General features: G+C 51.6%; 3 protein-coding genes across 15 annotated transcripts; 1 reads left to right on the forward strand and 2 right to left on the reverse strand.

Moving 5' to 3' along the window:
* Nucleotides 1-4,461: 4,461 nt before the first annotated feature.
* LOC141976260 (uncharacterized) lies at nt 4,462-19,657 on the reverse strand. Of its 12 annotated transcripts, none has more exons than XM_074937158.1 (6): nt 19,560-19,657; nt 17,524-17,594; nt 16,159-16,351; nt 15,414-15,479; nt 9,101-9,179; nt 4,462-7,990 (listed from the first exon to the last, which is right to left on the reverse strand). In XM_074937158.1, exon 6 carries the CDS (start codon nt 7,836-7,838, stop codon nt 7,173-7,175), a length of 666 nt encoding a protein of 221 aa, XP_074793259.1. In that variant the 5' UTR covers nt 7,839-7,990; nt 9,101-9,179; nt 15,414-15,479; nt 16,159-16,351; nt 17,524-17,594; nt 19,560-19,657; the 3' UTR covers nt 4,462-7,172. The 12 variants fall into 12 exon arrangements, 11 of the variants coding, with proteins under 11 accessions (XP_074793259.1, XP_074793263.1, XP_074793258.1 ...); XM_074937162.1 differs by lacking the exon at nt 19,560-19,657 and adding an exon at nt 18,735-18,879 and having other exon boundaries at nt 16,159-16,245; XM_074937157.1 differs by lacking the exon at nt 19,560-19,657 and adding an exon at nt 18,735-18,879 and having other exon boundaries at nt 9,101-9,176.
* A 138-nt stretch (nt 19,658-19,795) lies between these two features.
* LOC141976847 (uncharacterized) lies at nt 19,796-39,757 on the forward strand. The gene is made up of 6 exons (XM_074938012.1): nt 19,796-19,992; nt 20,403-20,529; nt 22,686-23,562; nt 30,491-30,795; nt 32,497-32,613; nt 36,921-39,757. The coding sequence occupies exons 2-6, from the start codon at nt 20,430-20,432 to the stop codon at nt 37,751-37,753; spliced, it is 2,232 nt and encodes a 743-aa protein (XP_074794113.1). The 5' UTR covers nt 19,796-19,992; nt 20,403-20,429; the 3' UTR covers nt 37,754-39,757.
* Nucleotides 39,758-57,179: 17,422 nt separating this feature from the next.
* On the reverse strand, nt 57,180-64,899 carry ZBTB45 (zinc finger and BTB domain containing 45). Of its 2 annotated transcripts, none has more exons than XM_074937132.1 (3): nt 64,826-64,899; nt 60,712-62,397; nt 57,180-58,536 (listed from the first exon to the last, which is right to left on the reverse strand). In XM_074937132.1, exons 2-3 carry the CDS (start codon nt 62,210-62,212, stop codon nt 57,989-57,991), a joined length of 2,049 nt encoding a protein of 682 aa, XP_074793233.1. In that variant the 5' UTR covers nt 62,213-62,397; nt 64,826-64,899; the 3' UTR covers nt 57,180-57,988. The 2 variants fall into 2 exon arrangements, with proteins under 2 accessions (XP_074793233.1, XP_074793234.1); XM_074937133.1 differs by lacking the exon at nt 64,826-64,899 and adding an exon at nt 64,510-64,634.
* Nucleotides 64,900-69,616: the final 4,717 nt, after the last annotated feature.

Raw genomic sequence — 69,616 nt, forward strand, 5'->3', positions numbered from 1 at the left:
GGAAGCCAGGACTCCTGGGTTCTCTCCCTGTCTCTGGAAGTGGAGTATGGTCTAGTGGTTAGACCGGGGGGGGGGGCGGCTAGGAGCCAGGACTCCTGGGTTCTCTCCCTGGCTCTGGGAGGGGAATGGGATCTAGTGGTTAGAGCAAGTGGGGGGAGGGGGCTGGGACTCGGAAGCTCTTGTTTCAGCTCTGAGGCCCTTGGGGGATGGGCCATGAACAGGCGCTGGCAGAATGCCCAGAGGTAAATGCCCCACAGGCTTCACCCTGAAGCGATGCTGCCCCCTCCCCCACCCTGGCGATGGATGTGGGGAAGGGGGCAGCATCCGTTTTGCTTCCGTTTTGCTTCCTCCCAGCTCCGTCAATCTACGACTCCTCCCTGTCCGTCTCTGTTCTCGCCCCCCCTTCCATCACCTGAGTGTCCGTGGCCTCCCCCCAGGCAAGCCAGGGTGGGTGAAAGGGCTTATGGCCCCACATGAGCACTGAGTCAGCACTGCTGAGCTGTGTGTCATGGCCTCCGTACTGCTCCGAGCTGGGGGGTGGATTGCCTATAGTGGATTGCCTATGGATTGCCTATAGCCGAGCTGGGGAGGATGGGGCTGAGATCACTTCTGCTGCCCCCCAGACTTTGCGTTGAGTGTGACCAGCTCTGCCCCTGCCTGCCCAGGTCCCAGCTCGGCTGCCCACCTCTCTCCAAACCCACCCAGCCCCAAACCCACCCACTCCCCAGCACATGCCCTCCAACTCCACCGCCACCACCTCAGCCCCACTGGATCACCCATCCGTTCTCTCCTGCACCCTTCCCCGTCCCCCCCGACCTGGGCTTGATATAGTTGGGGCGATCACCCGGCCATTGGAGGCCAGGTTGAAAATCCCAGAGGCCCTTTCTTGTCACTGGGGGCCAGCAGGGTTCTGGGACTCAGATCTACGAGGTGGGTCCTGGCCTAGGCCGGCTGGAGATGAGGGGCCCGATTCCAAGCTATGCTTGGCCCAGGGATGGGGGAGCTTTAATAAGCTGTTGCACCCCCACCCCCATCCTGAGCTAAGAGCCCGCCTGGTTGTACTACCTTATGCCCCGCTGCCTGGGGCCATAAGAAGCTCCCCCACCCCCACCCTGGCCCATCCCCTATGCTGGGTCCAGGCAATGAATCTAATTACAGGGGTCAATCCGGTTCCGCCAGCTCCCTGCCCCCAGGCTGGGCTGCTGGGCTGGGTCTTACATGTAACTGAGCACCGGGATTCATCTCGGGGCATCTAAAAAGACGCCCCCCAGCTCCTGGCTTTGAACCAGGGCAGGAGCTCCCCTGGGCAAAGGCCTTCGGGGAAATATCCGGCGCCCCATAGCCTCAGCCGGGAGCTTGCAATGGCAGCTGGCAGCAAAGATAGGCCAGGGCCAGGCTGGGCAGAGCGGGGTGCTGCGGAACCTGTCCTGTGGCAGTGAGGTGTGGGAGGGGCCCTCCATCTGGTCTTGGGGAGAGCCTAGCCGGGTGCCAGGAGCTGGTGCCAAACAGGGGGCAACTGAGTGAAGCCCAGCCCACAAAAGCTTCCAGGGAAAGGTGAAGAGCTGAACTGATGGGCTGGGGGGTGGGTTATAATTCTGTCCCCAGCTGCCAGGGCGGGGGAGGGGAGTCAGGGTGATTTCCCTGCCTCTGCCAGAGCCCCTCACCCCAGATCCTGTGAAACCGGATGGCTGATCCCCAATGCCTCTTGACACACATAATCTCAGGGTTTCCCCAAAGCCACGGGGTCAGTGGGGTGAGCAGGTTGGACAGGGCTCCCCATTGCTCTCCAGCGGCTCAGCTTTCTTTGAGTCGGAGTCGGGGTGTCAATCTTTACCTCTTGTTAAGGCTGGGAAGGAAACCTACAAAAAGTGAGCCAATGCACCAGCACTGCCTGGGCCTGCAGAGAGCCTGAGCACAACACTGTGTGGGGGAGGAAGGGAATCTTCCCAAGTGTGACCAACACAGCGATGCTGCCTGAGGCTGTCGAGAGCCTGAGCCATGAGCCCTGTGAACTGCTCCATATCCGGGTCACAGGGCTGAGGCTGTGGGGGGATTGGCCATGCTGGGGGTCACTCCTCCCCATGTGGGGGCAGCCGGGCCCTGCAGACTTTGCCCCTGGCCTTGCTGGGCCTTGTGTCGTGCTGAGATTTGGGGGCTTGGCCTCACTGCGGCTTGGCCCTCCGGGCTACTGTGTTTTCCCCCTTCCAGGGTAGCAAAATCTCTCCAGACCAACTATCCAGCTGCCTTTCCAGGCTGCTCTCTAACCTAAGACTATGCCCCTTTCCCAGTAGCGGGCAGGGGAACCCGGGCCCATGCATTACTCCAGGGTCCAGCCCAGGGACCCTCTATCCGGCAACCCTGGTCTGCTCACTCCCAGACCCCACTGCTATTTCCCCGTGCTCCTTCCTATGTCTCTCTTTCTTGGTGTTCTGGCCCAGCCGTGGGTGTCCAACTCAAGCTCCCAACTCCCATGGGGTGACTGCAGCCTGCTGTCCCTGTAGCCTGTTTCTGCTGGCAGCTTCCTGGCTTTATACCAGCCTTGCCTGTTTCTTCTCAGATGGGCTCCACCATCAACCCAGGGTCACTTAGCAGGGGCGTGAGGGGGGAAATGTTCCCTGGACCTTGGTAGCTCTTCCAGGCGCCTCCTGCTCCAAACTAGGACAGCCAACTGGCTGTCCTGACACCCCCTATCCACATGCAAACCCTCTCGAGTTGCTTTCAAGATGGGCTAGTTGTGGAATGGGTAGGAGAGAGCAGAACCAGCCAGGCTGGTAGCAGTGGGGAGTTCATCCCCACCCCACCCCCCAATCCATGTCCACCAAATTGGACTGGAGACACCACCATCCATTGGCATCTGCGGCACCTCACCTCCGCCTTAGGGAAATCCCCCGTTCCCCGGCCAGCCAGCTGGATTTCTCAGCAGCTCCAGTGCTGTAGCATGGGGGGGTTTCGGCCATCAGCTCTGCTGGAGGAGCTCCGTGGAGTGATGCTTGTAGGGCATCTGGCCTGGGGTCTGTGGGAAAGACGATGGGGCTAAGAGGCGGGTTGGGCAAAGAGCATTTATTTCAGATCGAGACAGACATTGTTAGCACGATTAGAAAATAGAGGATAACCCCTGAAAAACACAGTGCTAGGAAAACGGGGGGCGGGTGTGGGAAAGGGAGGGAGCACTAGGAGGCCACTCCCATTTCAGCCGCTGTGCCTCTGGCACTGGAGTGGGGCCACTAACAATACAATCTACCAAAGACAAATGTGGTAAAGTACCTGGCACTGCATGTCTCCCCCACCCTGCCCCAGCATGTCCCCGTGCCACGGCAGCGTGACAGAGCCCATCCTCAGAGATCGGCCCCTCCTTGCTCTCTGTGCCCAGTGGAGCAGGTGCCTTGTTGTAAGGAGAGAGGGGACGGCGACCGGGAGCAAACCCAAGTATCCCCCGTGCGGCGTCCATCAGAGAGGAGGCCACAACAGCCCCAAGACACAGTGGGCACAGCTCTCCATGGGGCCCAAAGGCTCCTGGGACAGTCCCCCGAGGTCATGGCCAAGCCACTTGGGATGCCAATTCTACCTCACTGCATGGCCCTGTGGGCATGCCAGCTGCCCCCTTGTTGAGTGGCACATCGGGGACTGGCCACAATCGCACCCCCAGGAAGAGGCGGCTGGGAGCTGCTGGAAGGTGACCTGTGGCTGGAGACGCTGCCAACCCCGAGGGGCCAAGCTCCGGTGCCTGTCTGAAAAATCAGATTTGTCAACGAATAATAATTAGGGGGCATGGTCAGGGGGGACGGGACCCACCTTGTGGTTCTGAGCTTGGCTGGGGAAAGCACCGGCTCCCTACGGGTGTGAGAGCATCTGGGGTTCAGCCTGGAATGCACCCCACCCCCTAGGGCTGGGGGCTGCCTCTCTCCCCACACTACCCAGCCTCTCTGCTGTCTGCCCCTGGTTTCCCTGCTTTTTCCTTTCCAACCCTCCACTTGTTCCTTCCTGCCCACCCCCCTCCCGGCGCTCCCCTCACTCTCCTACCCCTCATCTGACCCTGAGCCATTCCTCAGCCTCTCTCTGCCACCCACCCCCATCTCCCTCTGAGCCCTGCCTCCTGCCCCTACACCTCCATATCTCCCTGTCCCCCTCCTGCCCCATGTCCCCTCACGCCCTGCCTCAGCCTTTCCTCCTACCCCTCTTCCAGCCCCCCCATCCTCCTCCTGCCCCTGTGATCTCCCTCCTGTCCTTCAGGCTGCCCCCAGCCTCCCTGTTGCCCCCACCTGCCCCTCTGACCTCTCAGCTCTCCACATTTCCCTGCAACCCCCTCCTGCCTCTATATCCCACATCCCTGCTCCCCCCCAGATCCCTGTGACCCTTCAACCTTTCTGCCCCCCACATTCTCCTGCCCCCATTCCCACATCCCCCTGCCCTTGTTTCCTGCCCCCTGGCCCCCTCAATGGGTTGCTCTACAGCACAGGCTGGTTTCATTCGTGGCCCCCCCCAAAACAGGAGAGAGCAGCCATTTTGACTGAGGGAAAATGGCCAGCTCCCGCAGGGTGTGTCTACACTGCACACTAAGCCTGGCTCTGACTCAGGTTTGAGCCCCAGGCCCCCCTGCCGTCCACACACATGTTGGTCTGACTTGGTTCAGCAAGCGCTCAGGGCCCAGGGCCCTGCTGGGGTGGGGGTGGGGGTCCCAGCCCGAGTCCTGCTGCGACGCGGGTCTTAGCCCCGGCTTCTTGCAGTCTGGATGCAGCTCAAGCTGCAGCCCCAAGGCAGAAGGGCCACGCAGTGCAGTGTGGACATGCTAGCCCAGCTGGGGGATCGGGGCCAGCATTTGTAAACTCAGGTTTACAACGTAGACGGTGTGGGCTTGGACACACAGAGTGCACAGACCCAGCTCCTCCAGACCCAGGTTTACAGTGCAGTGTGCACACAGCCTCCATGCGGAGATGGGGCAGAGGCCAGAAATATCCTCCTGCAGCCTCTGTGCTCCTCTGACAACCCCACAGAGACCTGCTGGTCCCACAGCAAGTGCACCCCTCTTCCAAGGTTCGGGATCAAAACCTCCTCCCTCACATGTGCGTCTGTGTTTGTATCTCTGTCTCTCTCACATACACACACATGCACGAGGAGGGTTCTCTCTCACACGCACATGCAGGAGAGTTCTCACATGCATGCAGGAGGAGGGTTCTCTTTCACACATGCGCACGAGGATTCTCTCTCACACACACACAAGGTTTCGCTCTCTCATACACACGCGGGACACACACAAGAAGGTTTCTCTCTCTCTCTCTCTCCCTCTCACACACACACATGTTTCACTCTAGGGTTGCCAACCCTTCAGGACTGTCCTGGAGTATCCAGAAATTAAAGATTATGTCATGTGATGAAACCTCCAGGAATATGTCCAGCCAAAATTGGCAACCCTATTTCACTCACACACACACGGAAGTTTCAGATACACATACACACAGGAGGAGGTTTCACACACACACAAGGTTTCATACAGACACATGCACATAGGAAGTTTCACACACACACAGGAGAGGCGGCTTCACATACACATGCACACACATGGAGGTTTCACACCTGCACACATGGCAGGAAGTCTCTCACACACACTTGAGGAGGTTTCACACACACATAAGAATGGCCACACTGGTTCGGACCAAAGGTTCATCTAGCCCAGTATCCTGTCTCCTGACAGTGGCCTATGCCAGGTGCCCCAGAGGGAACGAACAGAACAGGGAATCATCAAGTGATCCATCCCGTCACCCATTCCCAGCTTCTGGCAAACAGAGGCTCGGGACACCATCCCTGCCCATCCTGGCTAATAGCCATTGACGGACCTATCCTCCATGAATGTATCTAGCTCTTTTTTTAACCCTGTTATAGTCTTGGCCTTCACAACATCCTCTGCCAGAGTTACACACACACACAGATATACACACATAAGGAGGTTTATCACACACACTCATGGATAAGTGGGAGGAAGTTTCACACATGACATTTCACATACATGAATGGATGGACATCCACATGAGGTTTCACACACACACGGACAGACAAGGAGGTTTCACAGACACATAAGGAGGTTTCTCACACACTCACACACAAGGAGGTTTCTCTCTCTCTCTCTCACACACACACAGAGGCACAAAAGGTTTCTCACACACACACACGCTGTTCTTGTCTTGGCACGCTGCCTGTGCGCGCTCTCACACCATGTCTACACTGAGGGAAGCAGCCTGGCCTGGCTGTTCCAGACTAACTTCTCCACGCTGGCTAGTGCCGTCTGACAGAGCTATTCCGGATTCACTCCCTGGACCAGGCTGGCCTGCTCCTGTGAGGGCCAGCACCCTGGGGCTGGCTCGCCCTGCTGGGAAGGAGTGAGGCCAAGCCTGGCAAGGGCTGAGGGGGCTAGCGCCTGTGATCGGCCTGGCAGAGCAGAAGGCATCTGAGCCTGCCACCAGGGCTGGGCAGGGGGGTTGCTTTGGGGGCAGAGTGATTGTCCTGGGATTGAGTCCCTTTTCCCTCAGAAGAGTGCGCCCACCTGGGGCTGCAGTTTCAGTCAATCTCTCTGTCCGGACGAGGTTTTAGATAGGGCTGGATCATCGTCCGTTCGCAGGGCAGACTGGCTGCGGGGCCGGTGATACTGTGTGCTCCCCAGGGGGCCCACATTACCATCCACGCCCCAAGGATGCCCGGAACCCAACTCTGGGTCAGATCCTCCTGTACGGTCGTTGCAGCAGCTTGGATGTGGGCACAGGGAATGCTGCCCCCCTCTCGGTTCCCAACCCTAGCCCAGGGGGGTAGGAGCATGTCAGTGTGTGTCAGCGGGGGCACCAGCTCTCCCTCCGGGGGACGAGCACCCCAGAGGGTGGCAGTGTGGGAATTGGTGCCCCCTTGGTTCCCATGCCCTCCCCGGAAGATGGCATACTCTGGGAAGAGGTGGCATAGGAGCTGGCACTCCCTGAGTCCCACACCCCCCATGGGCGAGGAGTGCCCCAGCAGGAGTGGGTGTGACAGCTGACACCCCCTCAGTTCCTCATACGGGAGAGACACCCCACAAGGTGGCAGTGTGGGAACTGGTGCCCCCGATTCCCATGCCCTCTCCTCCCATGATGGAGGAGGGCACTGGGGGCGTGGGAACCACTGCCCCTTGGTTCCCACGCTCCACGCCAGGGCAGCTACTCCTGGTGGGTCCTCTGGTGGCGGAGGAGGTGGGAGGTGGCTCCGAAGCCCTTCCCGCAGTCGGCGCACTTGTAGGGGCGCTCGCCGGTGTGAGTGGCCCGGTGTCGGGCCAGGTGGGCGTCGCGGGTGAAGGCTTTGCCGCAGACCCCGCACTCAAAGGGCTTCTCGCCTGTGTGGGTGCCCTGGTGCCGGGCCAGGTGGGCGCTGCGGGTGAAGGCTTTGCCACAGACACCACACTGGAATGGCTTCTCGCCGGTGTGGACAAGCTGGTGCCGGGTCAGGTGGGCGTCGCGGGTGAAGGCCCTGCCACATATGCCGCACTGGTAGGGACGCTCGCCAGTATGGGTGCCATGGTGCCGGGTCAGGTGGGCGTTGCGCCCGAAGGCTTTCCCGCAGTAGGTGCACTTGTAAGGGCGTTCGCCGGAGTGGGTCTCCTGGTGCCGGGCCAGGTGGGCGCTGCGCCCAAAGGCTTTCCCACAGTGGGTGCAGGCGTAGGGGCGCTCACCCGCCGGCGGTGGAGCCAGGGCCGGGCCCTTGCCACGGTGGCTGCAGGCATAGGAGCGCTGCTCTCCGCCTGAGTGGGTGCCCAGGTGCCGGGTCAGGTGGGAGCTGCGCCGGAAGCCCTTGCCGCAGTACGGGCACGTGTTGGCCTTCTCACCCATGGGCGTGGCCGGTGGGGGGCTCCAGCAGCCTGGGGTTATGGGCGTGGCCAATCCTCCAACGAGCCTATGTGCAGCCTGGCTTCGCTACCAGGACTGTTCCCTTTGGCTCCTCCCAGGCAGCTTCAGGGATCCCCTTCTTTCTTCCCTGCTTCCTGTGAGGACAGAGAATCCAGCCGTGAGTTGCTCCTGCTGCCCCATTTCTGGTGAGAGGCAGCATGGCCTAGCGGATAGAGCACCGGGACTCAGGGCACCTGGCTTCTATTCCCGGCTCTGGCCTCCTGGGCGACCATCCTGCTCCGTGCCTCAGTTTCCCCACTTGTACAATGGGGATTACACTACTGAGCTCCATCGTCAAGGGCTTTGAACTCTATGGATGGAAAGCACTGGGCATTATTATTAATATAGGACCAAGGCCCAGCAGCTGAGCCTGGAATCAGCTGTCTCCAGGCTGTCTCACGAGTACATCTGAGTGCCAGCAGAGCTGCTTGGTGGCCGGCTGGCCTGACTGGCTGATGGGGAGCCAGCAGGCCCTTGCTTTGAAGCTCAGCAGCAGGTTGCTGGCTGCTTAACGCTTATGCCCGCCACTGTGACTGCTCCTGCCCCAGTCTTGCCTCCCAGCCTTCTTCCTGTCCTGCTCTGGTCTGCTCCTTGCCTGGTTTCTGCTCGGATGGGTGACAGCACAGGAACCAGCACCCCCCACATTCCCATCTTGACAATCAGCTGTGTGAAACTTCGGTTGACTGGCAGTTCCAAAAAAATTGGGGAAAAACAAATCATTTTTGGGTCAACCCCAAAATGATTTTTTTTTTAAATGTTGGTGAATCTTTTAAAAATCGAAACAATAATTGTTTTGGGTCAAGTGAAATCTTTCCGTCAATCCAAAACATTTTGAGTCGCTTTCAAGATTTTTTAAAAAAATGCATTTGTCTTTTAAAAATAAAATAGAAGGCAGATCCTAACCGAAAAGTCATTTCAGCCAGCAATTCATATAGAAAATGTCATAAGGAAACTTTGGACTTTTGGGGAATTTTTGTTGTTTATTCCCACGCCCCTCCCCCCCCGCGACCAACCATCTGGTGAATCAGACATGAATTCAGGAAGCGTTTTTGGCCTCACTGAATCTGCGTTTTTTGCTGAAAAAAAATGTTCCACTCAAAAAATGTCACCGAACTCTAGTTACTTGCTAGAGGGGCTCTGGGCGGCTTTGCTGGGACTCCCATGCCCCCCTGCAGGGTTCCCAGCCGGTCTAACTCTCTGCTCACCTGGTTTCTCTCCGGTGTTGTCCTTTCCTCCAGGCCCGACTGTGGTCACATCCGCAGGAGCTCACAACAGAAAATCCTACTGAGGGAAAGCATTAAGGTAAGGTCAGGTGTTCCGTGACAGCTCCTAGGATGGTTCTACACTCTCTGCTTCAGGGATCCAGCCAATCTAGAGCTATTTGGGGATGGGACAGGACTAGAACAGGGCATATAATGGAGTTTTTGGTTAGCTGGCAATTTTGAAAAGTTGGGTGGGAAAAAGAGAGAGTTTCTGGTCAGAGCAAAAATGAACGTTTTCAAAATCATAAAGTTGGACAAATCTTTTTCAGAGTCCCTGCTCCCCAGGGTAGAGTCCCCTACCCTGTAAGTATGGCCTGCATTCTGTTTTCCTAGACGGATACATTTTAAATGTAGCTGTACTAAAATGCATATTGTTTGCTTGAGCCCAGTTTACCAAGCAATCCAGATTGTTCTATATCAGTGACCTAAGTTCCACCTCCCCCAGCCCCAACCCAGCCATGGATCTGCCACGGCTGGGGGATGCACCCCTCCCCTGGCCCCAACCCAGCCCCAGCCCGGACCTGCCGTGGTGGGGAGAGGTGCCTCTCCCACCCAGCCCAGATGCTGCTGCAGGGAGAGAGAGCTGGGGGCAGTTCTCTCTCCCCACTGTAGCCCTGGGACAGCCTGTACCCCAAACCCCTCATTCCTGGCCCCATCCCAGAGCCTGCACCCCCAGCCGGAGGCATCATCCTCTTCCCCTCTCACACCCCAAATCCCTGCCCCAGCCTGGAGCCCCCTTCCACAATCCAAACTCCTTGACCTAGCCACCCAGCCTAGAGCCCCCTCCTACACCCCAAATCCTTCATCCCTGGCCCCACCCCAGAGCCCGCACCCCCAGCCGGAGCCCTCACCCCCTACACTCCAACCTTCTGCCCCAGTCTTGAGCCCCCTCCCACACTCCAAACCCCTCAGCCCCACCCCTGCCAAATGAGTGTCACACATCACCTCCATATTGGTGCACATAACAAAATTCATTCCACACATGGGTGGGAAAAATTAGAGGGAACACTCTCAGTGACCCATCCTCTTCATTATTTACCACTCCCCCAATTTTTGGGTCATCTGCAAACTTTATCTGTGATGATTTTATGTTTTCTTCTAGTCATTGATAACGATGTTAAATAATGTAGGGCTAAGAACAGATCCCTGCGGGACCCCCTTGACACATATCTCCCAAATGATGATTCCCCATTTAGAGTTACATTTTTTGAGACCTATCAGTTAGCCAGTTTTTACTCCATTTAATGTGGGCCACATTAAATTTATATTGTTCTAGTTTTTAAATCAAAATGTCATGCAGTACCAAGTCAAACGCTTTGCACAAGTCTAAGTCTATTACGTCAACACTATTACCTTTATCAACCAAACTTTTAATCCCATCAAAAAAAATAGCATGTTAATTTGACAGCTCCCAGAGTCTCATAGACTTTAAGGCCAGAAGGGACCATCATGATCATCTAGTCTGACCTCCTGCACATCGCAGGCCACAGAACCTCATCCAGCCACTCCTGTAATAGACCCCACACTTCTGGCTGAGTTACAGAAGTCCCGAAATCATGATATAAAGAGCCCCCTCCTGATTTAAAGGCTTCACGTTACAGAGATGCCAAAATTTACACTAGTTTAAACCTGCAGGTGACCCATGCCCCATACTGCAGAGGAAGGCGAAAACCCCCCCATGGTCTCTGCAAATCTGACCCAGGGGAAAATTCCTTCCTGACCCCAAATACGCTGATCAGTTGGACCCTGAGCATATGGGCAAGACCCACCAGTCAGACAGCTGGGAAAGAATTCTCTGCAGTAAGTAAAAGCTCTCCCCATCTAGTGTCCCATCATTGGCCATTGGAAATATTTGCTACTAGCAGTCACAGATCAGTCGTAGGCAGTCCGATCATACCACACCTCTATAAACTTATCAAGCTCAGTCTTGAAGCCATTTCAGTTTTTTTCCCCAACTGCTCCTCTTGGAAGATTGTCCCAGAACTTCACTCCTCCGATGGCTAGAAAGCTTCATCTAATTTCAAGCCTAAACCTGTTTATGGCCAGTTTGCATCCATTTTTTCTTGTGTCCACATTGGTGCTTGATTTAAATAACTCCTCTCCCTACCTGGTGTTTATCCCTCTGATGTATTTATAAAGAGGAGTCATATCTCCCTTCAGCCTTCTTTCGGTCAGGCTAAACAAGCTAAGCTCATTAAATCTTCTCTCATAAGGTGGGTTCTCCATTTCTCCGATCATCCTAATAGTAGCCCTTCTCTGAACCTGTTTCAGCTTGAAATCATCTTTCTGAAACATGGGAAACCAGAACTGCACAGAGAATTCCAGGTGAGGGCTCACCAGCGCCTTGTATAATGGCAATACCACTTCCCTAGCTCTACTGGAGATTGTGGGAGAAGCTTGGCTTTCATTTATTTATTTTTAAAACTTTTAAAAAAAATCTCTCTTCCCATTTGTGTGTTTCGCTTGTTTGGAGGAGCTGCAGGGGGGATAATGGATAAAGCATTGGGCTGGAACTCAGGAGATCTTTGGGTTCTTTGCTACTGGCCTGCTGGGTGACCGGGGCCAGTCACAGCCCCACTCTGTGCGTCAGTTTCCCCATCTGTAGAATGGGGCTAATGATACTGAGCTCCTCAGTAAAGAGCTTTGAGAGCTGCTGGCTGGCCCCAGGCCCCTCCCCCCTTCAGCTTTCTCCCCCCCCCAAAGATCCCAGCCCCCCACCTCCAGCTGCCAACCCCAGCTTCCCCCTTCCTTCCACCCCAGTTCCCAGCCCCCTCCCCTCATCAGCCCCTTCCCTGCAGCCCCTTTTCCCACCCCCAGCTCCCAGCCTCCCCACCACCAGCTCCCAAGCCCCATCTCCCCCAGATCCCAACCCCCCAGTGCCCCTCCCCAGCTGCAGCTCCCTGCCCCTTCTCAACCTCAGCCGCCGGCCCCCCTTCCCTTCCCAGCACTAGTTCCACCCCCTTCCCTGCAGCCCCTCTTCCCCCCATCTTCAGCTCCCAGCGCCCCCTCCTCCCCAGCTGCAGCTCTCACCCCCAGCTGCAGATCCCAGCTCCCTGCCCCCCTCCTCCCCAGCTGCAGCTCTCACCCCAGCCCCCCTCCTCCCCAGCTGCAGCTCTCACCCCCAGCTGCAGATCCCAGCTCCCTGCCCCCCTCCTCCCCAGCTGCAGCTCTCACCCCAGCCCCCCTCCTCCCCAGCTGCAGATCCCAGCTCCCTGCCCCCCCCAGCTGCAGCTCTTTCCCTCCCCCAGCTGCTGTGGCCCCCAGACCCCCCGAGCTGCAGCCCAGCCGCCCCCACCCGTTCTCACCGGTGCACACGCCGGGCTGGGCGCAGGAAGGTGCCCGGGCCCCTCTCTCGGTCTCTCCTCCCCCAGCCCCGGCTCCGCTCTGCACCGCAGCGGCTGCCAGCTCGATGGTTGTTAACCCTTCCCCCGCCAGACGGCGGGCAGACATCCCCCCAGCCTCCCCCTGCCCCGGACGCCTGGGTTCCGCAGGGCGCCCCTGGAGGAGCCGAAGGGCAGCGCCCGGGGCCCGCTGGGGGCTGAGCAGAGCTGGGCACAGCACGGAGTTTCCGGTCCCTGGCTGATTCCCCAAAGTGGGGGGCGATGTCATTTCAAGTTGAAAATAGCTGAAATGTTTAGTGTCTTGAAAAGTCGGGAGGAAAAAAAAATCATTTTTCCCTTTGACTTCGGGTGGAGAAATGTCCTGTGGGGTCAAACCGTTTTGCTCTTGAGCAGTTTCAAACATTTAAAAATAAAAATAAAACCAGGGGACGTTTCGAAACAAAACACCCTTTGGAACCAAAAATTAGACACAATCTGCCTCTGGGGGAGACGAACTTGATCTCTTTGTCCGATGAGATTACAGGTTTGGGGGATAACCCTGACATAATAGACGTAGACTTCTGCAAGGCGTTTGGCTTGGTCCCGCCTGGCACTCTGCCTAAACAATCTAGAAGGCTATAAAATGAACATGACCCACGTCGAATGAATTAAAAAACGGTGGATAGGTCTCAAAATGTAACTGTAAACAGGGAATCAAGAGGCTGCATTTCTATTGAGTGGGGTCCCGCAGGTATCGGTTCTCGGCCCCCTGCTGTGAAACATTTTTGTCAGTGACCTGGGTGAAAATATAAAATCATCATGGATAACGTCTGCAGATGACACAAAAATTGGGGAAGTGGTAAATAATGCAGAGGATAGGTCACTGACTCAGAGCAACTGGATAAACTGAGCGCAAGCAAACAAGAGACATTTTAATGCAGCTAAATGTAAATGTATCCATCTAGGAACAAAGAATGTCGGCCATATAGAGGATGAGATGCTCTCTCCTGGGAAGCAGTGACTGGGAAAAAAGATTTGGGGGTTGTGGTGGGGGTCGCAAGAAGTGGAATCTGTCATGCCTCTACACGATTGGCACGCTTGTAGGGTTTCAAGATAAGAATATAGGAATGGCCATATTGGGTCAGACCAATGGCCCACCTAGCCCCATATCTTGTCTTTGACAGTGGCCAGTGCCAGATGCTTCAGAGGGAATGAACAGACCAGGGCAAATGCCCTGTCATCTAGTCCCAGCTTTCAGCAGTTGGAGGTTTAGGGACACCTGGAGTCTATCTTGGCTACTAGCCAGTGATGGACCTATCCTCCATGAACTTATCTCATTCTTTTTTGAACCCAACTTTTGGCCTTCACAACATCATGTGGCAATGAGTTCCACAGGTTGAGTGTGTGTTGTGTGAAGAAATATTTCCTTATGTTTGTTTAAAACCTGCTATTAATTTAATCAGGTGACCCCCTAGTTCTTGTGTCACGTGAAGGGGTAAATAACACATCCCTATCCCCTTTCCCCACACCAGTCATGATTTTATAGACCTCCATCATATCCCCCCTTAGTCGTCTCTTTTCCAAGCTGATCAGCCTCCATCTTTTTAATCTCTCCTCATGTGGTAGCTGTTCCATCCCTCTAAATTTTTTCATTACTCTTCTTTGCACCTCTTCCAACTCTAAGAGAGCTTTTCTGCGATGGGGCGACCAGCACTGCATGCAGTATTTCAGGTCAACAGAGAGGACAGGTCACTGATCCCCAGCAATGTGGATTGCTTGGGGAGGTGGACACAAGCCAGCAATATGCCAAAGTAAAGTCCTACAGCTAGGAACAAAGAACGCAGGCCGTACCTACAGGATGGGGGACTCTATCCTGGGAAGCAGTGACTCTGAGAAAGATGTGGGGGTGGATGATCGGCTGAACACGAGCTCCCAGTGCGATGCTGTGGCCAAAAGGGCTAATGCAATCCTGGGGTGCACAAACAGGGGAAATTTGAGTAGGAGTCAGGAGGTTCTTTTCCCTCTGGATTTGGCACTGGGGTGACTACTGCTGGAATCCTGTGTCCAGTTCTGGGGCCCACCATTCGGGAAGGATGTGGATAAACTGAAGAGGCGTCAGCAAGGAGCCAGGAGAATGATGAAAGGTTTGGAAAACACAGTGATAGACACTTTATAGCGTCAGACTTTAGAACAAGTACCCTCCTGCTTTCTCACATCTTGCCCCTTGGCAGGGGTGCTGGAATGGAGGGGGCCTAACAGGCTGTGGCCCTCCCACTTTTTGCCACAGGCCCAGCCCCCTGCCTCACCTCTTCCCCTGGAGGCTCTGCCCCCACACCAGGCTGGAAGTTGGAGCTTGGCTCGGATAAGAGCAGCCTGGGGAGCCTAGGCAGCTGTGGGGAACTGCAGACCCTCCACCTACCTGGGTAGGGGGGCCTGAGAGCAGCCCCCAGCCTGAGTCCCTGCCCTGGGCAGATAGTGGGTCATTAGTTCCCCACAGCTGCCCAAGTGGCTCTTACCACGGCCTGGCTCTGGCTCTTCGGCCCCCGAGGCCCCGCCCCACAGCCAGGCCAAAAGCCAGAGCCGGGTCGGGAGCTGTGGGGAGCCATGGACCTTCCACCTGCCCTGGGTGGGAAGTCCGGGGGGGCAGGGAGCAGGTGGAGGGACCCAGGCTCCCTGCTCCCCCACCTCCAGCTTCTGGCATGGCTGGGGGGCAGGGCCTTGGAGGGGAAGGGGTGGGGCCACAGGGAGGCCTCATGGACCCCCCCTCCCATTTTTAGGAGGAATCAATGGCTCCTGCCCCTTGGGAGGAGGCCACAAAGCTGCCTCATTAGCCACTTTCAAATCCCTCCTGAAAACTCTCCTTTGCCATGGTGCCTCTAAAAAACTTGACGAGAGTTTGGCTGCTGATGTGTTGAGATCCTGTCTGTCACACTGACCAGTATTATCTTGTTGTTCCCTTGAACTCCCCCATCTGTCTGTCTCTCTCCATCTCTTGTCTCCAGCTGCTTGAGAAATGGATATGCCATCCCATAAAAAAATTCCAATTTTTCCGAAAGAAAGAAAGAAAGAAAGAAAGATAATTCTGATTGGAACAACTAGCCACATTTTTCAGTGTTTGCACACAACTAAATTTCCCCCAAAATAAAAAAAAAAAAAAAAATCAGGTCTGTCAAAATGTTTTTTTTGCATTTTGACCCTTTTAAATTTTTTTAAAGGCTCTTACGTAAAATAAAGCGAATTTCTGTACAAAAAAGTAGCTTTTGAGGCAAGAAAAATCAAATCTTTTGGTCCTGCAAAATGTCGACACAGAATGGTTCCACGTTGTCGAAACGTTTTCCCCCCCCCAAAACATTTTTTGAAATAAAATCTTGTCACCATTTCTCCAAATAAATATATAAATAAATACAAATGGGTTTTGTCAAAACAGCATTTTCCAATGGAAAACTGTTTAGACAAAATTTTTCCAGTCAGCTCTTGTCTTACACGTGGATTATAAACTCTTTGGGGGCAGGAGTTGTCTCTTTGTACAGCGCCTAGCACAATGAGGCCCTGGGCCATGACTGGGGCTTCTGGGTGCGACCATAATACACGTAATAAATAATGTACAGAGCTACATTAGTACAGATAACAAATAATAATAATTCACATACTGGGTACAAGGAGAACAACCAGTTGCCTAACCTCTCTCCAGAAGATTGTAGTAGAGATGGGGAACAAAACACAGTTGTTCTGGCCTGTGTCCACAAGATCCCCCTTCTTCTCCCATGGCTGAAATGTAAATTGGGCTGTAATCTATTCATCCAGTGGACCAGCATATGCCCAACGCTGTTGGCCTGGCCTGCCCTTAGGCATTCTGCCAGCAGAGCTATATTGGCTAGGAGTATGAAACGAATCAGATAAAGCTGGTTGAAACTTTTTGACCGACATTCTTTTGCCAGCGAGAAAGGCAAATTTAGCAACGCCAAAACATTTTGCTAATTCATATCCAAGTTGCCAAATTGCTCGTTTAAAAAAGAAATACCTAAAAAGAAAAAAATTAAAAATAACCCACCCTAAAACACATACCTAAAATAACATAACTAAAAAACAATAAAGGAATAATAATAATAAAATGATAAAAATTAAAAATAAATACCTACAAAAATAAAAGGAATTCCCCCAAATATCTAAAACAAATACCTAAACACAATTATAATAAATGATAGTTAAGCATTACAATAAATAATAAAGTAATAACAATAAAATGATAATAAGAAATAAAAAATAAATACCTACAAATATTTCTTAAAAAAATCAAGAAGTATCTAAAACAAATACTTGCAATAAAATAAATGTTAATAAGGTAATAAGAAGTAATAATAATAAAATGATCAGAAAGAAAAAACCTAAAAACAATTTTTAAAACATAAAATAATTCCTGAAACAAATATCTAACCTAAAATAAATAATTGGTGTTAATAATAATAAATAATTATAAAATAATATTAATACAATGATAATAAGAAATACAAATAAATACCTAATTAATTATACCTAAAACAAATACCTCAAATAAAATACATAATTGTTAAGGAATAATAATAAAATAATAAGAAATAAAAAACAAATACAACAAAAATTTAAAAAATCAAAACCTTTTGTTTCGACATTTTCTAACCAAAACATGCTGACATTTAAGTTCAAAACAACTTTTTGCTTTGAAATGTCCTTTACTTTCATCTTTCAAAAAATCCAAAACATTGAAAAATGGTGGAACCCAAAAGGATTCGGGTCGAGCAAAACGATAATTCAATCAGACATGAATATTTTTTTTAATGAATTTGCCCAAAATCTCAAAAATGTTCACTTTCGGTCTGACCCAAAATGCTTTTTTCCCCCTTTTCAAACCAAAAAAATCAGTTATCCTCCCAGCTCTAGCCCTGCCCAAAGAGCTCTGCCAGCGAAAACCCCCGTGGAGATGCAGTTGTATTAGCAAAAAAGTCCTTTTGCTGGCAGAGCTTCTTTGGTTCAGGGAACAAAGCTATTTCTGCAAAATGTGTATCTCACCTAGGAGCATTTGCCAGGTTAGCTCTGCTGGAATCGCTATACTGGCAAACCCCTTCTAGCGCACACCAAGCCTAAAGGTAGAAGAAGAGAGGAAGCAGAGGTTAGTGGTTAGAGAACTGAGAGTTCAATTTCCTGCTATGCCGCAAACTTCCAGCAGGTCTGTGGTACGTCTACACTGCAATCAAATGCAGGGGTCAGCTGACTCGGGCTCTTGGGGCTGGGAAATTGCAATGTAGCCATTCAGGCTCTGAGACCCCCGCGGGGTGATGTGGGTCCCAGAGTCTGGGCCCAAGCCTGAATGTCTATACTGCAATTTAAGAGTCCTGCGAGCCTCAGCCAGCTGTCCCGGCCCAGCTGTGGGTGTTTTATTGTGGCACAGATGAACTCTTAGCCTCTCTGGGTGCATCTACACTGCAAAAAAAACCCAGAAAACCCATGGCAGCAAGTCTCAGAGCCTGGGTCGACTAACTCGGGCTCATGCGACAGGGCTAAATCTAGCAGCGTTGACTTTCTCACCCAAGCTTTGAGGGCCATCCCCCTTGCTGGGTTTCAGACCCTGGGCTGCAGCCTGAGTCCTCACTGCTAACTGTAGCCCTATGTGTCAAAGTCAGTTGACCTGGGCTCTGAGTTGCTGCTGGGTTATTTTTTGCTGTGTCATACCCGCCGTGCCTCAGTTTCCCATCTGTACAACCGGGCTAATGGCACTTTCCCACCTCCCAGGGCTGTTGTGAGGCAAAATGTGTTAAAGCCTGTGAGGGCAAGTGCTAGAAAAGAGCCGAGCATTATTACAAGTCAACGTTTTACCGACGGGGCTGTAGCCATTAGGGGGCTGTTTTCTGCTGACATGGCTACACTAGCAAAATCCCTGATGTAGCCACAGGCAATGGTTACACTACAGATTTCTGCCAGCACAGCTGTCAGGAGGGGTACAATCGCTGACCTAGAGACCTGTACCAGAAAAGGATCTCGCAGACGCAGCGATACCAGCAAACCTGTGCCTTACTAATATAGCCCGTTTCACTCATGGGGTGGTTTTACTAACACCGGTATAATCCCCTTCCTGGGTAGATCTCCGAACAATTGACCAAGGAGGGCAGTATCTTTATCATGTCATAGATGGAGAAACTGAGGCACAGAGTTATATCCCCCTGCCCATTTGCTTAAAGTCACCCAGAGATGGGAAGAGAAACCAGGTGTTCTGCATTCCAAACCAGTGCTCTCTCCATTGGTCCATGCCGCCGGTAGCTGCGCCAGCCTTCCTATACCAGTCAAGGCCTCGTAGTGTAGACGTGGCCATTGGTATAACTGTGGATGGGGTATGTGTAGGTTGGAGTTTGAGGGGTGTGCAGGGGTCTGTGTGTGGGGCGGAACTGGAAGGGTGTTTGGGATCCGTGTGGGGCTGGAGGGACGTTCGGGGTCCATGTGTGGGACAGGAGGGGGGTTGGGGGTCCGTGTGCGGGGTGGGACTGGAAGGGCTTTGAGGATCTGTGTGTGTCAGTTGGGGCGGGAGGAGTGTTCGGGGTCTGTGTGTGGGAGTCAGGGCGGGAGAGACGATGCACTCTGGGTGTGGGGCAGGGGAGGCGTAGGGGGTTCGGGGGGCAGGAGAAGCGTTGAGGGGTCTATGGGGGGATTGAGCAGGAGAGGCGATGGGATCCAGGTGTGGGGCAGGAGGCGTGTTGAGGGGTCGGTGGGTGGGGTGTTGGGGTCTGGGTGGGGGCAGGAGGGGCGTTGGGGTCTGTTTGGGGTTGGGGGGGCAGGAGGGGTGATGTGGTCTGAATGTGGGGCAGGAGAGGAGTTGGGGGTCCAGGTATGGGGCAGAAGCGGCGTTGGGGTCTCTGTGGGGGTCGGGATGGGAGGGCTGTTGGGGGTCTGTATGTGGGGCGGGAGGGGCGTTGGGCGCAGGGGGTCTCTGTGTGGAGGTCTGTGTGTGGGGCGGGAGGGGGATCCGGGGTCTCTGTGGGGGTCCAGGTGTGGGGCGGGAGGGCGGTTGGGGGTCCGGCTGTGGGGCAGGAGGCTCTGTGTGTGGGGCTGGGTACCGATGGGGCGGGGGCGCTGTGCCGGGAGCTCCGGGGCTCTCAGCGCCGCTCCGCTCTGCCCAGGCCCCCGGCGCCCGCCCCGCGGCTCGGTCCTCCCCGCTCACCCCGGCGGGGGCTGAACTTCCCGGGTCAGCGGCGTGCGCAGCGCCGCGTCCCGCCCCGGTCCCGGGCCTCCGCCGCGCCGGCTGGGGCTGCCGGACCCGGCCCAGGTAGGCGGCGGCTGGGCGGGGCAGGGGGGTCGGTCCCCCACGGCAGCCGGGCTGGAGGCTCACCGGGGGGCGCGGCTAGCGCAGGACGCCCGGGTTCTGCTCTCCAGCTCGGCCCCTGGCCCGCGGGGCGACTCGCGGGTCCTTTCCCCGCTCCGTGCCTCAGTTTCCCCCTCTGCGCAAGCGGGCTAAGGAGCCCCGCCGTCCTTTGTAAAGCAAAGTGCTAGGTAAGATGAGAACTCCGCCTTCTTGTTTGTGATCGCAGTCCTGGCTCGGAGACCCCGGCACAGCCCAAGACCCCCCACTGTGCTGGGCGCTGTACATTGTTTATTAGGGTAGCACTAGGCACCCCAGTCATGGCTCAGGACCCCAGTGTGCTAGGCGCTGTAGAGACACAACACAAAGTGAGGGGGCAGGGTTGAGCTGGGGAGGATTGGGGGTTGGGGTGAGTGGGGCAGAGCTGCAGGAATGTGGGGCTGGCGTTAGGGTGCGGGGCTGAGCTGCAGGGATGTGGGGCTGGAGTTAGGGGCAGGGCTGAGCTGGAGGATGTGGGGCTGGACTGAGGGGTGTAGGGTTCAGCTGGGAGGCATAGGGCTGGCAGCTGGGTTGCCCCAAGCTCAGACCCTTCTCATTCCAGGGCGCTGGGACATTAGAGGCGGGTCCAATGTATTTTGCTGAGATCCAGTGGGCTCTGCTGGACCCTGCTCCGAGGCCCGTCTACAGGGACATGGTTCCAGAGAACTACGGGACGCTCCTCTCTCGGGGTAAGGATCCCCCTTGACAGTTGGGGCTGGGCAGGCTTTGATGTGCCCGGATTGGCTCTAACTCTGGGTTCTCCCCTTAGATTTGGGGTGTCAGTTCCCCCATCCCCTGAAAGCAAGTGAGAGGGAAGGAGACAATTGCCTCCACACCTGTGATGAGAAAGAGGGGTCAGAAATGTTGCGGCTAGAGCTGAGCTAATAACCGGTGTTTTTGGTTACGGGGCAGATCTGGAAAATGGGGGGCGGGGGGGCGGGGAGGGGAGAACCCTTATGGGGTCTTGCAACAAAAATTTTGGGTCAAACATAACGTTGTATTTGATGCAAACCAAAACGTTTCCTTTTGATTTCAGCCATTTTTTTTTACTGTTTTTAAAATTACTCTTTAATAAAAGCAAAGGAAATTTGGAAATGAAAAGTCATTTTGATCCAAATGTTTGGATTTGTTCCCCCCCCTTTCTTTTTTTGAGCGACTGCAACCATTTGCCAAACTCGACTCCAATTCACACGGCATTCAGGCAACCCGGGCCTGTGTTTTTCTCTGGAAAAAGGGTTTTGTCCAAAGAATTTTGCTCTGGCATTGCTCACAATATCTGTCTGTTGTATTGTGCTTTCCCTCAGGAGAGCTGTATCCTTATCCCCATGCTATAGATGGGGACACTGAGGTACGGAGAGATGAAGTGATTTACCAAGGTCACTCCTCAGGCCGGTGGCAGAGCTGGGACTAAAATCCAAGTCTTCTGAACCCCAGTCCAGTGCTTTAGCCACTAGCCCATACTGCTTCCCACCCCGTCTCTTCTCCCCCACCCAGCCCTACACACTTGTCCACTTATCCAATCTCTTCAGCTTTGTGAGAACTAAATTACAGCATTGTTACCCTCACACTCAGAGACTTCGCAGCACCCCGTGGTGCCAGGCCCTGTACGTATGCATATTGAGAGACGCTCTCTGCCTCCAAGAGCTCACAGCCTACATAGCCAAGACTCATCTCTCCGGCTGGGTGACTTCTGCCACAGTCTTTCAGCTTCCCTGAAAAATTAAATTAAATTAAATTCCCCCCAAAGTCAGAGTATTTGATGAAATGTTTCCAGTTTTTCAGTGTGAAATGACTGTTGGTTTCAAAATTTCCTTTATTTTTATGTACAATAATCTACTCCCCCCTCCCCCTGAGAAAATGGTTAAAAAGGGTCCAAATAAAAACAACACATTCTGATTTTCTCAAAATGAAGCGTTCCATTCCGCCCAAATCAATACATAGATGTGTATGTATCTGACTTTTTCAATCCCTGAAAACGTTGAAAAATTTTATTTTCGGTTGGACCTGAAATTGATTTTTTAAAAAATTTTTCTGACTTGCCAATGAATCGAAAAAGCCATTATTTGCCTAGCTCTACTCATGAGCTCTCCCAATTGTACCTCATACAGGAGAGGATTACAACTATTATTATCATTGTTATTTACTGGGTGTATTACGGTAACACTGGGAGCCCCGGTCATGGCTCAGGACCCCATTGTGCTAGGTGCCATAAATTATGTATTAGGTGTATTACGGTAGTGCCTAGGAGCTCCGGTCATGGCCCAGGACCCCGTTGTGCTAGGTGCTGTACAAACCCAGAACAGAAAGACGGTCCCTGCCCAAAGGGGCCTACGATCAGGAGTGGCAGATGCATCACGTGTGGCTTTCCACCCATCGCACCCCACATTGGGCGGTAGCTCCCTCTCCTCCATCACTGCCTGTCCGCGTGTGAGATGGAAGAACAACTGAGGAAGGGTCATTAGGGCAGCTGGGTTTATTTTTCGGCATTCTAATGAGTTCATTTCCACGCCCCTCAGTCGTTCTCCTTTCCTCCCCAGCTCTGGCAGCAAATTGGGTGGGACGGGGGGAAGCTAGTGCTACCCTTCCAAGCTCCACGTGTAAAATGAACTCTGCCAACATTTCTCAAAACACCTCACAGAGCAACAGGCTCAGGCTCTCGGCAGACTCAGGCAGCATCGGTTATGCCCTCAATTTGCATTTTCCTGGTTTTCTTCACAACCATAGCAGCTAGGTTTTTTTTTTTTAATGAAAGTTAAGATTCTGGAAACAAGGAAGCAGAAGGGAGAGGTGCTGATGAGCTAACAGCCGGGAAAATCATGTTCGGATTCTCTCTTTTTCCTCGCAGATAGCGGCATGATTAACCCAGCCCTGCAGCAGGGAGGCCCCGAGACAACACAGCCCCACGGGACGTTACCAGGGTTGAGATCCGAAGGGAACGTTTACCAGGCTCCAGGCCACGCAGCCACCTGCCAGAGCCAGGCCAGGCCAGCGGGAAAGCCATGGAGCAAAACAGCTGCCGACAGTGAGGGCCTGAAGAAACTCAAAGAGGGCAGTGCTGCCGTGCAGCGGGTCCAGGGTCTGCATCTCCCCCAGCCCGGGGGGAGCCAGACCGTGTGCACCCAGTGCGGGGGCAGTTTCGGCCAAAGTGTGCGCCCTGCCCAGCTGCTGCCCCAGCCACCCCAGCCACGGGTCCCTGTGGCAGAGAGATTCTACCAGTGCCCTGACTGTGGGAAGAGCTTCTCGGTCAGCTCGCACCTGACCATCCACCGGCGGATCCACACGGGGGAGAAGCCCTACCAGTGCGGCGAGTGCGGTAAGAGCTTCAGCCAAAGCTCCACCCTGGTGCTGCACCGGCGCACCCACACCGGGGAGAAGCCCTACAAGTGCACCGAGTGTGGGCGGAGCTTTGCCGTCAGCTCCCACCTGGCCAAGCACCAGCGCATCCACACGGGGGAGAAGCCTTACCAGTGCCACCACTGCGGGAAGCGGTTCAGCCAGAGCTCCACCCTCAACCTCCACCAGCGGACCCACACAGGGGAGCGGCCGTACCGCTGCACCGAGTGTGGCCGGGGCTTCTCGGTCAGCTCCCACCTGACCATTCATCGGCGGATCCACACAGGGGAAAAGCCTTACCGGTGCGGCGAGTGCGGCAAGAGCTTCCGGCAGCGATCAGGGCTCATCACCCACCAGAGAGGCCACGCAGCACAAAGACCCTACAAATAAAGAGGGGTGCAGGCCCCTTTAAGAGGAGGCGGGGCCAGCCTCATCACATTCTCTGGGTGCTCTGGTGAGGCCACGCCCACTGCCTTTTAAAGGGGCCGCTCACCCAGTGACAGACCCAGTCGCATGCGGCGTAGAGACCCTACAAATAAAGAGCGTGCTGACCCTTTTAAGAGGAGGCAGGGCCAGTCTCAGCTGTGCTGGTCTGCTTGTCCGTCACACGCTCTGGGGCTCCAGTGAAGCCGTGCCCACCCTGTCACAGACCCAGTGTTGCCAAATATCACACGGTGGGCTCTCTTTAGAGCAGTCTGGCCTTGAGGGGAGGGCACTGGACTGGACTGGCACTCAGGAGACCTGGGTTCTATTCCTAGCTCTGCCCTGCTGCAAGTCACTTCCCCTTTCTGTGCCTCTTTTTCCCCATCTGCAAAGTGGAGGTAATGCTACTAAAGTGCTTTGAGATCTGCTGATGAAAAGTGCTAGGTATCATTCTTAATTAATTGATTTTCCGCTGGAAAATTGGGGTTTTGATCCGATAAAACGTGTCTGGTTCCTCCAGAAAGTTTCAATTTTTTTGTCAGAAAAACATCAGCCAAAAACCGACATTTTTTGATTTTGAAATGCTGCCGTACTGCCTCATGGGAGTTGTAGTGCAATTGCTTTGTGCCCTCATTCTCCACTCTAGGCTGAGCTTGGTTGGACTGCATCTCCCATGATGCACCATGATCTCCCCTAAAAAAAAAAACGAGGAGTTCAGTGGCACCTTAAAGACTAACAGATTTATTTGGGCATAAGCTTTTGTGTGTAAAAAATCCACTTCTCCCAGATTTCAACCTGTTCCTGAGCCACTTCAGTGAATCATAGGAATTGCACTTTGGTTGCCTCATGCTATAGGCCAGGCTAACCATCAAGACTACATCTCCCATGATGCAATATGGGCATGTGAATGCCATGAGGCATCATGATAGGTCATCTACAGGGTGACCCGAATGCATCATGGGAGATGTAATCGAACCAAGGAGGCTGGTGTATAGAGAAGAATGGGAGCATGAGGCTCCTGAACTGCAATTCCCATGAGGCACTGCAGTCGTTTAGAAAGAGGGGAGACACTTGTGCATCATGGGAGATGTAGTCTGATGGAGGAGAATAGGCTCATGAGGTACCTGAACTACAACTGCTACGAGGCACCATCGTGGCATTTCAGAATTGAAATATTTTGTGATTTGGCCAAAAATATGTCAGGTTTTGGGGAAAACGTGTCAGTTTTCAGGCAAGAGAGGGTTTTTTGTTTTTTTTTTTTGCCAAAAGCTTGAAATTTCCTGTGGAAAATTTCAGCAAAAACTCCCCCCTCCCTTCCCATTTTTCTCTCAATTTTCTGTGGCAAAAAAATCTCATTTTCCTCACCAGCTCTGCATATAGATGTCCTGCCTGAGGCTGAGCAGAAACACCACCTCTCCTTTCTACCAGTGTTCTTTCAAGTCGTGAAATGCTAAAATTACAATTTAGGGTTGTATTTTGCCAATTTCTGACCAGATCAATGGCCTGTTGAAGCAGGAAATGCTAGTTATGGCTTTCTGGATAACCTTAACTCTGCCCCTTTGTGTGTAAGAATCACAAGAGTCTCTAACTACACTGCCACTGTTATCTGTGAACCACATCATGTTCCTCTGTGCTCTTTCAGCCTAGCGTCTTTGTATGGTATTTTCTAGTTCTTTTCTTACAAAAGAAAACAAAACACAAAAAGAAAAACAATAGACAAATATAGCCTTTCATGTGGAACTATTTTCATAACCATATTTTAATGGACAGTCTGCCTTGTGGATGATTTCCTCCCATCAACGATCATGTCATAGCCCTGCAACAGTGAAAGTGGCTCCCTGTTTGACAAAGGGTCATTAGGCTGGGATTTGATTGCATCTTTTTTCACTTCTTTTCATGCAGTTTGGCAGATGGAACAACAGAGGGAAAAGTTTTGTGTTGGAAAGGCTTGAAGGTATTAAGACTGGAGCTGGGCAAAATTATTCTGCTGGATTATTGGTGACAAATATAGATTCGCTGGCACCAAAACATTTGGTGACTTTGTGCTGGTTTCCAAAAATGTCCAAAAAATATAGATTTTGTTTTGAAACATTTTAATACATGTTTTTTTTTTTAATTCAAAGTGACTTTTTGTCTCATAAGTTCCTTCCGTTTTCGTTTTATAAATTGCTTAGAATTGAAATGAAATGTTTAATTTTGGGTCAAATGAAATGTTATCCGAAATGACTTTTGCTTTGACTTTGCAATCCACATTTCAAAACATTTTCTTTTAGGGTCACCCTGCAATTCATTATGTTTATTTTATTTTATGTTTTTCAGAACTGTCAGCAAATCAAATTGAAATAAATCCATTCTGTGCCCAATTATAATTCAGATGTTTTTAAGAACCTTGGCTTTGCAACATTAAGTCCTTTTATCATATTCCAGAGGCTGTGTTGAGTGTCTATGGCCTGCTTGTGCCATAGGGACCCTATGATAAAGATAAGGAGGACTTGTGGCACCTTAGAGACTAACCAATTTATTTGAGCATGAGCTTTCGTGAGCTACAGCTCACTTCATCGGATGCATACTGTGGAAATTGCAGAAGACATTATTATATACACACAGACACCATGAAACAATACCTCCTCCCACCCCACTCTCCTGCTGGTAATAGCTTATCTAAAGTGATGATCAGGTTGGGCCATTTCCAGCACAAATCCAGGTTTTCTCACCCTCCGCCCCCCCACAGACAAACTCACTCTCTTGCTGGTAATAGCCCATCCAAAGTGACCACTCTCTTCACAATGTGTATGATAATCAAGGTGGGCCATTTCCTGCAGAACCTGGATTTCTGTTCATTGTGAAGAGAATGGTCACTTTGGATGGGCTATTACCAGCAACCTGGATTTGTTGAGAAAACCTGGATTTGTGCTGTGATGGGCTATAATCAAGGTGGGCCATTTCCTGCAGAACCTGGATTTCTGTTCATTGTGAAGAGAGTGGTCACTTTGGATGGGCTATTACCAGCAAGAGAGTGAGTTTGTCTGTGGGGGGGCGGAGGGTGAGAAAACCTGGATTTGTGCTGGAAATGGCCCATCTTGATGATCACTTTAGATAAGCTATTACCAGCAGGAGAGTGGGGTGGGAGGAGGTATTGTTTCATGGTGTCTGTGTATATAATAATGTCTTCTGCAATTTCCACAGTATGCATCCGATGAAGTGAGCTGTAGCTCACAAAAGCTCATGCTCAAATAAATTGGTTAGTCTCTAAGGTGCCACCAGTACTCCTTTTCTTTTTGCGAATACAGACTAACACGGCTATTACTCTGAAACCTGTCACAGGAAAAAAGTGACACTTGGGAGGATAAGACAAGAGACACCCCATGGAGACAGACAGATGTGGGAGAACAAGGAGACAACATTGGGTAGCATGACAGGCAGTGGTCATAACACACCAGCCACCCAACCGTTGTCAAGTTTTCTGTGGGTAGCACAGCAAAGGAGAGCTTTAAGCAGGGGGTTCCCCAAGGGAAACAATTGTGATCCTTTCAATCTCTCAGCATACGAGTTTTCCCAGGTCTTTGATCAATCCGTCACACTGACTTCAAGGCATAAGGAAAATCACATGCATAAATGTTACGTTTTTCACAAGTGCCTAGGTGATTTAGGAGCCTCAGACTTAGGGTCCGAAGTCACTCAAGCTTGGTCTACACTTCAAAGTTTTACCAGCATATCTGTGTCAGTTCAGAGTGTGAAAAAATCACACCCGTGACATTGCCATGCTAGGAAAAGCCCTAGTATAGACGCAGTAATACTGGCAAGCAAGTTATTTCGCTTATTTCATTCAGGGAACCAGTGTAAATTGACTTGGCAGAATTCCGTTATCTAATCAGAATTCTTTTATCTGTCTTTCTATCTATCATTTCAACAGATAATATCAATGCTTATTTTTAAGCATTTTCTTTATTTTGTATCAATTTAAATTCTCACAGTTGTGCAAAATGATGGGTTTTAAGGTTTTGTTGTATCGATTTTCATTGCTCACAGCTGCAGGAAATTATAGGAGGAGGGAGTCCAGCAATAATAATTTAATGACCGTAGATGTTGATTTCAAAACGTTGCAGCTTTAGAACTGTCAAAAGGCAAACTGTCAACACTACCAGTCAAAATGTCCAAAGCAAATAACCTTAAACCAAAACCTACGAAGTTTTTCAGCAACATTCTTCTTACTTGGCCTAGCTGTAAATTTTGATTGTTGTGGATGGAAATATTTTGTTGTGTGCAAGGTGAAATCGACATTCACTGAAAAGAATTGAATCCTTCCGAGTTTAAATATAAAGTAAGACGGCAAAAGCGCTCTTTAGCTGGTATATGCTGCATCTCCGCTAGCTGGTATATAGCTATGCAGAGTTTGCCACCCATTTCTCTGCTGTTATGGCAGCCCTTATCCTAGGGTATGTGTCTATGTTGCAACTAGGGTGTGCAATTGCAGCTGGTGTAGGTATACCCAAGCAGGCTTTGGTCTTGCTGGCTCGGGTACCAGGACTAGCAATGCTGTGGCAGCAGACGGCTGCAAGGGCTAGCCATCTAAGTAATTACCTGGGGTCCTAGGTAGGTCAAGCGGTTGCTGCCACAGCTAGCTAGATCAAAGCTAGCTCAGGTGTGTCTACATCTGTTACAACCGTACCCTCCCAGTGTGGACGCACCCTCTGTGTCTGTGCGCTGCAGGGTCGGGGAGAGAGCATCTGAAAGGGTTGGATCTGCTGCTGGTTATTCCCAGTGTGCATTGCGACCCGATCCCGGCTCTCTGTGTTAAGGCACAGAACCCCCGCTCCAGTGAGTGCCGTTGTTTGGTCTGTGATTTCTTGCAGCAGTTGGCCAGCTTCATGCACCCTCTCTATCACCTGCTCATCCTCTGGGTACGTCTACACAGGGATAAAAAACCTGCTGCTGGACCAGGGCAGCTGAAAAATTGCTGTGTAGACATTCAGGCTCGGGCTCCAACTGGATTGTCTATACGCAGGGTGACCAGACAGCAAGTGTGAAAAATCGAGATGGGGGTGGGGGGTAATAGGAGCCTATATAAGAAAAAGACTCAAAAATCTGGACTGTCTCTATAAAATCGGGACATCTGGTCATCCTATCTTTCCGGCAATTTTTAGCCCCATAGCCTGAGTCCTGTAAGCCCAGGTCAGCTGACCCAGGCCAAGCCGGGCCATGCTGTGGGCCTTTTATCCCTGCGTAAACACCCATATCCCTGATATGTGTGCAGGGGCTGTGGTTCTGCAAATACCAAAGGATCATTTGACCCATCCTTAAAATGGACAAGGTTGGTCTGTCAGGCAGCCACATTTCTGGCAGTGAGATGGAAAAATGGCATGAAAAAGAGGAGATCATGGGCCGGAACAGAGGGATTGGTGGAAATTTGAGCCCAAATCCACAATTGCCTGTGATGAGTGCTGGTGTCCCAGGCCCATAATATATGGCAGCTGCACCACAATATATTGCAAAGTGCTCCCCAAACCAGTGCACCAGACGGCAGCGCAGGGGATTCGGGGATGTCTCCTAGACTTGATTAGAGGACAGAGTTTCTGTCCTATGAAAAATTTCAACATTTTTTTGGGGGGGCGAAATCCTCTCAAAGTTTGGGTGAAGCGGAATCCCCCCAAAATAATTCATGTCGGGTCGATAGAAATGCTTCGTTTTCACCCTTTTTACATTTTTCAAATGAAAAAAAAAAGAAATTTAGAAAGAAAGTCATTTTGAAATGAGAAATTACAACAACAACAAAAAACCAAAACAAAAACCCCTCCCAAATTGGGACAAGTGCCAAAATCATAGAATCATAGAATATCAGGGTTGGAAGGGACCTCAGGAGGTCATCTAGTCCAACCCCCTGCTCAAAGCAGGACCGATCCCCAACTAAATCATCCCAGCCAGGGCTTTGTCAAGCCTGACCTTAAAAACTTCTAAGGAAGGAGATTCCACCACCTCCCTAGGTAACGAATTCCAGTGTTTCACCACCCTCCTAGTGAAAAAGATTTTCCTAATATCCAACCTAAATCTCCCCCACTGCAACTTGAGACCATTACTCCTTGTTCTGTCATCTGCTACCACTGAGAACAGTCTAGATCCATCCTCTTTGGAACCCCCTTTCAGGTAGTTGAACCTTTTCACAAAGCCAAATTCCGACAAATGATTTGTTTTGCGTCAGTTTCATTTTATTTATCTTTTAAAAAAATATAACCTAACAAACCATTCCTTTTAAGATAAAAAATTAAAAATGTTTCCTTCCTAATAGAGCCAATATTTGTTCAGATGAGCAGTTTGGAAAAATTCTCGAGATTTGGATCTTTTTGGGCAAATCCCTAAAAGGCTCATGGGATGGGAAGGCTTCTTTCCATCCCGACTGACCTCTGACCTCTGGAGCAGTATTGCGCCCCTTAAAGAGAAAGCACTGAGCAGTACCGCCGGGCTTTGTAATCAGGTCTGCGTGTGAAACACACTTGACACCACAAAAAACGCTACATTGTTGTGACCGCTTGTGGACACTTGTTTATGGACCACTTGAGGACACAGCTAATAATGTCCGCAAAATCACAGTTCTTCCAGTGGCCGGCCACGAAGCCAGCTGCACTGACGGGTCCCCCCAGATGGCGATGAGGTCTGGGGTCTCCGCTACAGGCGGCAGCTTGAGGCCCTCGGATTTTTTTTCCATCGATCCCAAGGTCTGAAGGGCCCACTGGCTCTCCGGGGACCCACGGGCCAGAGAACCGCCCCGTCGACCGGCGGGAGCAGATCTTCCAGGGCAAACCGCCCGTCTCGATTTCTGCACGGTCGGGGAGGGGGAACCCCCTGTGGCTGCTGGCCTGAGAGGCTCACTGGTAAAGCTGAGTCTCCCCTGCGCCGCAGCAGACACCGATCGCACCGCGCCGGGCTCCCCCCGCGCTCCCGGGGGCCTTTCACCGCCGCCGAGAGGCCCAGGCCCAGACCGGGAGGCTCCCGGCCGATCCCGGAGGGTTGGCAAGCCCAGCACCCCGGCGAGGGGCGGGTTAAAACCAGCGAGCCGGCAGCTGTGGGGCAGAGCGGCCCATGGGGCGGGGGGGGCGCAGAAGATGCGACTGAGACCGGAGCTTCCTGGTGCTGCCGCCGGGCCAGGACGGCTCGCATCCGGCTGCGGGGGCCCGGGGCGGCGGCGCGGAGCAGCGCCCGGGGGGGTGAGAGGCGAGCCCGGCGTGGCGGGAGGGGGGTGGGCAGGAGTCTCCCCCGCAACTGCCCCCCACCCCCCCGGGGAGCCTGTGCGGGGATCCCCCCAACTGCCCCCCCACACTGCCCCCCATTCCCCCCCGGGGAGCCTGTGCGGGGATCCCCCCAACTGCCCCCCCACACTGCCCCCCATTCCCCCCCGGGGAGCCTGTGCGGGGATCCCCCAACTGCTCCCTGACTGCCCCCCCCATCCCTCTCGGGGAGTCTGTGCGGGGATCCCCCCAACTGCCCCCCCACACTGCCCCATCCACCCCCCCGGGGAGTCTGTGCGGGGATCCCCCCAACTGCCCCCCATCCCCCCGGGGAGTCTGTGCGGGCATCCCCCCAATTCCCCCCTGCCCCATCCCCCCAGGGAGTCTGTATGGGGATCCCCTCTCCCCCCTCCCCCCACTGTCCCATCCCCCCCCAGGGAGTCTGTGCGGGGATCTCCCACTGCCCCCCCCCAACTGCCCCAGCCAGCCCTGGAGAGTCTGTGCAGGGATCCCCCCAATTCCCCCCCGCCCCATCCCCCCAGGGAGTCTGTATGGGGATCCCCTCTCCCCCCTCCCCCCACTGTCCCATCCCCCCCCAGGGAGTCTGTGCGGGGATCTCCCACTGCCCCCCCCACTGCCCCAGCCAGCCCTGGAGAGTCTGTGCAGGGATCCCCCCATTCCCTCCCCCCAACTGACCCAGCCAGACCTGGGGAGTCTGTGCAGAGCTTTCCCTGCCACTTACCAGTCATCCCTCTTCTCCACCTGAGCTTTGATTTCCCTCTCATGAAAGTTAATAAGCAGCCCAAAAGTAAGGCAGCTCTCTGAGCCTGCTGTATTACCCAAGCTCTCCCACTCCCCACTCGCCCCGCTCTGTCAGGGCCCCAGTGTTGGGCTTGGTGCTAACACTGCAGAGACAGAGGGCAGCTTGCCTAGTTGCTAGAGCAGGATTCCTGGGTTCCATTCCTGGCTCTGTCATGTGGCTGTGGGCAAGCGTCTGTGCCCCACTGTGCCTCAGTTTCCCTCTCTGTAGAAGGGGGCTAGCAGACCCGCTTACACACACAGACTGAGTGAGCACTGTGGCTGGGGAGCACTCGGTGATAATATTATGGGTCTGGGGGCATGTGACCCTACTGTGGTGCTGTGCATGTTACGGGCATAATAGGGTCTGGTTGGGGAGGGGGAGCTGTACAGGATCATGGGTTGGCCCTGATGGAACTGGGGAAGGCCACATTTCCCTGAGGTATTAGGAGCCGGGTGTCTCTGACATTCTCATCTCATCTCCAGCTGCGCCTCATGGTGGTCCCTTGTGGCCCTGGAATCCCCCTCTTTATTCCTTTCTTTCTGGGGGAAAGCAATATTGCCTGCATGGGGGCCTCCCTATGCCCTCCCCCCACTGACCCAGCCAGCACTGGGGCATCTGTGCGGGGATACCCCCCACCCCATCACCTCCCCTCAACCTGCTCAGACCACCCCCATCTCTGCCTTAAGACAGTGACTTTAAACCAACCTCATGCTTCAGGGCTTCAGCCAGGCGCCTGCAGGGGTCAGGAAGGATTCTCCCCCTCCTCCCCCCAACCCAGTTAGCCCACTCCCAATACAAAGAGGAGGCGAGTCAAGATCATGCACCTGGCTTCGTTGCGTTCCTTTGACCTTTGACCTGTTTCCTTCCCCCATGAACAGGATTCCCAGCCCCCTGCCCCCAGGACGTGCTGTTCCAGATGAGGCGAGGGGAAGGGCCCTGCGCCCCGCATCTCCCGGACTCCACGGAAAGGGCGGTCCTGAGGGGCACCCGTGCAGGTGAGGAATGCGGGAAATCGGTTTGGGCTTTAGAAGGAAGAGTTGCATCCTGAATCGGTCCTAAAAAGCCATACGTTTTGAAAGTGGCTAAACAAAATCCCAGACACGGCCTAACGTTGGGTCAGCTTAATTGCTTTCTTTTGTATTTGCAGTGACACCCAGCAGCCTTTTCACACCAGAACAGGGTTCACTGGTCATCTGAAACCCACCACGGGGAAATCCCTAGGTTAGCACAGAGCCATAAAAGTCAAGACCAGGGGTTCTGAAACTTTTTTTTTTTTTTTTTTTTTGCTGGAACCCCCTTTGAAAATATTTCAGGCTGTGACACCCCCTCCCCCACCCAAAAAGACTATCTACCCCATCCATACCAGGCCACCCTTCTGCGCTGCTGCTGGCGGCGACGCTGCCTTCAGAGCTGGGCACCTGGCCAGCCGCCACTGTTGCCTGCAGAGCTGGTTGGCTGGAGAGTGGAGAAGCAAGGGTGGCAATACTGTGACCCCCCCCTTACAATAGGCTTTTGAGTCAGGACCCCCAGTTTGAGACACACTGGTCAAGACATTGTCCGTCCTGGCCACGCCACGCCAGCGCAATCCCAAGCGAGGGTAATTGAGCCTCCCCCAAAAGCCAACGATTCTCACCTCTCAGTCCATTGTCCTCCGGCGAGGCCAGGTGGAATTCACCTACCTTGCGCGCCCACTGGGTAGCAATGCAAAGTCGAAACGGAGGCGGGCATAGGCGTCACGCAGATATCACAGAGCGTTCCCACTTCGTCACATTGGGCTCTTGAACAAGTCAATTGGCCCTTTTCGCAACACGTCAAAAGACGGGCTGTACCATTGTCCTCCTTTTGCACAGACAGGGGAAGTGACATGCACAAGGTCACCCAGTGCAGACCTGGAGAGAGAGCCCAGCTGTCCTGTGCTTTATTCACTAGGCCACACTGCTGTGAAGAGTACCCAGTGTGATATTTGGTGCTGTTGGGTCTCAGGGTGAGCGGCTCCTTTAAGGGGAAATGGACTGAGCCTGATTTACATCCCAGAGCTCGTGACTGACAGCCAGGTCTGTAGAGAGATAAAAGGCCCAGGTGGGATTGACCCCGCCTCCTTTTAAAAGGGCCTTGCGGCAGGGCACATGGGTTCTACTCCGCTCCAGACCAAAATGAGAGTGGTATGATTCTCCGCAGGAGCATCTCAAACCTCACCACCTTCTGCTCCAAGTGCAAAGCCTCCCTTCTCGCGCTGTGTAGCAACACGTTTGGGTTGGTGGGTATCCAGACCAAACCAGGCCACTACACACTTCTCCCCCTGGGGAGAGAACAAAGACCATGTGACAGATGTTAGCTACCTTGCTGGCTGCATGACTGGACGAGACTCCAATATTCTGGGGTAGGCACGGTATGCAGACCCGCATAGAATAGAACGATAGTTACAAAATGAGCAACAACTGGAATGTCCACCCGGTTGGAAACTGACATTTCAACGTTTGTTTTCGTCCTGAATGGGGTGAAAAGTCGAAATGTCACATTTTTTTTTCCTGTGGAACAAAAAGTTTCAATTAGGAACTGGTGAGATGTTTCGTTTCAGCGTTTTTGTTTTTTTTTCCTTGATGTGGAACATTTTGCTATCCCTGAATGGAAATGCTTCATTGGGGAGCAGTGAGGTGACTCCAAAATGCTTTGTTTTCAGTCGGCTTGGAAGGGGTTTTCTCGGTAAACGCTGATTTCACTGTGCGCACACACAAATCCACAAAACAATGTTTCCATTGCTAAAAATTGAAATTTATAGATAGGCAAAGTAAGAAAAATGCTGCTCATCAGAGTTTGAGTGAAGGATATTTCCTTTGCTCATTTTGACCTGACGTTGGCCATTTGTGTTTTAATGATTATCAAGCTTTAACTTTTTGAATCTCAACATCTACTGTCATAAAATAATTATTGTCTGACCCTCCCGCATTATCTGATCCAATTTCCCACAACATGTACTACACATGTACATGTACATGTGTTGTAGTTCATGTACCTCATCCATCCCTTCTCGCCTATGGGTTGGGGTGCTTGGCCGAACTGCATCTCCTATGTTGCACCATGGGAGATGTAGTCCAGCCAGGGAGCCCAGCTCATATGAGAGAATGGGGACCTGGAACACAACTCCCATGAGGCAATGTACCACAATATGGAAATAAAAATAATACCTAGTTCTTTTTCATCAGTAGCTTTCTAAGCACTTCACAGTCCTTCTTAATGTGTTTATCCTGTGAGGGAGGGAAGAGCTATTAGCCCTCTTGTACAGATGCATTTGACATGAAATGCTGATTAAAGCTGAACTGATTTGCAACTAAATGTTTCAGACCAGTTGAGCAATCCAAAATATTTCGATTTGGGTCAAACTGACCTGGAACAAAATCTTCTGTTTCCGTTCCCAATGGAAAATTGAAAAGATTCGGTAAAATTAAAATTTCCACCTGGAAAATTCTGAATGTGATTTGGGGTGGGCTCACGGGTCTGCAGGATCCGTGCTACGCCCTGGCTTTTGAACAGCCCCTGGGAAGAACCCCATCTGTGTGGTGGACCCCAAGGGGTCCCAGTCTTCCTTCACGTAGGCCACATGGCATCAGTGCCTCTGAGACTGATCTTTTGAGCTCCAGCATTCCTGCTTCACACTGAGCTCTGCCCAATGAGTCCAACCAAGCTAGGCTCCTGATCAGAGACTTGTACACCCTTCACGGACCCATGCACTCCAGCGAGTATTTGCAGTGACATCCAGAAGCGTTTGCAAAGCAGAGCAGGGTTTATTAGTCAGCTAGAACCCAGCATCGGGAAGTCGTAGGATAGAGAACTAAAGGTTAAGATGTAGTCCTTTCTGGCTAAGCCAGTGGTCCACCCAGCCAAGCTTCTGTGGAATCCCTTTCTCGATCTCTCTCCGTCTCCCTGTTAGTCTCAGAGCAGCTGTCTCTTTCCCAAAAGCCACCCTTTATTCCAGCCACCTGATGCCTTTCATAGACCATAAGGTCAGAAGGGACCATCATGATCATCTAGTCTGACCTCCTTCACATTGCAGGCCACAGAACCTCACCCACCCACTCCTGTAACAGACCCCTAAACTCTGGCTGAGTTACGGAAGTCCTCAAATCATGAAGACTTTAAGTTACAGAGACTCCACCATTAACACTAGTTTAAGCCTGCAAGTGTCCCATGCCGCAGAGAAAGACAAAAACATCCCATGGTCTCTACCAATCTGACCTGGGGAAAAATTCCTTCCCAGCCCCAAATATGGCGATCAGTTAGACCCTGAGCATGTGGGCAACACCCACCAGCCAGGCACCTGGGAAAAATTTGCTGTAGTAACTCAGAGCCCTCCCCATGCAGTGTCCCACCCAGGCCGGTGGAGATATTTGCTGCGAGCAGTCGCAGATCGGCTTCATGCCATTGTAGGCAATGTCATCATATTATCCCCTCCCTAAACTTACCAAGCTCAGTCTGGAAGCCCGTTAGGATTTTTGGCCCCCGTTCTTCCGGAACGTCACTCCTCCGAAGGTTAGAAAGCTTCATCTAATTTCTAGCCTAAACTTGTTGATAGCCGGTTTACATCCATTTGTTCTTGTGTCCACACTGGTGCTTAACTTAAGTAACTCCTCTCCCTCCCTGGTGTGTATCCCTCTGATGTGGAGCAGAACTCTGTTTATCCAGCCCTCCCTTAACTGGCTCGCCGCGTTTACGGAACAGCCAGGACTCCAGGGCCAGGAGTAGGTGATCTCTCCGGTGGCCACTAGATGGTGCTGCAGCATCACATTTTGTCATTCTCCGGTTTATCCGGTTTTGATGATCTGATCTGGCCCCGATCCCAATTAGAGCGGATAACCGGGGTTCTCCTGTACCGATAGAGAGCGATCATATCTCTTCTCAGCCTTCTTTCGCTGGGGCTACACAAGCCAAGCTCTTTGAGTCTCCTCTCCTTATCCAGCTCCTGCAGACCCATGCTGAGTTCCCCAGTTCAGCCTGCCAGAGATTCCCGAGGATAAGCATCAGTTGCTTGATCCCTGGGGTTCCCATGGTCTTTGTGGAGCCTCCACAGATATGGGTTAATTTCAGCCTTTCTCCGGCTCCGCCCCAAGAGCGGGTCTTTAACCCGCAAAGCACCAGGCATCAGAATCGTTGGACTGTTACAGAAAATTCCCCCTTCCTCACAGGAGGAGAGCGCGTTGTCCTTTGAAATATCCTCCCCATGAGAAATTCCCAACCGGCTGCAGTGAGCAGCCCCTTGCGTCTGCCTCGGCCCAGGGCGTGACTCACCCCTCTCTTCTCTCCACAGGTGGCGGGAGTGAGCCTGAGGTGGGAGATCCCTGGCAGGAGGCAGCACAGCCACACAGGATGTCCACGAGAGGCTCCGCCGGGAACGATCCCCAGGGCCCGGACCCAGACCTCGCCTGGGGGGCCGAGGCCGGGGGGCAGCAGGGGGACTCTGAAGTGGAGTGTCTGGGCCCAGCCTGGAGGGATGAGGCTGAGGCTGGGGGCCAGGAGGGAAACTCCCCAGTGGAGCGGCTTGGCCAGGCCTGGGGGACTGAGCCAGAGGCCCAGCCGGGCCAGGCCCCTCCCTATGCTGGCACCTCGGCCCCCTGCCCGTCGCTGGGGAAGCCCTACAAGTGCACGGAGTGCGGCAAGGGCTTCAGCCAGAGCTCCCACCTGATGCGCCACCTGGGCACCCACACAGGGGAGAAGCCCTACAAGTGCGGGGCCTGCGCCAAGAGCTTCACCCAGAACTCCAACCTGCTGCAGCACCAGCGCATGCACACGGGCGAGAAGCCCTACCACTGCCCGCAGTGCGGCAAACGCTTCTCCTGGAGCTCCAACCTCATCCAGCACCAGCGGCTCCACACAGGCCAGAAGCCCTTCCAGTGCGCCCAGTGCGGCAAGCGCTTCTGCGAGAGCTCCCGCCTGCTGGAGCACCAGCGCATCCACACCGGCGAGAAGCCCTACCGCTGCCCGCAGTGCGCCAAGAGCTTCAGCCGCAGCTCCCACCTCATCCGCCACCAGCGCATCCACACCGGCGAGCGCCCCTACAAGTGCACCCAGTGCGGGAAGAGCTTCAGCCAGAGCTCGGCGCTCATCCTGCATCACAGGACCCACGCGGCCCACCCGCTCTGAGCAGCCTGCCAGGGGAGGGGCGGGGCGAGGGATTGCACACTGCTCATGCCTTATTAGAGACCCATGCTTGGAGTAAGGACACGCTGGGCACGTGGGCAAAGGGTTCCCGTTGGAGGGCAATGCTTGTTCCGCCTTGGACACAGGTGAGCTCAGGGCTTATTACACTTGGGAGAATCCACAGGGGACACGTGGACAAAGGGCTTCTGTGGGAGATCACTGCTTATTAGATCTTGGAGGATCCACATGGGATGGTGACCATGGACACGGGGGAGCTCAGCGCTTGTAACGCCTCAGAGAGTGCATGTGGGATGGTGACAGTGGACACGGGGGAGCTCATTTTTGTGACACCTTGGAGAGTCCATGGGGGATGGTGACCGAGGACACATGGGAGCTCATTCTTTGAGATACCTCGGAGAGTCCACGGAGAATGGTGACTGAGGACACAGGGGAGCTCTGTGCTTCTAACACCTCGGAGAGTCCCTGGGGGGCAGGGGAGGGGAAAGACTCTCTGTCCACCTGGGGGAAAGGTTCCTTTTGAATTCACAACGTATTGCACGTGTCCCACCAAAAAGAAACCCAGAGCAAGGAGTTTAATCATAGTGGACATGTCCTCTGTGGATCTGTGTTGCGCTCGTTGGTACCTTAGCTGCCTACAGAATGGAAACCATGGGAGAAAAGTGTATGAGGGGGGAGAAGGAGGTGTGGTTACACCTGGCAGAGACTCCACTCGGGGAGAAATCACTAAACTAGAGGAAAAATAAACCCAAGAAATGCGACTTCTTCACCTGTCGCTCGCCAGTGCGTCCAGTTCTGGTGCCCACTATTCAAGAAGGATGTTGGTGAACTGGAGAGGGCTCAGAGAAAAGCCACGAGAATGATGAAAGGATACGATTTAGTCACGGAGGTCACAGATGCTCTTATGTTTTAACGGACGTCTGTGACTTCTTCGGCTTCAACCCGCCCCCTGCGGCCGTGGTGGGGGCCGGAGCTGCCTCCTGCCGCGCAGCCAAGGTGGTCAGCGGCTGGGGTGGTTAGTGGCTGTGGCCAGAACAGTCAGCAGATGGGCCTGGAGCTGTCCCCCCTCCATCCCCCCCACAGCAGCTGTGGCCGTCCTCCCTTGCCACTGGCTGGGGCCAGGGCTGTCCCTTCCTTCCCCCCACCCCAGCAGCTGGGGCTGGAGCTGTCCCTCCCCCATTGTCCCAATGGCTGTAGCTGGTCCTGGAGTTGGAGCTGTTTCCTCTCCCCTCCGCCCCCCTAGTTATTTTTAGTAAAAATCTCAGACAGGTTGCAGGCTTCCATGAATTTGTGTTAAGTGCCTGCGACCTGTCTGTGACTTTTACTAAAAATAACCATGACAAAATCTTAATCTCCACAATGATTAAAGGATCCTAAATCCTGCCTCATAGTGAGAGACCCCATGAGCTCAGTCTGTTCAGCTTAACATGGAGAAGGTTGAGGGACGACTTGGTCACAGCCCGATCCAACGGCTGGAAGCTGAAGCCAGACCAGTTCAGACTAGAAGTAACAGTTTAACCGTGAGGGTGATGAACGATGGGAACAAGGGTGGTGGTGGATTCTCTATGGCTGGCCATTTTAAAATCAAGATTGAATGGTTCCCCGCCCCCCAAAAGATCCGCGCTAGTTCAAACAGGGATTCTCTGGCCTGTGCTACGCAGGAGGTCAGACTAGATGATCCCCATGGTCCCTTCTGGCCTTGGGATCTACGACCCTAGGAAAGTCCATCCTGGCACCACTGGCTCCGAGACGGTGCTGATGGCAATGGGCGAAATTCCACCTGCATGCTGAGAGGCAGCAACCTAATGACGTCGCCCTGCCCAAGTCTTAGTCTGAAGGCGTAAGCCGGATTTACCTGGAAGACAGGCCTTTTTAAAAATTAATTAGTTTATTAGGGTAGTGCCCACTGGCCAGCTGAGAATGGGGCCCCAGTGTGCGACACAGACATTGAGTAGTAGAAGAGCTGCCCCGAACAGCTGATGATCTGAACAGACAGGACCGGCACTGGGCGGGGACGGGGGGGGGAGGGGAATACTGCACCGGCAGAGCGAAGAACAGGAAGGCTGGTGCATCGCACTTCAAGAATCCCCTATGGAAATTGTACATATTAAGGGCAAAGCAAATGCGGCCCTGATACACGGTCCAGACACAAAAGCTCTGAATGGATGCTTATTAACAGCCAGTGGCTGCCCTTACTGTAAGAAGGGAGATGTGACCCAGAGAAGAGAGGTGTGACCCAGAGACCCCTTGAGGCAAACAGCCAGAGGGCATAAGGGGGCACGTGGGGTTTCCAGGGATCTCCTGGGTCTATCGTCTACCTAATAGTGCGCCAAAGGGTGGCGCGTGAGGTCTCTGCAAAGAGCCAGTGATGCTCTGGTCATCTTAAGCTTTGTGAAATGGATGATATTTAAGGAGTTCTGTCTCCATACTGAGGTTCTTAAGGTGCATTACTTAAGAGTGGACATCAGAAGGTGATAAACAGGTTTTGTTCCGGCAGTGGGTAGGAGATACTTGGCTCCCTGGCTGACCATTGTGCGTCTCATGATGTGCATCTGTTTGCACTGCCCATCGAAGTTTGCAAAATCTACAAGAAAGATTCCTACAAGGGGTGTGTGTGTGTGTGGGGGGGTGTTCCGTGATTTTTTGAGAGGGAGGTTGGAGGGGATCATAGAATCATAGAATATCAGGGTTGGAAGGGACCCCAGAAGGTCATCTAGTCCAACCCCCTGCTCGAAGCAGGACCAATTCCCAGTTAAATCATCCCAGCCAGGGCTTTGTCAAGCCTGACCTTAAAAACCTCTAAGGAAGGAGATTCTACCACCTCCCTAGGTAACGCATTCCAGTGTTTCACCACCCTCTTAGTGAAAAAGTTTTTCCTAATATCCAATCTAAACCTCCCCCATTGCAACTTGAGACCATTACTCCTCGTTCTGTCATCTGCTACCATTGAGAACAGTCTAGAGCCATCCTCTTTGGAACCCCCTTTCAGGTAGTTGAAAGCAGCTATCAAATCCCCCCCTCATTCTTCTCTTCTGCAGACTAAACAATCCCAGCTCCCTCAGCCTCTCCTCATAAGTCATGTGCTCTAGACCCCTAATCATTTTTGTTGCCCTTCGCTGGACTCTCTCCAATTTATCCACATCCTTCTTGTAGTGTGGGGCCCAAAACTGGACACAGTACTCCAGATGAGGCCTCACCAGTGTCGAATAGAGGGGAACGATCACATCCCTCGATCTGCTCGCTATGCCCCTACTTATACATCCCAAAATGCCATTGGCCTTCTTGGCAACAAGGGCACACTGTTGACTCATATCCAGCTTCTCGTCCACTGTCACCCCTAGGTCCTTTTCTGCAGAACTGCTGCCTAGCCATTCGGTCCCTAGTCTGTAGCGGTGCATTGGATTCTTCCATCCTAAGTGCAGGACCCTGCACTTATCCTTATTGAACCTCATCAGATTTCTTTTGGCCCAATCCTCCAATTTGTCTAGGTCCCTCTGTATCCTATCCCTGCCCTCCAGCGTATCTACCACTCCTCCTAGTTTAGTATCATCCGCAAATTTGCTGAGGGTGCAATTCACACCATCCTCCAGATCATTTATGAAGATATTGAACAAAACCGGCCCCAGGACCGACCCCTGGGGCACTCCACTTGACACCGGCTGCCAACTAGACATGGAGCCATTGATCACTACCCGTTGAGCCCGACAATCTAGCCAACTTCCTACCCACCTTATAGTGCATTCATCCAGCCCATACTTCTTTAACTTGCTGACAAGAATACTGTGGGAGACCGTGTCAAAAGCTTTGCTAAAGTCAAGAAACAATACATCCACTGCTTTCCCTTCATCCACAGAACCAGTAATCTCATCATAGAAGGTGATTAGATTAGTCAGGCATGACCTTCCCTTGGTGAATCCATGCTGACTGTTCCTGATCACTTTCCTCTCATGTAAGTGCTTCAGGATTGATTCTTTGAGGACCTGCTCCATGATTTTTCCGGGGACTGAGGTGAGGCTGACTAGCTTGTAGTTCCCAGGATCCTCCTTCTTCCCTTTTTTAAAGATTGGCACTACATTAGCCTTTTTCCAGTCATCTGGGACTTCCCCTGTTTGCCACGAGTTTTCAAAGATAATGGCCAATGGCTCTGCAATCACAGCTGCCAATTCCTTTAGCACTCAGCTAAAGGGAAGGGAAGGAGGGGCAAGTGTAGACTGAAGATGAGGTGAAGAGACTGAGAAGGGAGGAGGAGGCCTGGAGCAAAAGCTGATCAGCACAGGGCAGGGACAGGCCGGTCAAAGCTGTAGATTGTTCTCTGAAGGACCAGAAGTCCTGGCTTTGGCTGCTTTTGCCCCCTGCTGGCTGGCTCCTCTCTGCAGTTTTCCCCCAAGGCCATGTGGGTGGTGGGGGGCAGGGGGGAGTGGAGGCCAAGTTCCCCTAGAACAGGGTAGTCCATTTATTTTGTCAAGGTCCATATTTCCTGGTCAAGGTCCAGACTCCAGAGAAAATAATAAAAAAAAATCAGTAATGATAATGGTAAAGTAAATTAAAATATTTCAGGGTCCGTTCAAAAGTGACTGGTGGTCTGGATTTGGCCCACAATCTGCCTATTGGCCTGCCCTAGAGTGTGTGTGTGTGTGTGTGTGTCTGTGTGTGTGTCTGTGTTTCCCCTGCATAGGTCTGGGTCCAGCAAGGTGCTGGGGCTTGTACTGGTTTCTCCACACAGAAGTGGATTTTGCTCACTGCTACCAGCACTGTCTATCTCAGTGATCCAATTCTAGCCTTGTTTTTTGGGGGGAGGAGCGCTGGGGTCTGCAATAAAAAAGGTTGCAGATAGGAGATTATTATCAGCATTTGTGGAAGAAGAAAGGTCGGAGCCTCTTTTCCCCACTGGCTCTGAGTGTGACGGGCCGGAGAGGAAATCCATGGACTAGAGATGTGGGAGACAATAATACACCAAAGGTACTGACCAAAGCCAGCTGTGTGATGGCTGGATGAGTGGAACCCGTGGCAGACCAGCCTGAATGTTCCGAGTCCTGGGAAATGAGGTGTTGGGCACATGTGTTGCTGAAAACATGCGGGTGAAACTGTTGGGCTCCGAAAGAGCCACCCGTTTGTGGCGGTAAGAGCAATGGGGCTCTCTCTGACCCCAACATCTAAGGGGGGAGGACTGACCAAAACACTTGCTGATGGCAGACAAAGAATCCTTGAGGGAAAGCCATAGCCAGCCGGCAAGAAACTGCTTTATAAAGGGGGTAGAAATCCAGCTCCTCATCCAAAGACCGCTGCAGTCAATCACCAGTCACCCGTTTGAAGTCAACAGATTCTGGATCAGGCTCTAGTTCTGTGGCTCAGACACATGGAAAATCAAGGGGAGGTTCCGTTACTGCTTCCTGTGAAATGGAGGGTCTGAACGTGTCTCTCTGGGTAGGTCAGAGCAGCACGGATGCTGCAGGAGGACATACAGAGCCCCTGGGCTCTCATCCCGTCTCTGGAGTGCACTCTGGGCAAAGTGGAGTGAGAGAGCTGAAGACCCTGCTACAGTAGATGAATTTATTACATTAGCCTGTTTGGGATGTAATTCTCTGCATTGAAGTCTGGGAGTTGCTTCTCTTTATGTCCGTCCCTCCCCGCCCCGTGTGTGTACCTGAGTGCATGGCTCAGTGAGGGGGATTCGGTACTGAGGTAGCTGGGATCCAGAATTTATAGAGGTTTCAGAGTAGCAGCCGTGTTAGTCTGTATTCGCAAAAAGAAAAGGAGTACTTGTGGCACCATAGAGACTAACCATGAGCTCACGAAAGCTTATGCTCAAATAAATTGGTTAGTCTCTAAGAATTTATAGAGGGGAATGTAAATGTCCCTAGCTAATATTTCTTCGATTTTTTTTTTGGGTGGGGTGGCGGGGAAGGTTTAAGAACCCAGTGATCATTCCTGGTCTCAGCCAATGATTATTAAATGGTGATTTTTACAATTCAACCCCAGGTAGATTGTGTAAAGTGAAAACTTCTTTTGTGCATTAAGCTCAAACTGGGTTTATCCAAGAGTGGTTCTCCGTTCCTCAATATCCTTTCTCCTATAGCTCCTGGCTCATGTCCCCAGATATTAAAAGGCATTTGACTGGGTAAAGTGGACTATGGTACAGAGTTTCTATGGCAAAATCGCTTCAGAATGAATCTCGTGAGCTGGTTAAATTCCCCAGATAAACTCTGCAAATGTCAGAATCTCAAGGGGAACAAAAGTTTCAACTAGAGCCTGGTGAAGTTTTGGATGAGACTTTTTTTTTTTTTTGCTAACAAATGCAGATTCTGGTTGACAGAAACATTTTAGGCATTTGGTTTGAGTTTGTTGTTTTGGTAAAAAAATTAAAAACACCCCCCCTCCAAAAAAAATCCCTCCAAACATTCAGAATACAAATATTTGCTTTCAATATTTTTGAAATAAAGTGTTTTGATTCAAAATGACTTTTTTTTCTTTTTTTTTTTAGAAATTTCCTTCACTCTTTTATTTATTTATTGTTTTTAAAAGGCTCAAAATCAAAACAAAAGGAAACATTTTGGGTCAAACTATTTTTTTAATGTTTTTGCTGAAATTAAAAAAAAAATGTTTCTGGTCAGCCCCGAATGATTTAAAAAATTGAGGCTAGTTTTTGGAACTGCCAGTGAATCAAAAAAAAAAAGAGTTATTCACACAGCTCTAATTTTAACTCTGTTATGTATTGCAGGGATGCATCTAACATTGGCTGCAACTTTCACACCTATCTGCCCTTTTTCTCAAGCCCTTAGCTACTAAAGCTGTGTCTGCACTGGGGGAAAAAAGGTGTGTTCTTAACTCAAATTAAATAACATGATGTAAAATCCTCGTGAACTTCTGTTAGCTAAATTAAGGACACATTCTTTTTTCCCTCGTGAAGATGTGCCCTTGGTTTGGAGAATTCAGGGATCTTTAAAGGTCTCTTCCAACCTTAATCGTCTATGTTTCTATGAATCTTCCCTGGGCAAGAACATGGTATATGTCAAGACATAAAGTATATGTCTTCACTTGTGTAAAGTGAAAACTTCTTTTGTGCATTAAGCTCAAACTGGGTTTATCCAAGAGCGGTTCTCCGTTCCCCAGTATCTGTTCTCCTATAGCTCCTGGCTTATTTCCCTGGACGCTAACAGGTATTTGACTGGGTAAAGTGGCCTATGGTACAGAACTCCAATGGCGAAAGAACTATTTATTGGGAACTCACCCTCTTCCTGCCAAAGTCCCCTCTGTCTTGTCCTGGTTCTGTTTCATCAAGACCGGATGCCTTTCTGGAAGATATACTTTAGTGAAACAGGAGTTACTGGACCCAATGCTAGGGTGACATAGTGAAATTTAATGGCCTGTGATATCCAGGGGCTCAGGCTAGATGCGCTAATGATCCCTTTCAGCCTTAAAGTCTGTTAATTCAAAAAAATGCTCTGTATCTTCAGGTCTCAGGTGCAACGGTGATGGGGAACTTCGTTGGCCCCCTTTACCGCAGTATCTGAGAACCCCACATTTTTAAATGTATTTATCCTTCAGTATAGATACTAGCTATGCTGCCAGGAGGGTCTCTCCCATCAGCGTTGGCAATCCACCTCCCTGAAAGGAAGGAACTAAGTCGACAGGAAACCTTTGTGATCATCTCATCTCTCCTGTGTAGCACCGGCCAGAGAATTTGCCCCAAAGCTTCACTACCCTCACTGTTACAAATGCATGCCTTATTTTAGTTTGAATTTGTCTGGCTTCTTCTCCCAGCCATTGGATCTTGTTATGCCTCGCTGATAGGACGGCACAGTGTGGAGATGCCTCCGCCCAGATTGGGCCTCCGTTGTGCCAGGTGCTGTACAGATATACAACAAGAGACAGTCCCTACCCCAAAGGGCTTACAGAGTACTGATTGCTCTCCATAAATACATCAGGGGCTGAACAATAGGGCGGCAGAAGAGTTATGGAAGCTAAAGGACAATGTTGGTGTCATGGAGTCCCTGGGCGATGCTCTGGAACTGCTCCCTACAAAGCCAGGCAGGACTCTGGTGAAGTCTCCTCTCTGTGAGCAGACTGCCTTCAGGGCAAAAAGCTTCCACAGCTTCCACCTTTCTGGGTCTGACCTCAGAGCATTTAGCATCCTCTGCCCCTCTATGCGTTTCCCACAGCAAGTCTGCCCAGGCAGGGTCCTGGGGAAGCCAGAGGGTCCTGCACCCCAACTCCGCAGTCAAACATGACTTTTAGCCAGCCAGCAAAACAGAGGTTTATTAGACGACAGGAACATGGTCTAAAACGGAGCTTGTAGGTACAGAGAACAGGACCCCTCAGCCGGGTTCATTTTGGGGGGCAGTGAGCCAGACAACCACGTCTGCCCTTTACTTCTTGTTCCCAGCCAGCCCCTCCTCCTTTGGGCTTTGTCCCTTTTCCGGGCCAGGAGGTCACCTGATTCCTTTGTTCTCCAACACCTTTAGCTCTCACCTTGCAGGGGGGAAGGGCCCAGGCCATCAGTTGCCAGGAGACAGAGTGTCGGCCATTTATGTACCCTGGCCCTTTGTTCTGCAACAATTACACTCCCTTATCCCACCACCTAGAGACTTAAGAAATGCATGGGGAAACTGAGGCACCCCTACAGTATTTAGAGGAAACATTAAGAACAGTCCCACTTCGTCACAGTTGGCACAGGAACAAATGGGGAGAAACGGGCCATGGGTAAACTGAGGCTGGACATGAGAAGGACCCTCAGGGAAGGGAGGTTCTGAAGTGGCCACTGAGTAGGAGGAGTTGGGGGGAAAGCAGGCTAACTGCTTTGAAGATGGAGTTTCTGCAAGGAATTATATGACAGGATTGCTTTCACTAGCAAGGGCTGGACTCAGTGACCCAATGGGTCACTTCCAATCTATTGGAAGTTGGGTCAGTAACATTTTGCTTTTAAACATCCAAAGACCTTAATTTGGGGCCACGTTGCCAGGATACCACGTCTTCCATCAGAAGAGCAGATTGGGGAGGGAGACCCATAAAGTGCTGCTTCAGCACAAGAATTCTCCGGGGCAGAAAGCTTGCAGATGGGGCCCCCTTGAAGCGGGGGAGCAATGCACCACCAGCCACTTACTGAGTACTTGGAGACGCCCCGTTGGCCCAGTGACTAATTGGCTACTGTTGGTTGTGCCTCATTAATTTCACTTCAACTTATATTAAAATACTGATTTTAATCGTACGCCTGTTTTGAATTTTATCATTTTGCTTCATTTTCTTTCAACATTTCTATTCTAGTAAAATATTAATTTTAATCTGATATTTCTATATACAAATATTTTTGTCAGTATTGCTTCCATTCGTTTCATTTCAACTTTGCTATTCTATTACAATTAATATTTTAATATTATATGTACACACAGTTTATCCAATCTATTATATTTAATGCTTTACTGTAATATAAACGTCAAAACAAAACGAAATGACACCGAAACAAAATGTTTTTACCTCACTGAAATGATTCGCCGCTGTCACCATGATGGTTCTGAATTGAAATTCTTCTGAATTTTTCAGCCGTGAGAAATCTTAAAATTTTGGCTTTTCATTCCGTTTGGAATGGGGAAAATAGAAACATCAGATTTCCTGCAGGACGGAATTCCCAGTTTCTGACCATCCCGACTCACCAGCAACATCTGCTGTAAGGCAGGCCACAGAATACACTGTATAGAGGCCCAGCTATGAAAATGCCTCTTGTGATCTGGATTCACTGCAAACATGAGGACGCCTTCTTGCTGGGTAAGACACAACACTAGGCCTGGAGAGGCGGATTCAGGCCCCAACTCTTTCACACTTTCCCTGTGTCAACTTGGGACTCCATCAACCTATGACTCACTTTCCCCAGCCTTCCTGCCTGCTTGTTGTGGGATAAATTCATTGACATTTATGAGGTGCCCAGATAACGTGGCGAAGGAGGCCATGTAGGAGGAGGCCCATCTGGCCTCTGGTGAACGTGAGAACAGCTTCAACTCAGCTTCCCCATAATCAGGGGAATACACATGATGGGGTGAGTGTGAAAGTGGCAGGTTCCACGCACAGGGGTCAAAGGACTAGTGGTGAAATCCCAGCTGGGCAGCTTTCTGTTCCCTTTGCTGATGATGTGACCTGTTTGCTTATTGCTATAAACATTAAGGGGCCAGGTCCCCGGGTAGTGTAAATCGGCCACCACTCTATGGGGCCAGATCCCAGCTGGGGTAAATCAGCCATAGCTCCATTGAAGTGAAAGGTGCTAAACTGATTTACACCAGCTGAAGAGCTGGCTTGAAAACCTAGCTAACTTGACCTATATTTTTTTCACGGAATCACTCCCCCCTGCTCTTTTCATACACGTCTTCCATTCACAATAACACAGCCTAAACCCACCTTGACCCAAGCCCCGGGTCCAGCCCTCTGAGAATAGACATTTGGAATGGAGAGTGTTTGGCTTTCATCATCTCTTTGGCATATCACCAACTTCTCTGTCTGCGCAGAGACGTTTCCCTGTGGGGGAACAGCCCACTGGCACACCAGGAACAATGATGCAAGATTGCAGCCACTTGCACTGGGATTTATTAAAACACGAGTCGTCCCCAGCCATTTCATGACAGGAAGCGTAAATAAACATCAAGGGGATGAGCAAGGCCTTTGGAGACTCCCAGAGAAGCAGCCAGCAAATTAGCTACATCAGGGGCTATTAAAAGTTTCTTGTCTGAAATTGCAGTTACACGCCAAGTGGTGGTTATAATGGCCCTGGGGAAGTTCCACCGTGATTGGTCTCCACGGGACCGACTTTTCTTAGCCACATGTTGGCTTGTGCAAGCTGAATGTAAAATATTCCCGAAGTGTTTATTCTGCACACTTTGGTCTCAGGTAAATGACTGCACAAAGTAGGGGGCATAGATTCACCGATGGTTTTAAGGCCAGAGAGAACCCTTAGGGCAGCCAGTCAGACGGCCTACATAACACAGGCCAGAGAATTTCACCCAGTTATCCGTGCATTAATTCTAATAACTTGTATTCAGCTAAAGCAGAGGTGGGCAAACTACGGCCCACGGGACCCTCCTGCCCGACCCCTGAGCTCCTGGCCTGGGAGGCTCGCCCCCAGCCCCTCCCCCGCTGTTCCCCCTACCCCACAGCCTCAGTGCGCCATGTTGCCGGTGTAGTGTATTAAACGGCTCCGCGTAGGAACGTGCTCCTGGCAGCAGTTACGGGGAGCAATTTACTACACTACACCAGCGCGACGCTCTGGGCGGCACGGCTGTAGCGCCGCCAGCCACCGGTGCTCTGTGCTGCGCTGCAAGGGGGCAGGGAGCAGAGGGGGTTAGATAGAGGACAGGGGAGTTTGGGGTGGTGGTCAGGGGGCGGGGGTGTGGATGGGGTCGGGGCAGTCAGAGGGCAGGGAATGCGGGGGGGTTGAATGGGGGGAGGGGTCCGGGGGGGTAGTCAGGAAGGAGGGAGGGTTGGATGGTGCGGAAGGGGGCAGTCAGGGGGAAGGGTTCAGGGGGCGGTCAGGGGACAGGAAGCAGTGGGGGTGTGGATGGGGCAGGGGTCCTAGGAGGGCCGTCAGGGAATGGGGGGGTTGGATGGGGCAGGAGCCCTAGTGGGGGGGCCGTCAGGGGGCAAGAAGCAAGGGGGGACAGATACACAGCCTGGCACAGCCTCCCCAAAACCGGCCCTCCATACAATTTCCGAAACCCGATGTGGCCCTCAGGCCAAAAAGTTTGCCCACCCCTGGGCTAAAGCATCTTCCAGAAAGCCACCCTGGGATGTATAAACAGGGGAATTTGAGTAGGAGTAAAGAAGTTTGTTTACTCAGTATTTGACATTGGTGTGATTCCTTCTGGACGACTGTGCCCAGTTCTCATGCCGACAATTCAAAGAGCATCTTTATAAATTGGAGAGCGTTCAAAGAAGAGCCATGAGAATGATTAAAGGATTGGAAAACATTAGTCAAGGAGCTCAATCTATTTTGCTTAACAAAGAGACGGTTGAGGGATGACTTCATCCCTGTAATACTTACCTAGAAGACAAGGTCAAACAAGATCCAAGAGTTGGAAGTTGAAGCTAGACAATTTCAGATGGGAAATAAAGTATAAGTTTTTTTAACAGTGAGTGTAATTCACCAATGGAACAATTTACCAAGGGCTGTGGTCGATTCTCCATCACTGGCAATTTTAAAATCAAGACTGGGTGCTTTTCTAAGAGATCAGCTCCAGTTCAAACAAAAATTCAAAGATTCGAAGGCCAGAAGGGACCATTGTGATGATCTAGTCTGACCTCCTGTATAACACAGGACAGAGAATGTTCCCAAAATAATTCCTAGAGCAGATCTTTTAGAGAAGCATCCAATTATTTTGGGGCAGTTCTCTGGCCTGTGCTATACAGGAGGTGAAACTAGATGGTCACTGTGACGGTGCCCCCTATAAGGCTTTATGGAAATATGCTTATGAATATATATGACATAACTGGAATATGTTCTATACTACATATGCCATGTAACATATCTATGTAAAGGTTATGATCTACTGAATCTTTTAATCCTATTTGTATGCATGTATCGGTTTTGTATTCGAAGTTATGAATATTGGCTGTGTACTGGCTTGATTTCTAAATAACCTTAGTAGAGCATTTGGTCAGTTCCTGGAGAAAGGAATTTGCAAAGTTAAGTGCCCAATCCAGAAGCACTTAAGGAACAATGCATCTTGGAATGCTCCAATCCACATAAGATGTCTTCCTGGAGACATTCAAGATACCATGCGGGCAATGGCTTCAGCCTGAGCCTAAATGTCTACACCGGTAGACATGATCCAAGTAGCGTGATCCCTGTGATCCCAAGTCAGTTGACCCAGGCTGCACTGGATCTTTATTTGTGGTGTAGTTGTAACCTTACGGTCTGTGAAGTTTTACGATCTTCGCTTCACATTCAAAACCTCCTGCTGCCAACACACCGCTCCCATGGAATCACAGAAATGTCGGGCTGGAAGGGACCTGGAGAGGTCATCGAGTCCATCCCCTTTCTTTCCTAACCACCAACATCCAGTGCTTTATTTACTAGACTACTCCGAGTTGCATAACTTCAGTTGCAGTTACACTCCCAGTGGTGGATATAATAGCCCTGGGGAAGTTCCCACCAGCGGTCATGGATCATGGTGGATTCTCCATCACTGTCCATTTTAAAATCAAGAGTGCATGTTTTTTTTCAAGATCTGCTCTAGTTCAAACAGGAATTATTTGGGGGCAGTTCTCTGGCCTGTGTTACACTGGAGGTCAGACTGGATGATCACAGTGGTCACTTCTGGCCCCCAAATCTAGGAATAAACTAAAAGGATGATTTTTAAACCAGGGCAAAGCCAGTTTCAAAGGATCTTATTGCAGTTTATAGAGTCAAAGATTCCAAAGCCACAAGGGACCATTGCGGTCATCAAGTCTGACCTGTGTGACACAGGCCAGAGAACGGCCCCCAAATAATTCTGTTGATCTACGTCAATTAAAAAACAAAAGAAAACAACAACAAAAACATTCAATCTTGAGTTAATAATTGCACCGATGGAGAATCTATCACAACTCCTGGAAAGTTGTTCCAATGATTAATTCCCCTCACTGTTAAAAATTTCTAGTCTGAATGTGTTCAACTGCCAGCCACTGGATCTTCTTAGACCTTGTCTGCTAGATTGAAGAACCCATTGTCAAATATTTGTTCCCCATGCAGGTACTTAAAGACTGGGATCATGTCACCCCCTTTCTTTGTTCAGCTAAATAGATTAAGCTCCATGAATCTATTACTACACAACCTGCTTTCTACTCCTTTAATCATTAAGTTTAGGTTAGGCTGAGTCCTAACTGAATAAGCCTCATTTAAACCAATACCAGAATGTCTAGTCCAGTTGGAAAATGGGCTTTTGTTGTGATGGTTTTTGTCGAAAAACCAAAAGCCTCAAAACTGAAACATTTTCCAGCAACAAAACAAACAATAACGCAACAAAACAAACCCACAACCAAAAACTGTTGAGGAAATCTGACTTTCCACAGGGAGAAAATCATTCTGTCAAAAATGCAATTTGGGAATTTTTCAACCAAGCTCTAATGGGGTAATATTTTCTAAAGTGCCCACGTGGCTTGAACCTGGCCTACAGCCAGATTTTGTGCTAGTAAAAAATATTGTCTGCAGTATTGCTGTAGCCGTGTTGACCCCAGAATATGAGCGAAACAAGGAGGGTGATGTAATAGCATTTGGTGAAATTGATGATTTCGAGCTTATACAGTGTCTTCTTCTTCTGAACAGCTCTGGGAAAGGGTATGTCTACACTTTCCGAGAATCGACGCTGTGGCAATCGATCCACCGGGGGTCGATTTAGCGGGTCTAGTGAAGACCCGCTAAATCGACCGCTGATTGCTCTCCCGTCGACTCCAGTACTCCACCGGAACGAGAAGCGTAAGGTATATCGACAGGAAAGTTTCTCCCATCGACCCAGCGCGGTGTAGACACCGCAGTAAGTCAACCTGTAGCTGGAGTTGCGTAACTTAGATTTACTTAACCCTGTAGTGTAGACCTGCCCAAAGCTTGAAAGCTTGTCTCTCACCAACAGAAGTTGGTTTAATCAAAGATATTACCTTAAGCACCTTGTCCCGCTAGTAAAAATTATGTCAGTTGGGGGGGGGGGGGGGAATGTCGTCGTGATTTTTTAAAACTAAAATAGCGATCCCAGTGCAACCCCTGGTGTGCGTGCAATTAGACTGGTATAAAGGTGCATTATGCCATTATAGCTTATTTCCCTTCCAGTGTGGGTACAAGAACCTTTATACTGCTTTAATTACACCAGTCCTGGAGAGGAGATGTGCACTGCCACAATGAAAGCAACTCTTCAGCAATATGTCATGAAAATGATATTCCTATAACCGAGTCAATCACGGGATGCCCAGGCATAAGGAAAGCATAGGAACACTATGTATAAGAGATACTACTTTTATGTGTAGACAAGGGCTTAAGGAAGCCTAAGCCACTTAGATGCAGATTTTCAGAAGTATTTAGGTATTGCTGTGCTCAGCATTGCAATGCCTAATTGATTTAGGAGCCTAAGTCTAATTTTCAAAAGGGATTTAGGCATGTTGGAGCCAAAATCCCATTACCAGTCATGGGCAAGGCCTAACAGAGCAGATCCAAGAAAGAGATACAGAATAATGTGGTATTCTGCGGCCGTGAAAAGGCTAATGCAATTCTGGGATGTATTTCCAGTAGAGAGATAGGGAAGTGTTGGTACCGTTATACAAGGCACTGGTGAGACCTCACCTGGAATAGTGTGCACGGTTTTGGGCGCCCATGTTTCAGAAAGATGAATTCAAACTAGAGCACGTGCAGAGAAGGGCTATTAGGATGATCAGAGGAATGAAAATCCTACTTTGGGACAGGAGACTTAAAGAGCTTGGCTTGTTTAGTATAACCAAATGCAGGCTGAGGGGAGATATGATTGCTTTCTATAACTACATCAGAGGGATAAATACCAGGGAGGGAGAGGAGTTATTTAAGTTAAGCACCAATCCTGGAACAAGAACAAATGGATGTAAACTGGCCAACAACACATTTAGGCTTGAAATTAGATGAAAGTTTCTATCAGAGGAGTGAAGTTCTGAAATAGCCTCCCAAGGGGAGCAGTGAGGGCCGAAAACATAACTGGTTTCAAGCTTGAGCTTGATAAGTTTTTGCAGGGGATGGTGTGATGAGATTTCCTATGACATCTGGCCCAAATGCAAGTGCTAGTAGCAAATATCTCCAACGACCAGACAGGACACTAGGTGGGTCGGGCTCTGACTTACTACAGAGAATTCTTTCCCAGGTGTCTGGCTGATGGGTCTTGCCCACATGCTCAGGGTCCCACTCATCAGGGTATTTGGAGTTGGGAAGGAATTTTCTCCCAGGTCAGATTGGCAGAGACCCTGGGGGGGTTTTGCCTTCCTCTGCAGCATGGGGCACGGGTCACTTGCTGGTTTGAACTAGTGTAAATGGTGGATTCTCTGTAACTTGAAGTTTTTAAATCATGATTTGGGGACTTCGGTAACTCAGGCAGAGGTTAGGGGTCCGTTACAGGAGTGGGTGGGTGAGGTTCTGTGACTAGATGATCACAATGGTCCCTTCTGGCCTTAAAGTCTATGACTTGCAACTGCCGAGCCCCGCATCAGAGTCTAGACTGCTCTGACTGGCAACGTGAGCCCAGATCCTGCCATTCAATAATCCTGACTCTCTTCAGCCCCACAGCGCAGCCTGTGGCCTGTCCAGAACCGCTGCCCAGGAAGCGTGTGTGTGAATTGGGAGAGGAGAGGATGGACATGAAGGAATCAGTCAGAACCTTGCAGGGTCATTCCCTGCTGCTGGGAAAGCCACCTGCATGGGCAGTGCTGCGGCTAATTGAATGCTCTGTATCTGCAGCCAACTCCAGGCTCATACTTTTAACTCCCTGAACCAACTGTAGTCCCATGAAGTGGGACACTCACCCCCTCCCCCACACAGACAAACCCAGTAGACATGGGCTCCAGTGAAGCTGGAGAACACCTTATCTCCAGATCCACGCTGAATGCTAAAATCTAGAGCCTGTTAACAGAAACACCTCCCCTGATTTCAAGTGGGGTACATGGGACACCGAGAGGGGCTGTCTTCACTACAGTTCACCCTCAGTCCTCAGCAAGTATGTTGATCAACTGGAGAGGGGTCAGAGAAGAGTCACATGATTGATTAAAGGATTAGAAAACACGCCCTACAGTGATAGACTCAAAGAGCTCAAGCTATTTAGCTTTACAAAGAGAAGGTTCAGAGGTGCCTTTATCCCATCTATAAGTACCTACATGGGGAACAAATATTTAATAATGGGCTCTTCAATCCAGCAGAGAAAGGTCTAACACGCACCAATGGCTAGAAGTTGAAACTAGACAAATTCAGACTCGAAATACATTTTTGACAGTGACGGTAACTGAACATTTGAACAATTTCCCAAGGATGGTGATGGATTCTCCATCACTTGAGCACTGATATTCTCCAACACCTTTCCCTGAAGGACAGATGAGTTCTTCCACAACTGATGGGGAAAGAATCCTAGAGTGTGCATGAAGAAACAGTAACATGGGCACAGGGCTTTGCTGTGAGGATGCTCACTCCTGGGCTAGCTTAACCTGGGTGCTAATCACCGGGGTTAACGGTGTAGCAAAGACATACCCAAAGTCATAGAAAAAGCTCGGCTTTACAACCTCAATATGCCACACGGCCAGAGACAGCAGTGAGCTCAAGAAGCCCAGATCATGTCCCACACCAAATAGGGGTGGGATCCATTCTTTCTCCTCGGCTGACTCCAATCTCCTGCCCCTGAACTGGTGGGGCTTCTTCAGTACCCCCGGCTGGGCAGGTCCTCTTTTCCCCAGAATTTGCTGCCAGTTAGGCCCACCCCACACATGGGTTCAGAAAGTAACTCTCTTGCTCTCGGGTATACTGAGCAGGGCTCTGGATGGCAGTTGTGGACGGTGCTATGCGTAGGCTTGGAAGGATTCGATTTTTAGCAGTAAACATTGATGAACATCTATTTCACCAGACAACCACAAACTGAAGATAAAATATTTCCATGGATGACAACTGAAATTCACAGCTAGGCAAAGTAAGAAAAATGCTGCTTGAGAACTTCCTAGAGTCTGATTTAAGGCTCTTTTGTTTGTTCATTTGACATAGGATGTTGCAATTTGCGTTTTCATGGTTAAAAAGTTTTAACTTTTTCATCTCAACATCTATGGTAGATAAAAATTGAAAAACAAAATGCTTAAAATAAACATTGATATTATCCATCGAAATTATAACAAAATAAAAATCGAATTCTGCCAAGGCTAGCTATAGAGAAGGTTTGACACATGATCTAATGGTCCCTTCTGGCCTTGACCTCTGTGATGCTAAGGGGGTTCCCCCAGTGTTTCCATGGTAGAGGGGACTCTTTCCCAGACCCCAATCAGCAGCAGCCTAAACTGTTGTGTCCTGGTCAATGCCCTTTTGTTGTGACTGAGGCAGAATATATGTGTGTGAGATCTTTGCCCAAGGAGCTGGGAAAGTTTCAGGTCCAGCCAAGGTCTCTCTGCCTGGAGCAGTGCATGAACGAGGCATTCATGGCAACACAACAGGAACTGAATCAGATCAGCCACAGCACTGTTGATTACTGCAGAGGGCATGCTGGGTATTGAAGGCATATAGTAGTTTTATCACATTATGAACAAGGATGTCAAGTGTTGGGCCCAACCGGCCTCCAGTGTCTTCCCAAGTGACTCAGGTGGCTTGGCCATCTGCTCAGTACATCGGAGTCCATACTAGCCCACCAGCTTTATGCATGATCCAACAAAAGCTGGATGGAGAAGACCTCATGGACAGCCTCTCACATGCTGGAGGAAGGTCGTGGCTTCCAACCTTAATATAGAGCAGGCCACAGAATTGGCAGGAAGCTGGGCTCTTTGGAAAGGGGCGATCCAAAGTGTTCACTCTATGCTCCACCAGCAGGAGAATGAATGAATGAATGAATGGACACTGGGAAAACAGGACAAAGTGACTCTCTAATCTTGTGGGACTAAGAACAGGTCTTTTTGGTTCCTTGGAGATTTTAAAAATCGGGAAAAAAATCATTTTGGGTTGGACTGAAAAGGAAAATTTTCAGCAAATTAAAATTAAAAAAATTCATTTTGGGTTGAAACATTTAGATTTTGAGTATTTTAAACCTTTATTTATTTTGTAAAAAGTAAAATTAAAGGACGTTTCTAAACACACAGTCATTTTGAAACAAAATATCTAAATATTTTGGCTTGATTTTGAGCATTTTTAAACGCGTGACTTTTTTTTTTTTTTCCAAATAAAAGGAAATTTTGAAACAAGTCATTTTGATCCCCCAAAAAGGGATATGTTTTGTTTTGAGCGTTTTTCTGTTTAAAAAATAAAATTCAAGGAGATTTCAAATTGAAGAACCAGAAGGATTCCCCCTCCCCCCCGAAAAGTCCGAATTAAACATTTTGATTTTTTCAGAATGGTATTTTTAATTTTTTTCCCCTCAAAGCCGTTTGGCGAAACCGACACGAATTTGTGAAACTTTGTGGCATGGCCAAATCTGCATTTTACATTGAAAAAAGGTTCAGTTAAAATTTTTTCACCCACTTCTGCTCTTTAATCTCCTTCCAGTGCTCTCAGGCGTGACTTATGGGTGCAGTATTTTTAGACAGAAGGAGGGATTCACCGGCTGCTGGCAACCCCTTCATCAGTGCCATCAGTGCCTCGTCAGCGTGTTACTTATTTTATATGAACTCTAGTTACTCTGGCCTTACGTTTTCTGTGCACCACTGCTCTTCAAACCCTGTCTTATACACGTTCCTAGGGGACAATGGGGGTGTGAGCGGGGAGATTTGAGAATTGGGGAGTTGTTTGGCATTGTGGGACAAGTACGTTGGCTGGATGTTGCTGTTAAAGCTACTGGGAGAGCAGCAGTTAGTGATGCCGACATTGAAACAGTCATTGTTAAGTTTCAGGTAGGGGTAGTTTGAGCCTCTCCCAGGGCCTGTTTCAGGCTGTCCGCAGACTCAGAAAGATGTTGGGAAGTTCCTTTTTGCAATGACGAGGGCTGTTGGAGTATGCTGATGGCAAGTGAGGGATTCTGTAGCCAGGGAGTAGCTAGAACTCTGATCCACCGCTGAACTCCTGAAGATGGAGAAATAACTGCTCACAAAGGAAGGTTTAGGGGCTCCACAGCTGTGTAGTTCCTTTCTGTCCCTTCCCCAGGGAGCCGGAGAGACTCTTTGGTCACTGCTAGGGTTTCCGTTGGTTTTTACCCATGATGTCACATGGCTCAGAGATGGTCTGCTGGAGGTGACGGCACTGCTCCCAACGGGTGTGACTGGGAGGACGGAATGCCCACAAGGCATGGCCCACTGCGAGGCTCGGAAGGGAGTTGAGCCCAGAGAGAGAACTCAACTTGGAGATCAAAACAGGACTTGCCCAAGCCAGTCGGTCCTGAGTGCACGTCGTACTGGCTGGGGTGGGGGGCATCAGGAAAGTAACTGGTACCCCAGATGCCTCTCTGAGCCAAGTGGGTTACTCTAGGCCTTCTCTTTCCAGGGCACATGGGTTGTGCTCGGCCTGGGCCCCTTTCCAGGCTGGCTGGGCTGAGATGGGCCCACTTTGGTCCCCTCTTCACCTGTGCCCACTCCAGCCAGGCCACTCTCTCAGGCCGTGTGGGTTGGCATGGTGCCCTCTCCAGCAGGGTCCCCTTTCCACGTGGGCTGGGTGGGGAGAGCCCCCTCTGCAACAGAGTCCCCCTTCCAGGCCGCGATGGTGCCTTCCCCGCCCGGGTCCCCTTTCCACGCCACCATGGCGCCTTCCCCGCCCGGGTCCCCTTTCCACGCCACCATGGTGCCCTCGGTGGCTGGGTCCCCTTTCCAGGCGGCAACATTGGCACCCTCTCCTGGGTCGGGCTTCTCCTTCCAGGCGCCCCCGGCCACGTCGGGCTCGCCAGCTTTCCAAGCGGTGTGGGTGGCCACGTGGCGCTCAAGCAGGGTGCGGTGGGAGAAGTACTTGTTGCAGATACAGCACTGGAAGCGCTCGGGGCGGTGTGTGCGCATGTGGACATTGAGGGAGCTCTTCTGGGTAAAGCGCTTGCAGCAGATGGAGCACTGGAAGGCCCGCACGCCCGTGTGCGTCACCATGTGCTTCAGCAGGTAGTCCCGCAGCGAGAAGGAGCGCCAGCAGATGCTGCACTGGTGGGGCTTTTCGCCTGCAAGACAGCCGCACAGGAGGATGTAGGAGTGGAAGGGAGCTCTGGGGTCAGTGAGTCCAAACCACATCATCTGCAGCGGATCAGCTTCCCAGATACCCCGGGTCAGCCCCAGCCCTGACCCCCCTGGTTCTGGCTTTCTAGGGCACAGCACCAGACCTGACACCACTTGGTCCCAGCTTTCAAGGGCAGAGCCCCAGCCCTGATCCACCCGCACATCCCACCCCGGCCTTGACCCCCCACCCCCATCCTGGCTTCCTAGGCTCAGCCCCAGTCCTGACACACTGCCCCCCACCACTCAAATCCCAGCTTCCTAGCTGACAGATCCTGGGGAAGAAACGGACCATCCATTGGAAACTGGCCTCTGTATATAGGTGCATTTTCTCCCTGGGAGCAGAGGGGTCCCTCTTCTATAGTTCTGGGGAGACCCTTCACTCACGCTGAGCACCCCAATCCCAGAGGCCTGCTGTCCCGGGGAGGGGAGGAGAGAGCTCCTTTCTACACAGCTCTGTGTAACCCCAGCTGGGGTGAACAAGAGGTGGCGAGCATGCTCTGGCCAAGGGCAGACTGGCTCTCAGCCATAGGGGATGGAGGTGGGGATCATCTCACTGCCAGGGAAGACTCTTTAGGAGAGGACAGCGCAGAGCCCTGGCCAGAGGGGAGTACCTGGGGCAGAGACCCTCAGCCAAGTGGGATGGAGGGGTGGAGAGTCACCAGGGGCGATCCAGATCAGGGAGCAAAAGCCCTCTGCTTCTTCCCCACACATAGTGATTGAATGCCCTCCTACACTGCACCACGTGACCCCCAACTCCCTGCTGGACATGGGGCCCCACCACCACCCCAGTGTCATCCCGCGCTTCTGTGGCTGTGTCCATCTCGGGGTCTTGCAGCACGTCTCAGGGCAGCTGGCCCTGGTGGGTGGTCAGGCTCCACTGGAAAGTGAGTCGGGCCAGATCCATCTGGGGAGAATGGCTTCCTAAGTAGCTGGGCCATGGTTAATTAGTTACGGAACACCTGGGCCTTATACAGGGTTATGAGGGCTCAGGCAGGAAAGTAAACAGATACGAGAAGCGCTTGGGGAAAGAACTCCTCAGGGGACCTGGCTAGGAAGCTACCACCAGTGTTCTCCCTAGAGAACAGTCCCCAGAACGCAGAGAGAGACACCTCCTAAGGGGAGAGCGTCTCGGGGCAGCTGGCTGGGGATCTCCCCAGGAAAGGAAACTGAGGAAGAGTACTCCTCGACCGGGGAGGCAGAGTGAAGGATGCCGAGCCTCAGAGGAACCTGCTCACCAGGGAACAAGAGAAGCATCCAAGGAAAGGAATTCTGTCCTGGTCCGAGGAAGGGTCGCCGCAGTTCGACCTCTGTGGGGACCTTGACCCAAGAGGAGAGACCTTTCCCCAGCTGCTGACAAGAGGCCCTGATTCCGGAAGAGGACTCCTGATCAAGAGGGCTCACTGGTAAGGGACCTGGGGGGGCTGGACTACAGTTAGATCAGCCCCTTCCCCCTCCAGAGAGAGCGCTGGGATGCAGACCAATCTGTCTTTGGGTTAAATAAACGAAACTGCCGAAGGCTGCTGTTCAATATACATAAATCTCCTTGGATTCATAGAAAGCCCAGTAGGGAAACTGAGGCAGAAACGTAATGGCGGCGCTGCACCAGACCACCAGAGGGTGCACCAGGGGCGAGGGCTCCCGCTACACAGCACTTCCCTCACCTGGGACTGCTGGCCCTGCTTTACAGACTGGAGACACGACTCTGGGAGGAGACACGACTCATCCCAGGGACCCTGGACCCCAGTCCCACCAGTGATGGTCCCTGAAACAGCCCTCCTGCCCACATAACCCACTGGTGTGTGTGTGTTCTGGGTCCCCGTCCCTGCCGACCCCCCAGCTGCTACAGCCCCCAGCTCCTCAGCCCTGGCCTTTTAGCTTAGGAGGCCCCTGGTTCGACCCTGGGGATGTCAGGTGCGAGGGCAGTCGTCACACTTGCTCTCCATAAGCGCCCCGGCACCACTCAGAGCAGGAGAAGAGGAGGCTGTTCATTGGCTCAGCCTCCAGTGCCGCCCCTGCTGAGGCTCTTCCAGCCAATCACAGTGAGAGAATTCACCCTGCGGCTTACACCAGCCGCAGAGGGAGCAAAGGGCATCTGCCCCCAGCGCCCCACACCCCCTCACCTGAGTGGATGAACATGTGCTTGGTGTAGTTCTTGCGGGAGCTGAAGGTCTTCTGGCAGTGGCTGCACTGGTAGGATGGCTCGGAGCAGCGGGAAGGCCCCGGGCGCTGGGCCTGCTCGCCGTGCAGGGAGCCCGTCACCATGGCACTGGGGCTGAGCTGTACCATGTTGGCGGCTCCGGCCTCCTGCTGGACGCTGTAGAAGCTCTGGGCCACGCCAGGCTGCGGCAGGTGGAACTGGAAGATGCTGGTGGTGGTGGTGGTGCCGGGTCCGGCGGTGCTCACCTCTGCTTTCAGCTCCCGCTGGATGCCCAGGGAGGAGACGAACGCCAGGCCGCGGGGCTCGGGCGCCTGGGCTGGGAAGCTGGCCGGGGCTGGCTTGAAGTCTCCAGCCAGCGTCCTCATGTTGGAGGCCTCCAGGCTGCAATCGGCGCGGAACTTCTCGCCCTCCCGGGCCGCCCCATGGCCGCTCTCCTCGCTCTGCCAGGCCGGGATGAAGGACTCGGAGAAGACATCCTGCCCGCTGAAGAAATCTTGCCCCTCCACGGCGGGATAGTCTAGCTGGACGCCATCCTTCCTGCCCGCCCCGCCTGCGCCGCTCCCGCCCCCGGTGTCTTTGGCCTTACTGCAGCTGGGGAAGGCTCCCCCACCACATTCCCCGAAGCAGCTCAGCTTTCCCCCGCCCTCCTCCTCTTCCTCGTTTTCCTCTTCCTCCTCCTCGTCCTTGATGATGACAGGCAAGGCATCAGAAAGCTGGAGCCGCACCGGCTGGCGCTGCTTGCGGCTGTGGCAGCTGGGCTGAGCCTCGGCCGGGTGGAGCCCGCCGTAGGGCCCCTCACCGTCGCTGCCAGCGGTTGCCAGTTCCCCCTCAGATGCTGTCCTCTCCCTGGCCTCCCCCAGCTGCCTCTGCTGGGAGGAGAGGAGGTCGCGGAGCTTGTAGCGCACCTCTGAGGCACACAGCAGCTTGGGGGCCTCCAGCTGTGCAGTGCCAGGGGGCTCCATCTCACTGGGCCGGGAGGCCGGGAGACCGACAGCACCTGGGCTCTCCTTGGTTTGCTCCTGGGGCTTGACAGTCAGCGGCCTGGGGACAGCCAATGGCACAGAGGAGGCAGCGGCGGGCGGCTTGGGGCTGCGGCTCTGGGAGATGATCTGGGTGCACTCATCGATGACTGTCTTGATCTGGAGGATGGAGGCAGCCGTCAGGATCTGCAAGGCCTCGGACTGGGCCACCACCAGAGAGCCGCTGTACATGAACTCCACCAGCTGCTGCACCACCTGGCTGGGCACCACGGCGGGCACCTCGATCTCCGAGTAGCCCAGCAGCAGCTTGTCGTGGAAGAAGGGGCTGCCGGCGGCCAGCACGCACCGGTGGGCCCGCAGGGTGGCCTCATGGATGTGCACGGTCACATCGCAGAAGTGCCCGCCCAGGCGCTGCCCGTTCAGCGTCTCCAGCAGGGACTTGCTGAAGTTCTGCAGGTGGATGTAATGGACAGCCTCAGCCATGGCTGCTTTGTTCCGGACCGAGTGGGCAAGTGGGGGGACGTATTTCCGTGCCAAAGGCGGGGGGAGAGCTCAGGGCTCACAGGAGGGCTGGGTACACATCAGTGCAATGTGGAGGAGCTTGGGGGTTGGAAACATCACAAGATGCTGCTCTGAGCAGGGCTGCAGGGACGTGCTTCATGCAAAACCTGAAACAGAGAGAGAGACAAGGAACAGCAGCTGCTGGGTGGTTGTTGGTGGCTTGTGATATGAGACTAGATGATCTGGGGTCACTTCTGGCCTTAACCTCCATGAATCTTAATAGCACAGCTGCTTCTAGCCCAAGTAGTCCCTTCTCTGCCTACCACCCTGAGCGCCTCTCCTCCTTACGGGGCCCTCCCTGCCCTCCGCTGACATGGAGCATGGACAGGAGCGTTGGAAGAGCAAGGATGTTTGTGGGAAGGGGTAAGCAAGGCGTAGAAAGGGGAGGGATTTGAAAGAGCGGTGCCCGGAGTGAGTGCTGGGTAGGGGGTGGCTAGTATCCATACCAACCCTTAGCTTAGTTATACTGCTATGGGCTCAGGTGGGAGTTTAAAGTGCTAGAATTTTACTGGTCTGATTCTCTGGGTGGACGCTCTTCTGATATAGGCCAGCACAGTTTGGCTGGTATAAGCTGCATCCATGCTAGGCACACTTTGCTGGTACAGAAGGCTGTGGGGCCTAGCCGAGAGACACTGGGACTCAGGACACCTGGGTTCTATTCCCAGCTCTGCCCTGCTGGGTGACCTTAGGCAAGACAATTCCCCTCTACAGCCGGCCCCTGTGCCACAATGGGGGATAATGATTCTACCTTCCTTTGTAAAGCGCTTTGAGACCGGGTTAAAAGCACTAGATAAGAGGGAGGTATTAGTATTATGCTAGCAAAGCGCTCCAAGCGTCGACGTGACAATGTCTTGTTTGGGTTAGTTTATGTTGCTTTGGAAGGGGTTTAAGTTAACCAAAAGGAGGCACTCCTATACCAGAATCGTATTCCTCTCCCCCCCCCCCCCCCCGGGGGAAAACCCTATGATGCCTAAACTCACTCAGCAGCTAGGTGCCTATTGTTTCTGCCTCTGGGGATGCACACAGCAGCCCTGCGCCAGGTGTCCAGATGCCTCTCTCCTGCCTAGAGCTCAGAGTGATTCACAGATGCAGGGAAGATAGCCGTTTGCCTGCCTTAATCATGTGTGGGGCCTGATCTGGTAAGCAGGTTCAGGAGGGCCTCTCAGGTGAGTTTACACAAAGCAACCATGAGGGAGGGAGTGAATTATAATTACATAATAATTAAAGAGTCATTGGAGCAGGAGAATTGAATCTTGGATCTTCCACCCCCCGGGCGAGTGCTCTAACCACTATACTATGCAGTCACGCTCATGTGCGCTCTCTCGCACGCCCTTTCTCTCTGTCTAAAGAGTCATTGGGGTCAGAAAGGTAGTGAGAATGACTCTGCGGCCTGGAGGTTAGGGCAGAGGGGGAACAGAACATGAGTCTCTCACATGCCAGGTGAGTATCCTAACCACTGGGTTAAAATTTTCTCCCTTCCCTTGGCGTCTTGCTAAAATGGCATGAGGCATCTCACGCCTTCCCAGCTGCAGATCGCTAGCAGAAATCGGCACTTCCCTGCCACCTGGATGTAGGCATCTATCTCTGAGACAGAGGTGGTGGGTGGGGGCTTAGCACATCCCCTCCTGTTGGCATTTACATAGCTTACGTGGCTCCCTGACTAGCGGGCTGGTTTTTGTGCATCACAGTCTAAGGCGCTGATCTCTGCCCATTCATTGTTTAGACGGCTTAGGCACCCAGGCTTTGTGAATTGCAGTGATTCTCCCAGATGCCAGGACAACTAAATCCTTTTGTGCATTGAGGCCTAAGTGACTTGCTCAGGGTCACACAGGCGAGTGGCAGAGCCAGGAACAGAAGCCGGGTCTGATGAATCAAGGCTCCACCCACTAAGCGACGCTGCCGCCCCACGCAAAGCGCTGTACACGGTGGGGGTTGCCAGCTCTTCTGGGTTTTGCGGTAGCTGCAGGGTGTTTCTTCCAGCCCCAGCTCCTGGAGCGAGAATCTCGGCTTCCCCTTATAAAACACAAAGGGGAGGGTCGACCCCAATGGCTGCCGTACAAAGCTGGGGAGCGAACACGCACCCAAAAGCACCCCGGCAAAGAAACGAGCCCAACACATATTGCAAGAATCATTAAATCTCGTGGGTTTTAAGCCAAACGCAGGCTGCGGAGGGCGGGACAGGTGGGGTCCCAGGGCTGGGGGCTGCAGCAGGGACTCACCTTCCTCCTGGCAGAGGGGAAAACGGACACGTGGGTGGGGTTTGCTCCAGGTCACTCAGGGTGTCAAGAGCAGAGCCAAGGAGAGAACCCAGGAGTCCGGGCTCCCATCCCCCCCCCGCTCTAACCACTGGCCCCCACTCCCCTCCCAGAGCCGGGAGAGAACCCAGGAGTCCGGGCTCCCGCCCCCGAGCAGACAAGGGAGCGACTCAGATGAGGGGCGGGGCTTAGCGGCCCTGTGGGCGGGGCCCCAGAGGACAGAAGGCCCCTGGCTGAGGGCGGGGCGAGGGTTCCGTGAGCGGGGCGGGGCCTCACTCACCTCCTCGGGACCCCTCCATGACCCGCCGGGCCGTTTCCCTCCATGACCCGGAACCGCATCGCCGCCCCGTTTCCGACTGTAGATTCACTTCCGGGTCCTGGCGGGCATCAACCATAGAGTGAGCGGCGGAGAGGCGGCATGGCAGGCCGCTATCGGACCGGAAGTGGTTGGGGAAACCATAGAGACCGGAAGTGCAATGGTAGCCGGCCGACCATAGAGAGGCAGAGAGCGGCCACGTTAGGTGTGACCTCCACAGCGTGCCCCAGCTCCAGAGGCGTGGCTCAGCCTGTAAGGGGGGGAGGGGCTGGATTTTCTAGCTCCCCCGCAGCTGAGCGGCCTCCAGTGGAGGGAGGGAGCTGGGGTGCGTGGGGGGGTGTTAATATACATTTAATTATCCACGACTGAAACAAAAGGACTTGAAGAGCGTTTATTTATTTCATTTTTTGCACACAAAAAAAGAAATTTTTAAAAATAATCCGCAACTTAGTTTAAAATTAAAAAGATACTTTTTGCATATATTTTGCAATTACTAGACTAATTAACACACTTGTTTTAATTACAGGAATTTATATTTTTTGGTGGGCAGCAGTTTTGAGAAAATCTGAAAATATTTTTAAAGAAATTCTCTGCATTTCCATGTACATTTACAGAGCTCGTTTTTGGTTTTTATGGGTTTAGTTTTGCAGAAATATTTTAAACTTTTTAAAAAAATTACAGGCATTTATTCTGTTTTTGGCAGTAATTTTGAGAAAATCTAATATTTTTTGAGAAATTCTCTATATTTCCATGTAAATTTACAGACATAATTTTTGTTTGTTTATTTATTTTTGTATGTATTGCACAAAAATATTTAAAACATGGATTTTTTTAAAAAAATATAGAAATTTAATTTCTGTGGCAATAATTTTGAAACATCTGCATAAATTTTTGAAAGAAATTCTCTGTATTTTCATTTAAATTTACAGACAACTTTATTTATGTATTTATTTTTCTAGAACTGGGAGGGGGTTATTCTGGGGGTGCAGGGGGGAGATGAAGCCCAGAACTAGAAGGGATGATTCTGAGGATCCAGTAGGGGAGATGGGGCCCATAGTTCGGAGAGGGGTGATTCTGGGAGCTCAAGAGTAGTTGTGGCCCAGAGGAGGGATGACTGACTCTGGGGGTGCAACGGGGGAGATGGGGCCTGGAGCTGGGAGAGGAGATATTCTGGGGTATAGAGTAGAGATGGGGCCCCGAGCTGGCGGGGTGATTCTATGGGTGCAGGGGGAGATGGAGCCCAGAGTGGAGGGAGCGGGTGAGGCTGGGAGTACAGGGGGATGTGGAGTCAGGAGGTGGGAGGTGATTCTGGAAGGGCACAGGGAAGTGTGAGTGGGGCTGATACACATTGCAGTGGGTCTCAAACTTTTGTACTGGTGAACCTTTTCACATAGCAAGCCTCTGAGTGTGACCCCCCTTATAAATTAAAATCACTTTGTAATATATTTAATACCTTTATAAATGCTGGCGGCAAAGTGAGGTTTGGGGTGGAGGTTGACAGCTTGTGACACCCCATATAATAGCCTTGTGACCCCCTGAGGGGTCCTGACCCCTAGTTTGAGAACCCCTGTGTTACTGCATAGTTCATGCTCATTAATCTGGTGTATAATTCCTCTGCCTCCTGGGATCATGCTCACCGTCCCCTCTTTCCCCACAGGTGTCCCCCTAGCCTTGCTAATCCATACACACTGGTGGCTGCTCCGCTGTAGCCCGTGTGCTAAGGCAGCAACCAGGAGGAGCTGGGAAACCACCTGTCTGAGGCTGAGCTCCAGATGATGTGAGCTGAGCCATATGGTAGAAAAGTTCTCCAGGGGCTACCCATCGTGGCTGCCAAGTCAGCACCAGTTTGAAGCCCAGGCTGCACCCCAAGTGGTAGTTGATCAGCCCTGACCAGAACGAGATCAGCCCTGTCTCAATCCCCCGGGACCAGTGCTTAATTTATAATGAAAGAGGTGCCAGGGCTCAAGCAATTTTTTTACATTCATAACTGATGCAGCAAGCCCAGAGGTGCCGGGGCTAGGAACTTCCAAGCCCTGGCACAAATTAAGCCCTGCCCTGGACAATGCCCAGACTGAGAGCAGTTGTCAGGGCTGGGGGAATGGCTGGGGGAATGACGTTCTCAGGGCTGGGGGAATGGAGATTCTGGGCTGAGATGGAGCTGTTCTGAGTTTGTACAGCACCTAACACAATGGGCTCCTGGGGCACAACTGGGACTGCTAGCACTACCCTAATGCAGTTAAAAAATCATGCAGAGCACCTAGAACAATGGGGCATTGGTCCATGCCTGGGGCTCCCAGGTGCTGCCGTAAAACACTTAATAAATAATGTACAGCGCCTAGCACTATGAGGTGCTTGTCCATGCCTGGGGCTCCTAAGCACTACTAGAAAATTAATAATTAATAATAGAGCTGCACCAAAAATTCTGGCAGAGCAATTTTCCATGGCTGGCGGAGGGAGGTATGCTGAAGGCTGGGAGGTAGCTGAATACTGCAGATCTAAGGAGATGACCTGCACAGTGTGATGAAGTGGGGATTTTCCCTTGTTATGTTGTATGTGAGCCTATGTGAGTCTTACTGTTTTGCATGAATGCTGTGTGTGCCTCAGTTTCCCTGTGTATTGCACCAATGTCTAGGTGGTGGGAATAAGGGGGTGTGACTTTTGCGGGGGCTGCTCCAGCTGCTTGCACAGATGCTATGGCCACCCCTTTGTTACCTCAGACCCAGGAGCGGGATGTGAGCAGGTGACTCTTGGCCCGGGAAGTGAAACAAAGGCTGGAGGAGGAGCAATGGGAGGGCAGGGGCCAGGCAGCCAGAAGAGAGTCAGTGTCAGCTCGCTTGGGGTTCAGGGTGGGGACCAGTGTCTTGGCTCTGGGCTCCCTTCCCCCCAAGATGGACTTGGCTGAAAGTCACTGATTTCTATGCTAACAAACTCTGTTCTACGCTGTGTTTCTGTTGACTAATAAACCTTCTGTTTTACTGGCTGGCTGAGAGTCACATCTGACTACAGAGTTGGGGTGCAGGGCCCTCTGGCTTCCCCAGGAGCCCCGCCCAGGCATACTCGATGTGGGAAGTGCACGGTGTGGAAGGGTATGCTGAATGCTCCAAGGTCAGACCCAGGAAGGTTGAAGCTGTGTAAGCTTCTTGCCCTGGAGACAGTATGTTCAGAGAGAGGAAGCTCCTCCAGAGTCCTTACTGGCTTCGTAGGGAGTAGTTCCAGAGCACTAACCCAGTGACTTTGTGACACGTTCATAAATGATGCAGCAAGCCCAGAGGTGTCTGGGCTAGGAACTTCCAAGCCTAGGGGTGCCGGGGCTCAGCGCTGGCAAGCTCTGGCACAAATTAAGCCCTTCCCTGGACAAGGCCCAGACTGAGAGCAGCTGCCCGGAAACCTATGCCTTGGGCGAAAGCTACAGCCACTATTGCAACCTCCTGCAGATTGAGAACAAGCTGGAAGAGCTACTTCATCTTCTTCACCAATTTCTCCTCTTGCTTGAGCCCCTGCCTGGACTTGAAGGATGCCCACCACCTGCAGGATCTCCTGGAATGGGTATTCAGGACCATACATAATTACTCTCGAGTCTGGGTCTGCAGGCAAATCACCCCTCAGGATATTGGTATGGGGAAGCAAGTGGTGTGGACTGGCTGGCTCTCACTCTGTAATGTCCCTATGTACCTGTGTGGCCAAGGCACCAGCTGTGAGAAGATGAATGTCAACAAGAACATCTGCCTAGAGCAAATAAAAGACAAATCAGCGCGAGCACCGAACACAGCCCTTGGGTGATGGAGCAGGAGGAAAGTGCCAGCTGCAATATAATCAGTCAGTGATCCCATTCATCCACTCTTCAGCTAACTCATCCACCAACCAAACAGTCCATCCATCCATCTTTCACCCAACCTATCCATTGGTCATCCATCCATCCGTCCACCCACCCACCCACCAAACAGCCCATTCATCCATCCGTCAGCTAACCCATCCATCAACTAAACAGTCCATCCATCCATCTTTCACCCAACCTATCCATTGGTCATCCATCCGTCCATCCATCCACCAGCCAACCAACCCATCCATCCATCTAACCACCACCAAACAGCCCATCCATCCATCTGTCAACCAATGCATTCATCCATCAACCAAACAGCGCAGTCTGTTACCCACACAAAATTCTCTGCTACTCACACATTCTAGGACACCTGCCTTTACCCAGTTCCTAGGGCTCAAGGTGTAACCCTCTTAATTTAGACACCTGCCCCTTACTCAATTCCTAGGGCTTAGGGTATGCCCTTTGAGGGTTTGTACGGCCTTTTACCAGTGAAAGAGCCTTACACAGTAATATCCTCTATTTATTGACAATTACCAAGCAGACTCCACTTGCTAAACATACAGTGCTGTGCTCAACAATCCTAATCAGCAGGTGGGCTTTCCCTGTTGGCCAGGCAATGTCAGTCTCGTCTGGATTCTGGTTGCTGCACGTAACGGTCAGGCAGAGGATTCTTAGCAGCTTTGATCTTAGGCTGTGTCTTGGAGGTTCTTCTTCTTCCAGGTCTTTCCTTCTTCTTGTTCTTCTGTTCCCTCTCTGCTGGTCTCCTTCTTGAACTCCATAGTGAAACTTGAGTCCTGCTTAGCTGTACCTTAACCAATCATTTTACTAAAATTTTACTATCCAATCCTAACATATTGTAACAGAATTCTCTAACCAATCCTACCCCACCACCTTAATTTACACCTAGCAAAATTAATTATGTAACAGATAGAATA

This window comes from Natator depressus, chromosome 23 (assembly GCF_965152275.1).
Source record: "Natator depressus isolate rNatDep1 chromosome 23, rNatDep2.hap1, whole genome shotgun sequence".
Lineage (NCBI taxonomy): Eukaryota > Metazoa > Chordata > Testudines > Cheloniidae > Natator > Natator depressus.

Excerpts from the sequence above, each read along its gene's own strand:
- ZBTB45 (XM_074937132.1), bottom strand. The coding sequence starts at position 62,212 with ATGGCTGAGGCTGTCCATTACATCCACCTGCAGAACTTCAGCAAGTCC. Across the intron at positions 58,537-60,711 it reads GCACATGTTCATCCACTCAG|GCGAAAAGCCCCACCAGTGC; the intron begins GTGAGGGGGTGT and ends GCTGTCTTGCAG.
- LOC141976260 (XM_074937158.1), bottom strand. The coding sequence starts at position 7,838 with ATGGGTGAGAAGGCCAACACGTGCCCGTACTGCGGCAAGGGCTTCCGG.
- LOC141976847 (XM_074938012.1), top strand. The coding sequence starts at position 20,430 with ATGTATTTTGCTGAGATCCAGTGGGCTCTGCTGGACCCTGCTCCGAGG. Across the intron at positions 20,530-22,685 it reads CGGGACGCTCCTCTCTCGGG|ATAGCGGCATGATTAACCCA; the intron begins GTAAGGATCCCC and ends TTTTCCTCGCAG. Across the intron at positions 23,563-30,490 it reads GCACAAAGACCCTACAAATA|CAGACACCGATCGCACCGCG; the intron begins AAGAGGGGTGCA and ends CCTGCGCCGCAG.